The 72,089-nt window shown below is 41.2% G+C and overlaps 1 protein-coding gene across 2 annotated transcripts; it reads right to left on the bottom strand.

Annotated features, from left to right (window-relative positions):
- Positions 1-34,670: 34,670 nt before the first annotated feature.
- USP12 (ubiquitin specific peptidase 12) lies at positions 34,671-67,135 on the bottom strand. Of its 2 annotated transcripts, none has more exons than XM_083855817.1 (9): positions 67,028-67,135; positions 56,099-56,179; positions 50,413-50,626; positions 47,222-47,448; positions 42,327-42,403; positions 42,053-42,136; positions 39,771-39,968; positions 37,968-38,046; positions 34,671-37,445 (listed from the first exon to the last, which is right to left on the bottom strand). In XM_083855817.1, exons 1-9 carry the CDS (start codon positions 67,073-67,075, stop codon positions 37,344-37,346), a joined length of 1,110 nt encoding a protein of 369 aa, XP_083711943.1. In that variant the 5' UTR covers positions 67,076-67,135; the 3' UTR covers positions 34,671-37,343. The 2 variants fall into 2 exon arrangements, with proteins under 2 accessions (XP_083711943.1, XP_083711944.1); XM_083855818.1 differs by having other exon boundaries at positions 34,671-37,167.
- Between the last annotated feature and the right edge of the window lie 4,954 nt (positions 67,136-72,089).

The following is a 72,089-nucleotide window of genomic DNA, read 5'->3' as shown; positions in this document are numbered from 1 at the left end:
GGCTGGAGCAGGGCCAGCTGGCTCCTGGCAATCCAAACAGCGGCCAAGGCTGCTCTGCCTGCAATAAACCCCTTCCGGGCTGAAAAACAGGGCAGAGATCTCAGGGAGTACAGCCCTGCTCCCATAATGATTAACAGTGTGGTGGCAAAAGTCCCCTGTGTGTGTGTGCAGGCACACATGCGCCTATGGCAGTGGGAAAGTTTATCTGTCCTAAGCCCAGAAAACCCTTTGCAGGGGCAAAGCCTCTCTCTCCTGGTGGGTTGTTCACTCAATCTTTTCTATAGCCCAATACTCCTGATTGTCCCTGCACCGGCAGAGAATTCCCTGCTGCAGCATTTTAAACCAAGAGCAGAAATAATAACAAGGGACGAGTTAAGTCTTCCTGTACCCCCCTCTAATAAACAAATAGGGAAGACCATATTCCAGTCTGTGATTCATGGGCATACATCTGAAAATGGAGACAAATGTAGTTTTCTTTCAGACCCCCTGAGAGAAAAATCTGAAAAAACTGACCTGAAGAGACAGAATATAATCATGAGTGTTTTGTTCTGTGCCAGCGAATGTCCTTCAACTCAGCAGTGCTGTAAAATTGCTACTTTCCAAAGCAAATAACTTTGAAATTATCTGTGTATCCTGTGCAAATGTTCCCCTTCTTAATATCTACTTGTTATTTTTTAGAATCATAGATTGTAGGATTTTTTCCCATATTTTACAAAGTACCTCACTATAAATTTTTGAAAAAAAAAAAAAAAAAAAAAAAAAGGCACCAAGTTGATTATGTAAGCAGGTTACTCTCAGTGTATAATCTCGTGTGTGTCTGCATGTATTTATACACTCATGTAATGGAGCTATAATGGTATGTAAAAATGTTCTACTGGTAGATGGACAACTGCTTTTACAAAGAGTACCACTGATCATACTTTGGTTGAGGGGACCAAGAGGACCCAGCAGGGACAATGCTGTTATTCATGATGAGCTCTCTTCTGAAACTTGTTGCAGTGGAGATTTTCCAAGCATGGTGATAACAGGCAGTATGCAAGTTGCAGCAGACACCTGCTGCCAGCCTAAGGCACCTGAAGCAGCCAGCAACAGGGCAGCAAGCCCTGCCCAGGGACAGGGAGAATGCCAGATCAGGTCCTTTGTAATCAAGGGCCGTTTCCTTCCTTTGTCAGCATCTTGACAGGCAATCTGATTTTAACATGAGTTTCCTCTATCCCAAGCCAGTGTCAATAGAAAAGCAAATGGATCAAATCTGAATGGAGACCACAAAACTCATGGGTAATAGCAGATAACACTCCTTGACCTTCCCACTCATAAAGTTGCATTACTTCCTCCTCCACAATGAAGATTATTTTTTATGTAGTATTTACATTAGTTTATATGGCTACATCCTCAAAACCTTTATTCAGCTATGTAAGGTTCTACCAGAGGCCAGGTGTGGATTTGCAAAGGCAGTGGGAGTTGTAGCCTCCACTTAACACAGTCAGCTCTGGTCTGTGCTCTTGCTCATGAGCTCAGGAGAGAGACTGGAAGGCTGCAAGGAAAAGAAATGCTCAGTCCTTAGACAACGATTGTTGACTTAGGTGAATTCAGCTCTGGGAAAGACCACTTCATTTAGATTAAGCACCTGAGTGGGGGGAGCAGAAAAGCAGCTGAACCCAGTTTCAGCGTCAGAATATTTTATGCACATTGTAAAAGTCTTCTTTTGTATGCATATGTGAAAGAGGAAGACCAGAGCTGAAGGGGCAATCACTGGAATTGCATTCCAGCAATTCCAGGTGCTTACATCAGCTGATGGAAAAACAATGCTTCTGAAAACAAGGGCTGATGTTGCTGTTACACTGGAGGGAAAAACGTGCTCTCCAAATGAATTTCCTTTTATTCTGTGCTCATCTGTTTCAGGACTATCAGGAAAATTCTTTATTCTGGAGAAATAAATCGAACACTGTAAAAGTTTTCCCTTTTAAATAACCATTCTACTAGAGACCTGATTTTTTTTTAAAACTCTGTTGACTGGTTTATCTCTGAAGAGATAAATAGTTTAATTTGCTTTATGATGTTCTTAGATTAATTAGCTAGTGTTTACATGGCTCACTAAAATATGTAGAGCTCTATAAATGTTCACACCCTTCAAATAAAAATGGCTCTGGGATCTTCCTGAAAGCCAGGTTTTAAACCTGGCAGTATCTGATGCAATGAGTAACAGCCTGTTTCTTCCTTCCACAGCACTGCTTGTGTTTTCCTTTGCTGCCTGTATTTCACATTTTCCAGCCTCTTCTTAGCAACACATTTTCAAGGCAACAATGCCTACAGTTTTGTTACTAAGCCTCAATATTCATCACACAGAACACAACAACACAGTTTTGGGTTTAGCTGATCTCAGTGTCATGGTGAAGGAAGCAGCCAGAGGGAATATGAAGGGAGTGAGGCTGGGGCCCAAGAACCGGAAACCATGTCCCTGGCCTGTGTGATGTCCCAGCCTTCTATAATGGTGACCTTTTCCTCTGCCTTCCTTGAAGTCAGTCCACTGGGGCTCTGGGGAAGCGTTTGCTCTGTGAGATGAGGATCCATGTCTGAACCAGGGGTCCTGGGGCTCCTCCTGCAAATGCATGAAGAGCAGCAGTCTCACCTGCAGTACAGCTGGCTTCTGCTTACAGCAGACGTCTGCCACAGGTCAGAAAAGTCACTCCTATGATGCCAGAAGACTTTTATTTTTTATGCATTTTTCACATATTTGTAGCTCTGTAGACTATTGTATAGTTATATACTTTCTTAAGCTAACTCCAGTATTTTGTTAGTCAAACACATTCCTGGAGTCCTATTCTAATCTTGCTTCTTTAGTGAACCAAGGCCATATCACTTTCCCATGTATTTAGACATAAACAGTGTGGGGCTGGAAGCAAGGTGGGAGGCTATAGCAAGGGGCCAAACCACAAGAGGAATTACTTCATGAACTGTACTTCTAACTGGAGATTCTTGTCAATTATGATGATTTGCTAAACTTATAAAAGTGCCAAAGCCCTATATCATGGGGGTATTCTGCCATAAATGCACCTGAAGGACCTTCAATAAACAATAACTGCTCTTCATCATTTTAATCTTGTTTGGCTTGTGATTTTAGGGCTGAAAAGGCATCACCTGAAGAATGCTCTTTCTTAAAATACTCAGGTGACCTAGACCTGTATTTTGCGTTCTTCTCCTTTCTTATGTAGACTGGCTACCTGCACAGTAGGCAATACAAACCTCTCCTGGTAAGATGGAGATGTGGATTGAAATGTGTTGAGGCAAGGACTGGACTAATTTCTCCATCCTCAAGGTGTGTGCTAGCCACAGAGCTGGGCAGGAAAACTCAGGGAAAGTCAGAGGAAGTGGCTCTGAGGGATTTGTCTGTAGTTCATTAATTCTGGTGTCACCAGCAGATGGGGTCTGCAAAGCCAGAGCAGCAGATGAGCAGCAGATGTCACCTCTAGCTCTAGGAGGGAAAAAAGGGGCAATGATTTGTGTCAATTTTTATAGCTATATGTTTCAGTGATAGATATTAAAGAAGAAGGTCACTGTTCTAAGGACTGTGCTAAGAATCTAGGAGGACCTGATGTTAGGATCCAGGCTGCCACATTATAAGAACAGTGACACCAGACCCCACATAGCTGGAGACTTTCCATGTATAATCCAGACCCTCTGTGCATTTAAGACAAACACTTAATAGTTGCATTGTCCTGTATGTGCCAGCACAGACTGGATTTCAATGCACATAACTGGATACTGCAGAGTGGCTTAGCTCTTTTTACTCAAGCTTTGTCCATTGCTTGGTTCAAGGGAGACCCAGAAATATGGTTTGTTACTCTAAGGATATGTCCAACCCTTCCAACATTTCAGACCTCTCCCTCCAGGGATTCATCAGGCATTGTCCTGGGTTCAGTACAGAGAATTTTGCATTTGTTATCAGCTATTTGAGAATGATCTGTTCCTGTAGGTGTGAGAATTTGCTCAGTCTCTAGTGCTGCAGATTTTCCACCTTCCACACCCTGGTCCCCACTGTGTCTGTTTGCTCTGAATCCACCTCAGTGGGACACATACACCTCCAAAATTTCCCTTGAGCTTAATGATTGGCACATGTTGGCCCTGCTTAGCATTTAGACAGTGCTATTGACAGGTGACAAGGCACATTACTTTATGGCTGGAAAGATATGGAAAAAGCTGACAAAGGTGAACAAAGGTACAGAAAGACTCCTGTGTGTGGAAAAAAAACAGATAGAGAGAAGTCTTTAGCCCCCCCAAAAGACAGGAAGTTATTCTGGCAGGTTATAAATTACAAACAACAGGAAGAAGGTGAAGGAAACACCCATCAGCCTTTTCTAACATGGGAGGGACTCACACAAAACCAGCTGCAATTTCAAGAAAAACAAAATGAGATTTATTTTTATACAGTGCAGAATTTATGGAGTTGCACAGTATTTCGATCTCTGATATTCCTTGTGAGAGGACTTCATGGATGTAAGGTAAATGTGCATGGGTTCACATATGTTTTGGACATCCTCAAGGAGGTGAAATCCACTGAGGTGTCTTAGGTCCCTAAGTCATAGATCACTGTGCAATAGAACAGATATTTTGGAAATTTCTCTATATACTTTCTTGGTGCTTCTATTCTCCTTTGAACCACTTCTGTTGGGTTTCTCCACTGGAGATGAGCATCAACACAACTTCAACAAGACTAAACAGCCTCCTTCTCTCTTCAGCCATCTGCTGGGGACAGAGTACTGGGCTGGCTTGTCATGGCTGCTCCTGTGACCTCACCATCACCCTTGTGCCATCCTGGTTTAGTGAGCAGCAGTGCTATTCCAAATACTTTGAGAACTGCTCAAGAGCTGGATCTGGTAACTCCTATTGTACTCCTGCTGCTGGATTTACACAGCTAATTGCAAATAATCACACAGTTGAACAGGGGACTGAGATGCACTCTTGGAGCTGCTCTGCTGCCAAGGGTCTGGCAGTGCTCCTTGAACTCAGGGATGCTGAGGATTAGGAGAAGGAATGCAACCCCATCAACCTGCCCTTCTGCTTCCTCACCTCAGGAAAACAAAGGGTGAATTTCTGACTGTGCCATTTCACCTTTGCCACTCCATCACCTGTTTTTCTCTTTCCTTCTTTCCCATTTTCCCTGAAAGTGAACAAAATGCCAGCAACACTTTAGTATTTTACCCTTGCAGCAACCGCTGAGAACAAAACTCCGAATCATTAAAGCCACTCAAGCCTGGCCCCTGGTCCTGGCTCCACTGTTTAATACAAGTGATCAGATGTAATAATTGCCCAAGCAACACCAGCACAGCTCTCAGAGCAGCTGCACAGCAAACTATGACAAACCAGTAAAACAAAAGCAAGAATGGATGCTCCTGCTAAAAATGGGGCTTGTGACAGCAGCTGCAGCTCAGCAGGGACCATGGAGGCTGACTACACCACCGAGACCTGTGCAGGAGGATGGGAGACATAAGAAGGAGGTGATACCTGCTGTGTGCTGGGTGACCAAGAAGGATGAGGCCAGAGCAGAAATTGCCATGGTAATGCAGTTTAGGGGGGCCCTGGCTGCAGTTGTTCTCCCAACATGACAAAGTGCCTCAGCATGAATGCTGAATGCTTTGACTGGGCCGTGGTGGGCACAGACACACTGAGCTGGACAGGGACCAGACCTTCTATTTGAAGGGGCACAAGAGGCCTTCAGTGGTGGTACAGGGGACAGCCTGGCCTGTAAAAATAGTTCTCATTCATTCACTTGGGCATCGTATCTCAGGAGCAGCAAGACATGGCTGTGGAGCTGGGTTTGCTCCCTTAGGATTTGCAATTCCTATTGTTTGCAATGCTGACCACTCAGCAGCACACATGCCCTGTCCAGCAGAGCCATCAGCAGCATTGCTTTGCTACAGGGTGACACTGCTTTCTGTTCCTCTGGACCAGTGTGCTGCTTTTCACCCTGACCAAGCTGGGGTTAACCAGCAAAGGAGGCAAAGTGGTTGTGAGACAGATATGGAGCTGCTTCCAGAGCTGTGCTCAGCCCTGTGCTCCCACAGACCTGCCTTGTGACTGACTCCAGCATCAATGGCAATAAGCCTGGCTCCAGTTCTGCTTTTGTCTGGAGGGTTCATAAGAACTCTCACTTGTGTGGGTTCCTCAGTGTCTGACAAGCCACGAGCTCAGCTACAGCTGTTTGCTCAGAAGAGTTGCTGAAAAGGGTCCTTGTCTCTGTCTGGCCATATCCACTTTCATGACATTTATACTGACACAGTTTTCTTTGGAAGCTCTGTCCCACTGCCAGGTCAGACTGAACTCAGCCAACATTTTATACTCAATATGGAGGGGACATTGCCAGCTCAACCTCTCTGTGTGCTCAAACCAAAGAAGGAAATAAGTAGTTACCAACAACTGACTTCCCATCTTGGAGGGCATGTGAAGAAAAGCCCAATATGAGTCTGCTCCAATTAGATATCAGTCTGTGAGGTTATTTATAAGAAAAGGGGTAACAATTTTAAACTAAAAGAGGGAGATTCAGGCCAGACACAAGGAAGAAGTTGTTAAATGTGAGGGTGGTGAGGCACCGGAACAAGTGACAGGGATGGAGATGTCACAAACTCCAGTGGCTCCTGTGCAGAGGGCCCTGGCCTCACTGCTCACACCCAGCCTGGTGCACAGTGAGGCTTTGCTGCAGAGCAATTTGCTTTTGAAAATAAGACACTTTTCTCCAGCATAGTGATGACTCTAGGGAAATTGTAGAATCCATATGTATGTCAATTGCAGGCCCTTGAAACACAGGTGAGACAAAGTTCTGTCAGAAGGCAGACAAGCCATTCTATCCAAGCAGACAGATTACACTAATTAATGTACTTCAGCCTATTATTCTTGATCTCTGATTCATAAAAAGCAAAAATCTCCACACTTTTTTTTTTCTTCCAATAAAGGGACATAAAAATATCCGACCCCACCTCTCTCTACTTGACTTCAACTTCAGGAAATCACGATCATGCTGAGAACTTCTCTATTAATTCTACCAGTTCTTGAAAACCAAATACCCTGAGGCCTTAAAAATGGCATCATCAGGCAGGCTAAATAGGTAAACATGCACTCATGAACCAGAGAGCTGGCAGGATGCATTGGGTAGAAAAGTCTTTAAGAGAGATTCTCCTTAATAAAAGACAATTATAACATTATGTGACCATAGCAACAGGAAAGCTGCATGCAGAATGGAAGAGCAAATATTCCCTTTAGCAGATGGATGTCTCTCCTGCCTCCCATTGAAATTATGTGCTGAAATGCTAACATCAAAGATTTGTTCAGAAAATTGTTATCTCCAAATGCTCTGTGCATACACCACTCCCCTGAGCCTTGGGAAAGCCTGTTTCTTTTTTCATTTTACAATGCAAATGCTGTTTCATGGGATGGATTTGGATTAGTTTTTAGAGAGCAAGTCTGGGAAATCTACAGAAGAGCAACGTTCTCTCCTGCTGGATCTCCTTTGGCAGTAATGTTGGATGTCCCCACCATCCCTGAGCTGATCCCTGCATTTCACTCCTTCAAAAAGTTTGGCACCTCTGAACTGATATAAAAAGAGGAAGGCTATGAAAATAAGGAAAGAGAATTCTTTGAGAAATAAGTAAACAGCTGCCTGTTTTCCTCCATGCTGCATTTGTTCTTCTTGGAGTGACAGAGGGCACAGGAGTTTCCCTTCCCTCTAAGAAGCAGAGTCTGTGTCCACCATGGCCGCACAAGCAGAGAAAAAACATCCCACTGGCAAAAGGAGGTCCTGACAGCCTTTGATTTTAGTATTTACTCTTCCCTTTCGATTCCCTGCATGAAGTATTTCCAGGTGACCCTGTGTGAGTCAATAAATAATATATCATCCCCAGGTGAAAAAAAAACCTGGCTACGTCAAAGGCGCCTCTCAGTCTGAGGCTGGCTGTAGTTTATCTCTTACCTTCAACTGGCAGTTTAGAAACATTACGACAATCAGATAACCAGAAATGAATAAGCACTTCGATGGTTCAATATCTCACTCCACAAGTGACAATAAAAAGCTCGTAACTTTTCCAGTGGCACATTTGTGTGTGCAGCAGGCAGGGGAGGCAGAATGGCAGGGGCTGCTGACGCCAGAGGTGTGGCACACACTGCCCACCCCTGGGCCACACATCTCCTGCTTAAAGAAGAGCCCACAAGCACAGGTCTCCCCTGTAGCGCTGCAGACCATGCCTCTACGTAGCCTAAAGTTGTTTTTCCTGGGAGCTCATTAGACAGGTGTGGCAGGACAAGGTTAGAATCCACAATTTGTGAGCCCTTCCCCATGTCCTGAACCTGTCTCTCCATTTGAACGGCCTGACTTCCAATGGGATGTACAGCAGAAGTTTTATAAAACCTCAAGGAAAATGCATGTCTGTTTCTAATAGAAATGGGAGGTGGTGAGGTGCAATAGGCTGTGTCCCGGATATAAATGATGGAGCAGATCTGCAACAGCTCTGCCATTGTCACTTTAATTTGCTTCTGAGTGCAAATGTGCTGCATGCAGACAGCAAGATGGGAAGCGGAGGGGATGGAAATCTTACTACTCTCCAAGAAGTTGTCTCCAGGATTGTGCAGGGTGTGACTTCAAGCAATTTTTCCCTGGTGGGAACTTCGTTAACACCTTTTGGGTGCATTATTGCACCGAAGGAATCATTGTGCATGTTCTGCAAACACAGACATTGCTTTCCAAGACATTTCAATATTCCTAACCCTTCTCAGGCTTGAGGGAGTAGGGGAGGTTAATAACTGCTTGGGCGGCAATGGGGACCAGATTTTGCACATGCAGGGAGGATTGAGAGAGCAGCTATGCAGGGTTTGGTTGTCCTCCCGGGGTTAAACCACAGCACCCGCAGAGCATGTTCCCCTGGCTGGGAGGTGCCATGGGGACCAGGAGGTGACCCCAGGCGACAGTAGTGGCCGTTCTGCCCCACCAGGTGGCGCTGCGACACCGAGAGAGCGCTTCCCTACCAAGGTGCGGCACTCCTGCATCACCTCCATCCATGGATAATGCCAAGCCCCAGCTGCTACAGGGGGCCTACAGGACTTCTTAGGGAGCCCCAGTTGTGGTGTGGTGTTTTTTTTTTGTTTTGTTTTGTTTTGTTTTGTTTTTTTGTTTTTTTTTTCTTTTTTTCCCAGCTGGGTGGTGGGGATGGGAGTTGACTCTGGCCATGGCCTGCTGGAAGGATGCCCAGACCAGCCAAGGGGCAGTGGAAGGGCCGGGATGTCCAAGACATGATGGTTACTGTTTGCTGAAAGGGAGAAGAGTGAGGAAGACAAAGAGAAAAAAGGATTTAGGAAAATATGACCATAAGGGGAGGGCAGAAAAAGGTTTCCTAAAATCATGGGCTGGGGCCGAGGTTAAGTGGGCATGGGAAAAATGCAGGAGGGGCAAGAGCTGGAATTGTTGAAGGGGGCTTTCCTAAGGCATGGGGGCAAAGCAAAGGGCTGTTGTTGGTAGTTTATCCCTCCTCTTCCACTCAAAAACTTTATGTGATAAAGCTCTGTGATACCTCTTAGGCAAAACAAAGTGCCAGGGCATTGGTTTAGTCTGTAAGAGTTGAGATACTCTGCTCCTCCCTAGGACACAAGCCCCCATACACCCATCCAGGCTGCACCAGCACAAAACCAGACCAACACAACTGCAAGTGGGAGTGGTTGAGAGCACCTGTTTTTCATTCTCAGGGACAGTGAATCTTCTCCTTTAAAACTGTAAAACCTTGTTGAAGAGAAGGCACATGGATGTTATAATCATTCTGCCAGTGCTGAATTATTCTTAGTGAACATTCTTATAGCTTTATTTAGTTACATTTTATATGACAGATAAATTCACTGTCTAATCCATCTTCCACAAAGCTCTGTGGATATACAGCATTTCAAAAGCATTTCTTGTCTTCTTTGAGATGATTTGGGCTAAAGTTTAAATAAAACAAGAACAAAAAATAGTAAGCTCATAAGTCCCAGTCAGTGTGAACTTTCAATATTGGCAATAGACTGCTGCTGTTTAAGTTCAGTCTGGTACAATAACTCTAGCTGACATACAGCAATATCTCTAAAAACATTCAGTGTTACAAATACAGCCAATAGGAGAATGAGCAATCAAAGAAATCAATCCTACTCTGACTGTCAAGTTGGTACTTCTTTGGGGACTTGCCTATTAGCATAGAGATTGCCCTTTCTGTAGTGCATAATGTACTTTGAAAACTTTGAAAAAGTGGACTTGAAATTGATACCATGAGGAATCAGAATTTGAAGAGTGACGTGAGAAGTGAGAGTCTAGGACAGAGCCTTCCTGGAGAAGCAGACCCAAGCTGATGACTTGAATGACTTACAGGAAGGATAAGGAACTTGGCAGCTGCAGCAGGAGGGGATGTGCTGTAGGGCTCTGCTCCTGGAGCCACTCAGATTTGCCAATTAAAACGTGGAAGAATGAAACTCAAAGGAAGAATGAAAGAAGAAATGAGGAATGGAGAGGAGATTGCATGTGTGGTGGCATTTCCCAGGTGCTATCAGTGTTCTCAGCAATGTCTGCTTTGTCCTAGCAGAGGTCTTGTAGCACAACGGTGTGTACAGCCCACTTCTTCCTCTTTCCCTTCCTTCCCTTTCCAGAACACGTATGAGCAGTAATTCCTCTCTGCTGAAGCCCAGGAGACTCACACAAGCTTTCTTTGGGCATGTACAGCTGACTGCAAGGACCTGTGGCCAACAAGCTGCTGCAAGTCCCACAGGGACACCCATGTGCCAATGTCTGTGTGTCCTGGCTGCTGACCCCACACCATCTTCACTGCCTGGTGGCAGAGATGTTGCTGGTTGCATGGGAATGTGGAGAGCTGCCAGTGCTGGGTCCTGTTCCAGGTTTCAAGAAAGGAGTGTGCTGTGCTGGTTACAGGCTGTTCTTCCTCTGCTTATCCCCTCGGAGGTGGTGTGACCCCTTCTGCCCCTGCTGTCTCCAGCCTGTCTGTCTCCTCAGGCCCTGCTCCTCCTCCCCCCATACCTTTTATCCTTGAATGAACTTATTTCTGTTTGGCATTTGAACAAACATACTTCCTTTCCCTCCTTGCTTCTCTGTGCCAGTGGGAGAAGTATCAAAAGCAGAGGGCTGAGAGGCTTTCTGGCCTCTTGTCCGTGGCACCCAGGAGCTGAAATAAACTATTGCTGAGAAAGTCCTGCTCTGATGTTGCCCTGTGAAGGAAGACATGGGTCACTGTCACCCAGTAGATGGCCAGTGTGGAGGGCAGGCAGTGCACAGGGCACAGCAGGCCCAGTGTTGGTGTACAGCATGCACAGAGAAGCTGCATCTGGAGGAGTCTCTGGGGAACACATGAGATCTGAGAAAGCAGAGGCGTATACATTTCAAAAGCATTAATGTCATGTGGTGGTGTTTTGAGACCAGAACCTCTACTGTTATGTCCTGCAATGTATAAAATACTGATCTGCAAAACATTTCCACCTAATTTAGTTCTCAGAAACAGCAAACGCCACAATCTTGTTATTAACAAGGAGCTCAAGGCAGGCTACCCACATGGCAACACTCCATTCAAATGGTGCCCACTTGGCAAAATTGTGAAGCCACCAAAATCACAGGGATGGCATAAATGAAAGTCTAAGATACAGGTGGCACCACATGGAGCGTATTTTGAAGTGGTAGCTACAAGTCAGCTAGATGAGCTAGTGCCATCACGTTCACTTTCCTTGATATCCACTAGCTACAGATCAGTAACAGCAATTATTTAAATAAAAAACCCCCTAACAATTAAATGATGTTTTATTAAGTCATCAGAAAAACACATTTTCACAAGCTGAGTCACCCCAGCATGACTCTCCCTGTGACTAACAAGGTTCTCAGGCCACGGTCCCTGCCACAGCATCCCTGCTCCACTGATCTTTCTGTTGCCTTGTTCATCACTGCTTTATGCTCTGCCGGCTTTCATGTGCAGTGACGACTGAAGCAAGGCCGAGGGAGTGATGTGCCTGCATTTAACACCAAACATGGTGTGCTTTGTGGAGGCTCTTATCTCTGCGTGTGACTGAGAAAGAAACAATAGGAAGAAAATAAACCTAGGGCAAGCCTATGTCTGGATACTCCTGCAAATGCAGCACAGCCGGTGACTTCACCAAGGAGACAGGGCAGAGCGGCATTACTCCATCTGCATCAGTGCAGTTTACTTATTATTTACTCCCTCCTCCTGTTCACTTACAGAGACATGCTCCCCAGCTCAGGATAGTCCATTTAGGCAAGGCTTAGGGACTTTCCCCACTGTGTAGACATTTGTTGCAACTGAGGAGGCTCTTTTTTGTCTAAATTTATCAGCTTTAACTCTGTGCTGACTTTTCCAGGGTAGGTATGAGATCCAGGTGGACTTGGAACACTGATCCAAAATCACTCTGCTCCACTTGTAAGCATGAAATAATGGGGACTACAACAGTTTTGAGCATTAGTGGCTTCAGAGGCCCTGCCTCTGGAGGAATGTTTGCATTCCCCAAGGCTGCTGGCTGATGTTTGGAGTTCTCATGATGCTTTTGAATCCCATGCAGCTTTGGCCAGCTTCTGGGCCTCAGTTTGCTCTTGCCCCCATCTTCTTTTCTGAGCCAGCTATGTTCAGTCATTTCCTGAAGCATAGCATCCCCCCACATCCATTCACAGCCCGAGGCTCCATCCCACAGGGCTGGGCTTGCTCTCTGAGCCAGCAGCTTCTCCCCAGCCATCCATGACTCTCTCAGATGCTGCTGCTGCAGGAGTGAACTGTCCCAGCACTCAGAAGGGCTGCAGGCAGTGATTAGAGGACAGCCCTGGGAACTGGGCAGGATGGGATGTGAATTGGCTGAATTTAGAGGCAGGAAATGCTGGAGAGCTTGGGAAAACTGTGCTGGTGGGGTGAAATAGAATCACAGAATCATTTAGGTTGGGAAAGACCTCTAAGATCAATGAGTCCAACCAATAATCCAGCACTGCCAAATCCACCAATAAACCACGCCCCTGAGTGCCACCTCTAAATGCCTTTTAAATACTTCCAGGGATGGTGGCTCAACCATTTCTCTGGGCAGCCTGTTCCAATGCTTGACAACCTTTTCAGGGAAGAAATTTTTCCTAATGTCCAATCTAAACCTGCCCTGGTGCAACTTGAGTCCATTTCCTCTTGTCCTGTCGCTTGTTACCTGGTAGAAGAGGCTGATCCCCACCTGGCTACACTCTCCTTTCAGGCAGTTGTAGAGTGATGAGGTGCCCCCTGAGCCTCCTTTTCTCCAGGCTAAACACCCCTCAGCTGCTCTTCTTAAGAACTAGTGCTCCAGACACACTTATGCTGTGGGAAATGGTGTCAAAGGCTTTACTACAGTCCAGACAGACAACATCCATAACCTTTCCCTCATCCACCGAGCTTGTCTTCTTGTCACAGAAGGAGATCAGGTTGGAAGAGCTGGACCTGCCTTTCACAACCCCCTGCTGGCTGGCCCTGATCCCTTGGTTGTCCTGCACACTGACTCATGATAGCCTTCAAAATGATCTGCTCCAAGACCTTCCCCAGCACTGAGGTCAGGCTGACAGGCCTGTGGTTCCCTGTATCCTCCTTCTAGGTCTTCTTGTAAATGGATGCCACATTTGCTGACCTCCAGTGCTCTGGGACCTCCCCAGTTAGCCAGGACTCTGACAAATGATGTCCCATCACTGGAAATATTCCAGACTAGGTTGGGTGGGCTTTTAAGCCTTCTGATTAGTGACCGATGTCCTGCTCATGTCAGGGGGCGTGGAACTAAATGTTCCTTAAAGATCCCTTCTTACCCAAACCATTCTGTGCCTTTGTGATTCTATGAAAGTGGCTCAGTGAGCACTTTCCCAGCTTCCTCAATATCCGAGATGGGCAGTGAGTATGGCAGTGCATGGTGGCTGTGGAATACTGAGAAGGATTGAGAGGCACAGGAGGAACAGGAGCTGCAAAAAGCTGTTGGTGTAGACAGCCCTCAGGATGATGGCTGCTGACTTAGTCAGGAATCTGAATGTCCTTTACCTTGAGTGGATTTGGTACATGTTGTTTTTGCACAACAGTTTTTCCCAAATGACCTCTCAGGGTGTTTTCTTTCAGGCCTGAGTGTGATGGGCTGAGTGCTCTTTAAGAGGAGCAGCTTTTTAAGGGACAAGATGTACTTTCAACTAATTGCCTCTGTGCTCAGGTTCTCTCTTCATTCCCCAACTCCCTGAGCAGTGCCCTTATCAGGAGGGCAGAGGTACTTGTGAGAGCTTTCAAGGAAATGATACAGAGAATAGACTGACAGTTACCATCCACAGAGAACAATCTGTTTAAAATAACATCACTAAAGGCCCAGATCACTAATTACACTTTATTAGTTGCTTGATATGAGTTTTCTGAAGCAGCTTATGTAAAGCCACTGTTAGTACTGAAACCACAGCATGAAGCATTGCTACTGATAGAGTGTTATCAAATTAAATGTAAAGGTTGTCAGTGGCTACTGAAAATGTGACCTTTTCTGAAGACAGATAAACCTTCTTATTATTTTTCACCATCTTTTTCCCCACGCAGTGGGAACATCAGTAGCAGTTAAAGATACAGGCACTGGGGCCTGCCTGAACTGGTGGAAAACCTTTACTGGTGAAAAGGAGATGGCTGGTTACTGAGTGTGCTAAATAAGCCCAGAATCTCATAAACAAGTCTCTGTCCTTGTATGAATTAGTAGTATTAGTAGCAGTATTTTCCATATGAACGAGAAGTGTACATCTTCCAACAGCCTGTCATGCAATCCCAGGGACTCCTCTTTGTCTGCCTGATGTCTGGGAGTTATAGAAAGTCTGCATCTCTTCTCAGGTCTGTTTACCTGTGGGAATGTTTTTTATCTGTTTACCTGTTTACCTGTGGGGGCTGCATTCCCTGACTCGTTGTGCTTCCCTTATCTTCTCTAGTGGGGCCATGGGAGGCAGCAGCATGGCCATAAGGGTGGCTCTTGCTCCCAGGACCTGGGAGAGCCTAATGAGAGGTGTTCCTTTCCCAGGGAGATGAGGTAGAAGGTGATGTGGGATGGAGAGCCATACCAACAGCCCTGAAAAGCCCAGCCCTTGCCCCCTGAAGGCTATTCTCCATCCTTGACCCCCTCAAATATGTGCCCCAGCATGTCCCCCACACTGCCCCCTCCCTGCTGCCTGCAACAGAAATGGATTTGCCTGCACTGCTTTGGGCCAGATCTTGGATTTCTAGAGCTACTGAGAAACCATTTCTTACTGAATAGAATGCTTATGAACATAAAACCATTACCTGAATCCCCAAGAGCTGAGAGACATGTGCACAGTTTGAAGTCCACTGGCTTGTGTGTGATGTGCTTTGCACCTCCACAGAATGTGACTCTGAGCTTATTTCTGAACCCAGGAAGCTCAAGGGAGTGTTTTCTATGGCATCATATTCTTGCAAGAGCTACATGCACGCCCATCCTGGTCTTAGCTAATTCTCTGTTGTTCTGCTGGTGAAAATCATTACTTAAAACACAGTTTAAAAAAATCCTCTAAACAGATGAACGGAGGAAAAAACTGCCCATTACATCAGCAAAACAGATACTAATAGACAGATATCAAAGGGATACTGCCTTCAGCTATACACTTGAAATACTCCTGACGTCAGTCTGGGGCACATTTTAGCCTCCTATGCTTTGCATTTAGGAAGCTGAAGTACATTATATATAATTGGTTCCACCTACATAGAATTTGTTGAGAATAAAAGCAACAAGATTGCAGGTTCTCACCACGTCTGTAGGCACAAGACATATTCCTGACACTCCAGCAGCCATCCTGTGCTCACGGGGGAGTACAGGCAGGAGCTGCCACAACTCCCAGCCACCACCTCCTGGTCCTTCCCCTCCTGAACTGCAGACAGGGACAGATTTTGGTGTGTGCACAAGAGGGACCACAGCCCCATACCCACATACCACGTACAGCAGATGGCAAGGGGGATATAATGTGCTAAAACAGCCTGTTGTAGCACAACAGGACAAGGGGTAATTGGTTTTAAACTGAAAGAGGAGAGGTTTAGATTAGAAATTAGGAAGACATTCTGTACTGTGAGGATGGTGAAGCACTAGTTCAGGTTGCCCAGAGAAGTTGTGGATGCCCCACTCCTGGAAGTTCATATCCAGGCTGGATATGTCTCTGATCCACGTGGCCTAGTGGGAGGTGTATCTTGTCTGTAGCCTGTCATGGACTAAGTGAGCTTTCAACCAACCCACTCAATGATCTTACGTACTTTCACTCACATTTTCATCCCAGGAGCTGAGTGGGTGCTATCCTGAACACTATAGATTGCAAAAGCAGATAGTGATACTACTGCAAAGGGTTGTTTTTTTTTTTTTTTTGTAGCTGTCCCAGTGCTGATGGCATGGGACATGCTGACTCAGCTGGGTGGCAGAAAGCATCTGCAGTGGACACAGGACCAGGAAAGGTGCAAGCCCAGGCACCTGAGCACTTGGATCCCAGTTTCCAGTGGGATCTCAGCTGGCAGAATTAGCCACTGAAAAAATATGTTGAAGTCACTTTCTATGTGTGACTGCTGGCTGGATTGCTCTAATAAGAAAACAGATTAATTGAAATAAATAACAGTGCTATTGTATTTTCAGCTGAACTAATGCAATCCCAACAGGCAGGTCAGGACCCCACACAAGTTGGGGGGAGGAAAGACCCTGAGATAAGCTCAGTTGTTTGGAGCATGGTGCTAATAATGCCAAGGTTGCAAGTTTGATCTCTTCATGGGCCATTCACCTTACATTTGGACTTGATGATCCTCGTGGGTGCCTTCCAACTCAGAATATTCTGTGAGTCTGTGAAAGGGAGGCAGACAGGAGCATGTTTCTGGTGAGGTGTACAGGAGTAGCTACAGCTGCTTGCCAAGAGTCTTGCAGCAAAAGGCTTCACCCTCTCCACGAGCTGTGTCTGACTTGCCAGAGCCACCCCTCTCCTAGATCAGGGCATGGATGTTTTTGCACCCCTCTGGCACCCTGTAAAATCTCCCACCCTGATCCAGCAGCAAATTTGTGTAGCAAGAATTATTGTCCCATTCTTGCTGGGCTGTCTGTACCCTCTTTATGGGCAACATCAGCGGGTTCCACAAAACCCTTTGTGTTTATCTCTTGACCTTAAAACAAACAGTCGGTTCTGAGTCACTCCCACTGAAGTCATTCCCCTAGAGAGGCAGGGGGTGCTGAAGGGCTCTGTAGAGAGGCATCATAAAGGCCTCCCATCTTCCCACTGCTCTGCTGCTCCTCTGGAGGTAGAAGGACATTCCACCTATGTGATCTCATTTTAATGCACCTCTTCTCTCTTTCCTCGTGCCAGTTGCAGTTTTTTCCCAAGAAGAAGGCCTCTCAAGGCCCCCTGCAGCCTGCCTTGGAGAAGACATAAGCGAGGTGATTAAGGAAACCCACCTGAGCAGACACGCCCTAGTGCTCGCATGCTGTTTCTCCAAGTTATTCTGCAGCCCCCACCAGAAATCACCCCAAAGGGCCATGACTGCCTCTCACAGTACCTGCACCAGCAGAGCCAGCTGCTCCTTCCCGTCCCAGTGTCCTTCCAAGCAGCTGCACATGGATGAGCACTCCTACACCCTTTATACTCTTTAGTGTGGCACAGCAAGAAGAGGAGGAGAATGAAGGACAGCCCTGAACCAGGCACTGAACTGGATGAACCTTTGCTCTGTAGGGATTTCATATCACAACTGACTCCGGGCTCTTGCAGACTTGCAGGGAAAAGCCTGGGTGTGTGATGTGCTGGCACTCTGGTTCTTCACACACCCCAGGAGCTCCTGAACTTTGCTGGAGGCAGCAGGTGGCACAGCTAGGCTGGCCTTTGGAAAGCACTTCTTTTACCATTAGACCGTATCTAAAAGGAAGTTGGCCTATATCTGAGGACAGCAGGCAGAGGAGGGACAGACAAAATTACATTTGTGCTCAACCTGACCTACTAAATCAAAAGAAATTACATTTGTGCTCAACTTGACCTACTAAATCAAACAGCCCAGTGTGAGTGTTGCAGTGTAACATCTTTGCTTCCTACAGACTTGGATTTCCAAAAAAAAGAGCATTTTGGAAACCTTCCTGTAGGTCTTACTGAATCTTTTACTTGTCTGTGCCTGAAAATAAATGTGCTGTTTTAGGACCCGGGCTGGGTCTGGCTGTGTCTTTGGGAAAATTCTGGTTGACCCTCCAGAAGGGCATGTTAGCACTGCCCTGTCTGCTGGGGACATGAACATTCTTGTCCAGATGACAACTTGGCTACTAAATCCTGGGCAGCTGGGGCTCTGCAGGGCCACAGGGGAGATGCCAAACAGATCCACCCATGGCTGTGCCCAGCTGCCCAGCATTGATCTCCTCAGGGCTTCTGTGGCTGCAGGCAGAACCTCCTGCTCTCCTGCAGGGGCTCATTGCTGCACCACCAGGTCTCTCATTCTTTAATTACATCTCCTACATTATATACCTGAAATCAGAATGTTTCATGTGGGTTGAGACTAACTCACTGCTAAGTGACTGAGGCAGTCTTGCAATGCAGACTTCCAGCACCTCTCTATCTCTCATCCCCCACTGGACTAAAATACACTACATGGTAGTAGGGAAACAACACTAAAAACCAGTCTGCCTTGCAGAGAGGAAGCTGCATTGACCAAGTCAGGAGAAAATGCTGCAGAGAGCCAGGGACTTTGAGATGGAGGCCCTTTTCATATCCAAACCCAGGCACTTTTCATCTCATTCCAGATCAAGCATATCTCTGTTCAGGTTTCAGTATCACTGTTAGGACTGCTTGCAAGGAGGTTTTAGCATTTTCAGTGCAACCTGATTCTCAGAGATGCCCTAACCAATGTGGGAAAACATGGCTGGCAGCTGCTGTGCTACCCATACACACACTGCTCCTTGCAGCTACATGTACACCCACTGCTCGTGGCAGCCCAGAGGCCTCTTCCCACTTTCTTTCTAGTATTACTACCTTGAATAATAGAATCATCTCTAGGGTCCACCAATCTGAAAAACATCCATTAATTATCCAGGAGACTGGTTAACCACATGGACCTGAGCCATCAGGATGCCAGGGTACTTTTCTCGTAGGGACACTCTCACCTTGCTGCCAGGAGATTTTCTAGAAGCACTTGCCAGAAGAACAGGTAATAATTTCCAGAGGTAAAGAAGAGGGGGATGGTCTGTTTTGCTAACAGCAACCACCATGCAGTCCTCAGCTGTTTGGGGAGAGGGGAAGAGCCCCAGTCCCCACTCTCTGCCCACTAGGTACTGCTGTCAGTGGGCTGACAGAGCATTTGGCTGTCCCTTACCTTGTCAGACACACTGGAGGGGCTGACACCAGCATTGTCCCCAAAATGGCTGGAGCAGACCCTGCCAGGAGAGATCTTCAGAAATGGAGAGTGAGGATTTGTGACTGAAATTCCAAGACGCTGCCTACTCCAGACAAGCAAACTGTGGCAGAGTGGGTGAATAATTCTTATTAAGGGGAAGGATATTCACAACACAACCACAAAGCCTCTTCCATGGATTTATCATCAGCTCTAAAAATAAGTCCCTGCCTACTCAAGTTCTTTCTTGCCTTTGATGACAGCTGAAATACTTGCAGGACTTCAATACCTGTGTCTAGCCTCAAAGCAGCAAGGGCTATTTAAGGGCTTAGACGAGCACCTACAGAAATGCTGGATTTGGCTGAGCCAGCTCTGGCTTGGTGCAGAGTTGGAGCAGGGCAGCACAGCCTTAGGGCTGCCCCGGGGCAGGTGGGTTGCTTGCAGCCCAGGGACCTTATTTTTAAATTTCAAGGACATTGTCCACAGCAGAGGACACCAAGCCAGTGGCAAACTCCTGAGTATTTGCTTATACCAAGTACATGCTCTAGTTTAGGATGTTTCTTACAGCAGGTAACACTGCAAGGCAGATTAACCAGAACTAAGGCCCTAGAGCTGATACTGGGGTTAATGCTTTCTTATCATTCATGGAATTAAAATATCCTGCCATCACTTAACCCTGCCCCATGTCTGGGCAGCCTCCTTGAGCTGAGCTTTGAGGGCCCCTAAAGGAAACTTCAGATGTGGTGAAGAACTATAAATAGTTAGGAAGAAAGACCCCTGATGTCTGTTTTGATAGAGATATTGGAAGAAGAATAATTTTTTTTTTTAATAGAAAATACAAACTAAGCCAGGAAGAAAAAAAAAAAAAAAAGAGATTCAGTCTAGAAAAATACATAGTCCCCTTGGTATGGGAGCAGTGATGTTATAAAAACCTGAACTCTCTGAGAAGCTTGAGAGGGTAGTGGTGTGAAGGAGATGTCCCTGGGATTTGGTCAAAGTCACTCACACCTGGCAGGGATCTCTTCACCTCTCAGAGATGGTTTTCACTCCTCAAGAGTGAAAAGAAAACCTGTTATGAAAAGTTTTACAGAGACAACTAGTTAATAGTTATTTGTGTCTTCTCCTTTACCCGTCCAACACTACACTTGAAGCTTGGAGAAACTTGATGACCTTCGAGACTCCTGAGTCTGGCATGGGTTTGGTTCAGAAGAAAAGGAGGAAGGCCTTGGGTAAGGCACAAAACAGGGGAAAGCTTTCCCACAGGATGGTCTTTCAGATGAGGAAAACTGCCTTGTAGGGAGGAGGAGTCACCAGGTGAGGAGAGGATCCTGCGGAGCCCACTGGGACAGCAGCTGGAAACCCAGCACATCTCTGGGGGCTGAGAGCACAAACCCACTCCTCCCTGAAGCTAAAGTAACCCATCTGCTTGTCTCATCACACTCCCAAGTTCAGCACCTCCTGCCAGCTCTATGTTACTGTTGGATTTTATTATTATTTCTATGGTAAATGTCAGGTGAAGAAGTAACTTCACCTCTAGTTTCCCAGCCTTCAAAGCTCTAGGAAATGTCCTTCTGCCCCAGGGCATTGCTGGCAGCAGAAGAGACAAGGGGAGAGGGTCCTGACCCCCTGGCAGTGCACAAGGGACCCACAGGCAAGGATGATGAACAGCCACCCTCCCTTGGAAGTCCCAGCTAATCCAACCTTTTAGTAGGAACAGGAATGTCAACTGTCATGGTTTTCATCCTAAATTCTGTTGAGGGATTTTTGAAAGACAAGAGTGTGATCTAGAAAAGCAGTCACTTTCTCTTCCTCCAAGATTTCAGCAATAAATGCAGCCTTTGTAACATGGCCTGCCAAAAGGAGTTTACAGGGCTCCCCCTTGAGCCAGAAGGCAGGGATGAGGAGCAGAATGGAGCCCCTGGATTCCAAAGAAAAATGTTTAGTTATCCTGACCTGCTACACCATTTAGACACAAGTCTTTGGAGCTGGACAGGATTCATCCAAGGGTGCTGAGTGACCTGGCTCAAGTGTTCATCAAGCCACTTCCCATCAGAGCATAGGTTTAAATTAAATATTAGGAAGAAATTCTTTCCTGTGAGAGTGGTGAGGCACTGGAACAGGTTGCCCCAGAGAAGCTGTGGATGCTCTGTCCCCAGAAGTGTCCAAGACCAGGCTGGATGAAGCTTGGAGGAGGAATCTGGTGTAGTGGAAATTGTTTCTACCCATGGCAGGGAGGTTAAAAACTAGATGATGTTTATGGTGCCTTCCATGCCAATCCATTCTACAGTTCTATGATTTACCAGCACTCCTGGCTCCTGGGGATGTTCCAGTTGACTGGAGGTCAGCAAATGTGATGCCCATCTATAAGAAGGGCTGGAAGAAGCATTGAGGGAGCTACAGGCCTGTCAGCCTGCCCTTGGTGCCAGAAAAGGTCATGGAGCAGGTCATGTTCAGTGACACCATGCAGCACATGCAGGACAAGGAGGGGACCATGCCCAGCCAGCATGGGTGTGTAAAAAAGGCAGGTTGTGCTCAATCAACCTGATCTTCTTCTGTGACAAGGTGACAGCTTAGAAGATTAGAGAGAGGCTGTGGATGTTGTCTGCCTGGACTTTAGTAAGGCATTTGATGCTGTTTCCCACGGCATTCTCCTGGAGAAACTGGAATGATTGTGGCTTGGATGTGTGCACAAAAGGCTGTTAAAGATAGGATCAATGTCCAACAACTTCAACCCACCTACAAGTTAGAAAGTGCAATTTGCTTGTCTCTGCTTGAATTAATACAAGGCAATTGGCACATCCCTTCAGTAACACTGCACAGGCACCAGCTGGAGGGATAAATTACAGCTTGGGAGCTGATTTTCCAAACAAGCCGTGGCAGGCACAGGGCTCAGGCTGAGGCTGGACTCCAGCCAAGTGAGGAAGTGGCACCACTGCCATGGCTGTGGGGAAATAACAAGTGCAACTTTCTGTAACTGTTTATAAAAAAAGATAGCAATATATTTTTTTTTGTTTCAATAATTGGAATGAGCCCTCTTGACTATGCCAGAGACTCTTGGATGTGTAACAGCTTAAAGCTGTTACATAAGGTTTTGACATAACTTTTTGTGATTGTAAGTGAATGTCACTTTATTTATTCATCGGGGGGAATTGGAAGGGGAGGAATACTACAGTTTGAATTATCACTGGAGACAGAGGTGCTGACAACAGTGCTCAGGTTTTTAGTGCCTAATTAGCAGCACCTCCTCTTATTACTCCTGATTACAGCCTCACTACATTTTGTAAAAAAACAGGGCCATGTTTTTAAAACACTTCCCCCAGAGTTTGTGTCTGAGGGTTTTTGTGCTGCTGCCAAGCTGTTCACCTCCCCTTGGGGCACAAGAGCTCAACATTTCCTTTTACATTGACAAGGGAAAGGGAAGGGGGTGCTGGGGAGCCGTACCCCCACAAGGGGTTGGTGTAGCTGTGCTGGGGGAGCCAGCTGCCCCCAGAGGCAGGAGCAGCAGCATCCTCTGCTCAGCAAGTGGCTGGGAAAATTCCATTTCTCTCCATCGAAAACCAGTGTGTCAAACCAGCCTGTGGTTTGGATGCATGGTTAGCAACTTACTCCCCGTCAGAAGCACAAAAGAACTTCTCAGGGGTCCATCCTGCAGCCACTCATTACTTGTGGACAGAAAACCAGAAATTCTCAGGGCTACCTCGTGTTCTTGGCTAGGCAGAAAGCAGCCCTGCAGGCTTGGGGAATTGCAGAACTGAGGAGTTCTGGACTTGCTGTTAAACCCAGGAGCAGAAAGACATCTGAGAGCAGGGAAGCTGTTGTAACTCTGTTTTATCTCAGCATTTCTTTCTTGCCTCACCTGGCAGCTGCTGGGTTTCAAGGCAAAGCAGTTTGGGCAAGCTGCCCTGTCCTGAGGCTGGGGGTCACAGCAGGGCAGCTGGAGCCCTGCACCCCATTGCTACCTCCCTAGGACCCCACTCATGCCCCCAGCTCCACTGCCATGGTTTAACCACAGCATCAGGAAAGCCCAATGTGTCTGCTGTGCAGGACAGGAAATTAAATTGCAATGCATTACATGCAGCCGAGAATGAGGAGTCCTATGGCAAACAGTGATTAATGCCTCCCACCACAGATAATTATTGCTGTGGTTCACCTCCAGCATATAGGGACCCAGCCCCACTGGACTTAGGTTGTATCGACTGGTGGAAATAGCCTGACCCTCCCCCCCCCCCCCCCTACAATTTCAGGAAAACACAGTAACTCACTGAGAGATATAAATGGATGTGAGCAGTGCAAATTTAAAAATAGAAAATGAGAAAAAAATAGGATATTATTAGCAGCAGACAGAGTACCTCAGATAATTTACAGGTGTTCCAAGGATAATTTTTCTAAGAAGATCATGAAGTGAAGTCATCTTTCCAATGCTTTTAGTTTACAAATTGCTAAACCTTAAGCAGAGTCCTCAGTTTAGTCATAAATGGAGATGAAGAAAAAGGTATTGTGACTTTGCTAGGAAAATGAAGCTGACATGGCTGCCTAAGCCAAAGTGCAGATAGAGATGAGGGGCAGACCTCTGACAGGTAGGAGATCTAAGTGTGTAGCTTTGTATAGTACAACAAAAGCTCTGCACAGGAGTTTCCAGGCTCGAAACAGAGTAAGCGGTAGTCCCCTCTGGGAAGCAGCTTTGCCCAGTGTCCTGGGTTGTAGTGTAGGAGGTACACAAAGTATTTATTCTATCACCATCTTCATGAACTGTTAAACCAAGTGGGGCAGTGTCTTCCCAGGCCCCCTGCCTTTGGGGTGTCTTCTGCTAATGGCCCACCAATGCCTTGCCCATGACTCACAGGTAACTCCCTCCAGGAGCTCTCTCTGTTCAATGGGCCATCAAGAACCCACTGCACAACTCCTCATCCCATTGTGAGATGCTCCACCCAGGGGGAGGAGCCAAGCATTCTCACCTGGATAGAATCTGGGATTTGGGACAGTACAAGCAGCCCTTACCCACTGGATTCCCAGAGGAGCAGAGCTACCAGGCCTTTCTACAGGATCACTGTTTCAGGAAGAGCACCTCATCTGGACTGCTTCCACCATCCTGCTCAGGTTGTATTCTGACTCTGTCAGTGGTCCTTTGTGTTATTGCATTTATTTTATTTTATTTTTACCTTTTTACTTTTCTTCTTATTAAATTGTATCTCTGACTTGGAGCCTCTCACTCATTTTGCTTTCAAACCATGACACCCAGTCTCTGGTGAAGGTTACCCCCATGCTACATGGACTGGAGCCTGTCAATCTGCAGCTCCCAAAAGCTAGAATTCATGAGACTACAAATTAAATTCTGGGCTTGGGGGTTAGGTTTGAATCTGTAGCAGAAACATCCTGCTGCTGAGCCCAGGCAGGGAGAGACCAAGAACTTCCAGTCTAAATGCAGAGGAGACAAGTCTCAGATCTACCCCAGAGGAGTGAGGAGAGAATAAGAGGAGAACAGGACTGGAGCTAGTGGGATGGGTTAGGAGTTGAGGCTGAGGAGGACAGAGGAACACAAAGCAGAATCATGTGGGTACAGACATTTGTCCTGAGAGGTAGAGTTCAGAGGTGGGGAGCAGGTTATATGGAAAATGAGACTTAAACACAAACAAAGAAATTTGGAGAGTCAGGGAGAGTGAGGTGAGGGCAAACATAGGGAAGATTAGTCATATCAGGGGGGAGAAAATGGCTGGTTCAAACTGACCATGTACAAGGTCACATGGAAATTCCAAAGGCAGATGGACAGAAGGGGACTGAGCTGCAATAAGTAGCCTCATAAGAAAGCCAGCAAGAGGCACCTTAAATGAGGAGACATTTACCACTCAGAGGTGTCCCCCAGGAGTAGTAGGATGAAATTTATAGCTCTGATACACAAAGGGTCACATAAAATAATAATAGGTCTTTGATTTTAAAACACAGAAGATGAAAGCCAGGTTATTCTTTGTGGTACACAGTGGGAGGATGATTGATCATTGTCATAAATTGAAGAGGGAGAAGTTCAGACTTGCAAGGAGAAACTTTCACAGCAAGCACAGTCAAGCAGTGACACAGGATGCCCAGAGAGGCTGTACCATCTTTGCCTTGGGCATTTATTTTTGAGACCAAAATGGACAAAGGCTGAGCAACCTGGCATGACCAGAGACACTGTTTGAACACAGATTTGGGGAGGGAATAGCTCCTGCTTTTTCACTAACCAATTTTAACTCATCACAGTGAAAAGCAAACAAGAGGATGGCATTGAAAGATAACTCCACAAACTTGCCATGAGAAAACATGAAAAGAGAGGGTTAAGCAGGAAACAATCTCCTCCAGCCTGGGGAGTCAGAAGATTACTCCAGGGTCACCTATTTTCTTCAAAAGTCTTTGTGAAACTCCCTTGCTATCTCACATGATTCTTTTTATACCAAAATCTTCAGAAGCTAACCATCCTATTTCTCACTCTATTAGCTCAAATGAGAGTTTTCTGTACATATCCAAAGTTCTTCTACATACTGATAAATTATCAGCACAATAAACCACCTCTGCTTCTCCCTGTTCTCCCTGTTGTCTTTCAGTGAAATCCAGAAAGCTACAAAGTCAAGCATGCAAAGGTAGCAAAGGGAGGAAGGCAGTCTCAGTGTGTGCATGTTATCAGGCTTATCAAATGTTTTGGCTAAAGTTGTATCTTGTGGGGTACTTAAGCACAGAAAACTCAAGATATTTATGTTGTCTGAAACCCTCATGACTACCCTGAAATCTCCATAATTTCATAATTATGAAATTAATAAACCCATCCGATGAGTTGGCAGGCAAGCGAATGGATCGCTGTCTTCACTCTGCACCTGTTTCACCAAAAACTGGTGAATTACGTTCCCACAAAACATTCCAGTTTTCACAAATCCATTTCTAACAAAATTTTCTTTGCTGGAAAATTCCTATCTGTTTATAGCTCTGAAGACACAGGTGCACAAACACAACAGGAGCAGACCCTTTTCAGAAAAGACCATACCCCTTTAGCAGATTTTACCCTGGCCCCTGGTGGTTTGGTGATCTCTAATCCATCAAGACTCAGGGAGAGATGGAGGGGCTTTGAGGAAGCTGAGACGCATTCTGTTGGTGCTCTGAAGACCAGGAATAGCACAGTGGATCTGAGCCAGTGTCCTATTGGAAGCTAACTAGCACAGGGCTCAGCGTGCTGGGGTGTTGTTATGTTTGTTGTGACTAGTGCTGCTTGGTAGGTGGCCCACTGTATGCTCAACAAGCTGGAACTCCTTCTATGCTCCCTTCTGCTGTCCCATTGTTTGCCCAAGCAAATTGCTGGATTTTATTTTGATGTGGAAAGAGAAACATGTTTCAACAGAACCAGATTCCCTTTTCTCAGAAAGCTACTCTCACAGTCCTGCTTTTAAAAGCATGTATTACTGACATGAATGCAAATGCTTTTCCTCACAACAGCACTCTAAAGCAAAAAAATCCCTAACTTATCATTAGTCATGGGCAAAATTCCTGATGACATTGAGTATTTACTACATACACATGGCACTGCCTTGGCAGAACTGGTTTAATGTGCATGATTTCCAAGTGCAATGTTCTACAACCATAATGTTTCAGTCTGCCTTGCTCTTCAGCAATATGGGGCAACACTAAGGCTGCCTCTATTATCCACAGTGGCCACTATTCCTCGTGGTTTACCAGTCCTATAATCCAGCAACAGGAATATCAGAGTTAGGTTTTGATCTCAGGGCACAGCAGAGGCATAAGGATAGGCATATGTATACATCCAGCAGCCAAAGAATGACTTACAAAACAAAAAGTCCAAACTCTCCAGTCAGTTGGCCATTCTGTAGCTAGGAATTGCACTTTATTAGGCAACAATCATCATCGTCATCATCAATGTTTATTCCAGAATTTAATGAAAGATATACAGTTTCACAGAATGGCATGTATATATTACATAACTTTGTCATTTAGTTTATAACATATTCTAGGAGGGGCTATTCTTCTCAAATAGCTGTATGATCAACACAAAAAACTTCAGGCCAACACTAGAAGAAAACTTAGATGAAGCACAATTTCCCAAGGCTTATTCATTCAGTATTAAAATTTTAAAATTCTATATGGGATAAGTCAGCTATTGCTGATATGTGAATGAAACAATTATAACTATGTTTGGTTGCGTACTTCACTCAGTTTTGGGCTGAAACTTATTCACTTGATTTTAAAAGCATTCAAATCTACTGCAAATGTCTTCTCCAAGCCCCAAATGGTATCAGAATGAGACTAAAGTTCTGGAGAAAGAATAGTTCAATTAACTGAACACAGTAAAGTTATGAGCAAAGACTGCTTTCAAAAGCCTCTTTAAAACTGAACTGCTTTTTCACACGTAGCACGTGAAAGCATCACTGTTGATGTCAGTCTTTTTGTATTAATAGTATTAATCATCCATAAACACAAGCCTTTGCTCACACAGGTTTAGATGTGCCACAATTAGGACACCCCTAACGCTTTGACCATTGCTATTACTAGCTCCAGTGATTTTAAGGAAACAAGGATTTTATAATGCAAATTTTTTTTCATCACCAGGCACAAAATGGATTCTTTGCCTTATGTAAAACTACTGAAAATTTCTAATAATAAGTCAGGCCAAAATTGCCAACTCTGTATAAAAAGTTAAGCTTCCAACTCTGTATCAGGCATCCACGTTGTAATGACCTTTCCAAAGACACTGAGATTATGTAGCTACTTTTCATTTCAGGGGACTTTTACTGTTGACACTGAAAAAATATTCAGAAGACAAGCAAGATTTTAAATCATATTGGAATTATTAGCTTCAGGCACTTACATTTCAGCAGTTTTTGTTTTAAATATGTAGCCTGATTTCCCATATAAAAGTAGCAGTTTGAAAACATCCACATTTAGACACCACACTTTAAGCACTTGCACGTCTACACTCAGCTTACGTTTGCATGAATATGTCAAAACGTTTTTTTTAATTCCTCCTCACACTTTAGGAGAAACATTCAAGAACTGACAGATTTGTGGAAAAAAACCCTCAAGTTGGCCATTAGCAAGAAGTCAGTGATTTACATATAATTATCTAGACATCCACAACAGAGCCATCAGCCAAATAAATGGAACGTTAATGTGACAGCTGAATTCTAATCTCCACATCTTCCTTAAAATAATTTAAAAAATAACAGCAACAATAGGAAACCAGTCTTGATATGAGGAGACTTAGAACTTTATTTCACCAAATTTAATCATCTGAAAGAAGGATTCCAGTAAATCATTAATCACAAAACATTAAAATAATTTGCAGTAAAAAACACCTCAACCCTCCAAAATTACTGTAGACCTTGCCTGCAGAATAGGAAAAATACTTAATTGCTTTTCATTTCACCAGAAAAGGTAAGTCATCTGCACTGAATCAGCTTATCAGATAATGCTCAGAGAGAAATGTTGCTTTTTGAGGGTCCATATGCTTTTAGGGAGCACTCGAAAAGTTTGTTCTCTCAAGACCACGAACTTTCATTACTCCTTGCTTCAACGTGAATTATGCCTTTATTTTTTTACATGATCTGTTGTACTCATCAACAAAAATATTTAAAATACTTAACTCTTATTAAATGTAATGATTAACTGGATTTTTGTAACGTTCCTGCATGTTGACCCTACAATCTTACCCAAAACCTTGAGAGAACTAAACAAAACCCCACAGTTCTGCTCTCAGTACTTAGGTAAACAGCCACAAAACATCAGGAAATGTTTTTCTATGCATGCCCAGCCAGGAATGGAAATTGGAGTCAGATCATAGTTTAATGAGATAATCGCCACGAGCAGATGCTAAAATGCCCCTCAGTTAAAAACCACCAAACTGAGCAAGTTAGAACAAGATGTCTTGACTATGAAAACCTCTGAGCATATGCTAAAATGCCCTTGAAGCTGCTATGCCTGTTGCACACAAGAGGAAGAGCAGGCAACCAGCTTAGGCAGCTTTCTATCCAGGCTTACCACTGATTTTGCAAGGAGCATTTTATAAGATGGAATTTTTGTCTCACTTCATGTAGGTGGCTGCAAACACCAGAATACAGCAGGACAAGTGCCAGGCAGGCCAGATCTCCTGAGATTTGTGGCAGCTGTTTTGAAGCACATTTTCTTGATGAAAAACATTGAAGTGGGACTGGATTACCCAGGACTCAGCATCCCCATATAAACCCGCAATTTATCTTTTTGTGAGGGGGACACTTGGCAGCTGCATTCTCACCTTCTTCCTCCTCAGTTTCCAAAATGGAAATTGGCATTTGTGCACTTAAGAGACAAATACTGCTGTGCTGCCACTGTTATCTCAGGTATGTTCCTTATGGAAGTTTCCAGCTGAACACACAGCTGTGTCTTCTGATATGTGTGGATGTATCTGATGTACAGCAAAAGAACCAGGAGATGCTGGTTTTTGGACATGCCGACACACAGTGCAGGCTGATAACTGTGTAATACAGACTGCCTCAGCACTGCTTTTAGAGATTTCAAGGCTCTGGGTTATTTTTTTTCATCTCACTATAATCCTTATTAACAAGCTTTTGGTATGCTATAATTTTTTAAATTTACCAAATTTGTCCAAAAGCAGCATTTCACTGCTTCATATTCTTCAAAAATTTTCTTTACTCACTGAAACACAAAGTTATCATGCGTTCTACTTTTTTAAAATGGCCAAGTTATTTTTCAATTTTTTTTTTTACCCTCTCAAATATACATTACCTTTAACACAATCCAATAATTAATAACACCAGAAGACAACTTAGGAACTATAGCATTTTTTGTCTCTTTTCTCCTTTGGTGAATGATGAATGCATGATACATGTAAAATATGGGGAAAAAAGTTGGTGTTGTGATCTCAACTTCTTGATCTCAACCTGTAGTACTTCCCTTTGATGCTCTCCAATTCAGGGAGAGTTACTGGAATTAAAAACAAACAAACAAACAACACCTCCCCCCACCCCCCAAATCAACCCCAAGAGTGAACACATAGCCTACATGTATTGAAATTGTACATTTAAAATGGTTTGTCTCTTTTTTATGAAGAAAAAAGGAAGGAAGAAGAGCAGTGGCAAGTCTCAGAGTCTTGCATATGCAGCAAGTACAGCCCTGATGAATGCAGTTTTTCTCACAATATTCACTGAGGGTTCTTGGTGGCTTTTCTGCAAAATTTGGCTCCTGTTAGACTGGGATTAGCAATTACAATGACACATCTTTGGCATTTAACTCCTAATGGGTCTTCTCATAACCTGCTTCTGACAGACCCCTGTATGACATTGTCATGCCATGCAACCCTAAATAAACTCAAAAATAATCTGAAAGGCATCTTCTGTAAAATAAAGATTTCATTTTTCTAGTATGTTTCTGATGATGTAGCCATCTTGGGGAGAAACACTGTATGCCTTTCACAGCCTCCTTAAAAAGAGGAAGAAAAGGGTACACCAAGGTTGCCTTTGTTCAATCCCATCACTCCAATTTTCCTTTTCATATTGAAGAGCACTTTCACCGCAGAGTCATGACAATTTAGAAAACAGAAAGCATCAGATATTTTCAATGCAAATACCTTCTATCTCATCTCTGACATACAACCTAGTGATTTACCAAACATTGTCTGAGGCTGTGTATCAGCAATCTTTCTTGACATGGAAGATGCAGAGAAGATGGATGTGACATAACATCGGGATAATGAGCCTCCAGAAAGCCAAATCAATGTGCAAGCATGGAAATAGGCAACTTGAGCTGAATGTTGGTAGCACATCAAGTAAGAGCTGATCAGGGCAGCCACTGCAATGAAGCAACACTCAGGGAAAAAGTTGAAACAACTTAACAATCACACTTCAAAGCAGCTGATGTACATCAAACTGTGTTATGATGTGATGAGACTCAAATTCAGCTGATGAACTTGAGAGCAAAGGCATCCCTAGATATTGAACCACTTAATCATACAACATGCTAATAAAATATTTTCAGATCTTCACTATTTTCCCCCTAAAATCAGTTACAGAAAATACACAAATGGGTCCTAGTGAAGAGTCAGAAAATCTTTGTAGTTCAGACCACTAAAATATTAAACTTTATATATGCATAAATTGCTTCTGGAGGAGCACTCATTAATACAATCATATCAACCTTAAAAATCTGTGTACAGACAGACATTTCAAATAGACTGAAAGAGCAAATTAAACACACACACAAAGGCATGAAAAACCCTAGAACAGCAGGATGTTTTGATCACCCTCTAAATTCTCCAAGTACCAGAAATCTGCACTAAATACATTATTTTGTCTTTTGGGAGAATGCCACTTTCACATCTCTTGTGTCAGTAAATAATTGTAAAGCTACTCCTCTCTACTTCCAGATATATTCCTGCTGTGCATTCTCTCTCCTGGATTATATAACCTGCAGAATGCAGATCAAGGACACAACTGATGATCCTTCTGTAATTAAAATTCCCTAATGATGCCAACATGGGTTCCATAACAAAGACCTGGATACAAAGTACCTTGCTCTCTTCTGTGCCCTTACAATCTCTTATGCAGGCAGCAATCACAAGCCACTGGAGAAAAAGAAAGAACATAATTTATTTGTATTTTTATTCAGAAACTCAGATATTACTCAGTTAATTTCAAAACTGGTGATATCTACAATCTTCCTTATACATCCAATACATTCTTATAGAAGTTCCCCATAGAATATATTTTAAAAAAGACCAAAGAAAGTTCATTACTGCCTCACCACACTCTATCATTAAAACTGGAAAAAATGGCTTTCAGGGATCTCTATTTAAGAGATGAAGCTTGTGTTTGTTTGCATGGTAGTTGACTTGCACAGTTCATTTACAGCAATCAATCAGTGGCAAAGCTGCTGCAAAGTGCACCACCCTTGAATACAGATTATGTAGAATATTAATTCAGTAATAATTGGGTACTTGGAAGCTCATAGGTAAAGAGACTAATGTATTATACATCTCACATTATGCTGTAAGAGGTTAGAGGACTCTGAAGCCTTACAATATTGCATCGTCAAGAGGGGAAAAAAACTCTTAACTCCTAGGACACACAAACTTAAGATCAACTTGGACAAATGTGGGGGAAAAGTGGAAACTTTACACAGTAAAGCCACTCTCTGGAGGCAAACAATCAATACCTGCACTGTTTAAACTTCTAGAAAGTCACAAAAGTATCATCAGTGTAATACTGCAGCCCACAGATAATTAACATGGACTGAAACATTTTCTTCTTTTGGAGATAAAGGCAACCAAAAAGGTGGTTTCATCTATGAATACAATTGCAAGAAACTGTTCTCAGACAACTTAGAAAACCCAAAACCAACAACAAAATGAAAACAAAAAACCCAACCCACAAATGCAAACCAAGAAACCACCACCCTGTTCCACAGGGAACAAGCCAGGATGTCCTACCCAGCTTCAGGCTGCTGCTCCAGAAGGAAACAGAGGATCCTACCTTAATCTGCTGATTTATTAAAAAACTATGGATATTGATCTAATACCAATATCCAACTCTGACAGACAAAGACTCTCTAACAGTTTAAAGTTAGAAAGTGTATGTTTATTACGACGCTGGGCAGCGTGCGGAATCACTCCCAAATACACACGACAATTTACAGATGATCACAGGGTCTTTTATATACAGGAGTATTGAATACACAAACTATAAATGCATATTCATAACTCTGGTACATCCCATTCCCCGCTTCGTATGGTAATTAGCCCAAAAAGCCATTAGGCATGGGGAGATTGTTCTTTAAAATGGGTCAGTGGTCTTTTTTATAGGGTGGGGTCCCAAAATGATGATGTAAGATGGGTCTTCCTCCCTTTGACTTTTTAACCTTTAGTGTTAGTGACAGCTGAATCCTGTTTTTTCCAGGACTGTTTGATTTATGATTGTATTGTATTCATGGGGTCTATTGATCATTCAGGATGCAAAAGCCTAGTTTGACAGCTTCCCTGATTTATCAGTTCCTTCAGTCTGGCTTCTGTTAACAAAAAGGGAAGTCCTAGCTACATTATCTCAGCACTATCTATTTTGACTAAAGTCTTTAATTTTTCTAAATCAATGCTTCACTGCCAGCCCTATGCAGATGTCACAGACTGTGGAGGGGGATCTGAAGGGGCCCCCAAATCTCTGTGTGCTACCAGCACCTGAGTGCCACCAAAGGAGGTGCAATCTGATCTATGACTAAATTCTGAAAAGACAACTTGATTTAACCATTCATTACAGGTCACCATTTCTAGGCAATGAAAGGCCACGGATACAGTCATCACAACTACAAACATGGCAGGGTCTGAACTGTTTGTGAAACCCCAGGTTTATTTACTTGCATTACAAAAGAAGAGTGGACTCCAAGTGAAGAATGATCCCAGATCCTCCATGGATACTGTAACCAACTACAGCTTGTATTTCTGATGCTGGACTCTGCTCCTTTGTCAGCCCCTCTCACATGTTAATGCTGTAAATACTCCCATTCCTCTTTCCTTCTGTTTTCCGTCCCATAAAGTGGTGATCCAAGAAATCCCTTGGGTGACTTGGATACATTTTTTGTGGCAAAGTACAAATTTGTTTTTAAGGGAGGAGAAGTCCAGGAAGAACAGTATTTAAAACTCCCTTTTCTTCTACCTCAGAGACCACGGACTTAACAAAAACTACTCCTGGATAAGCACACCACCCAAAACACGGCTGCCACCCTATGATTTCTCTAACAACACATCGAGTGAGAGACTGAATGCATTATTTAAATGTGTATTGAAACACACTTCTCTGCCCAGGCCTCAGGGCAGCTGTCTTAATACAGCAAGTTCCACATCCTTTTTTTTGTTTGAAAACGTGTCCTGGGTTGCAGTGTAGGATGTACACAAAGTATTTATTCTATTACCATCTTCATGAACTGTTAAACCAGGTGGGGCAGTGTCTTCCCAGGCCCCCTTCCTTTGGGCTCTTCTGCTAATGGCCCACCAATGCCTTGCCCATGACTCACAGGTATCTCCCTCCAGGAGTTATCTCTGTTTAATGGGCCATCAAGGACCCACTTCACACTCATCATCCCATTGTGAGATGCTCCGCCCAGGAGGAGGAGCCAAGCATTCTCACCTGGATATAATCTGGGATTTGGGACAGGACAAGCAGCCCTTACCTACTGGATTCCCAGAGGACCAGAGCTACCAGACCTTTCTACAGGATCACTGCTTCAGGAAGAGCACCTCACCTGGACTGCTTCCACCATCCTGCTCAGGTTGTATTCTGACTCTGTCAGTGGTCCTTTGTGTTATTGCATTTATTTTATTTTATTTTATTTTATTTTTACCTTTTTACCTTTCTTCTTATTAAATTGTATTTCTGACTTGGAGCCTCTCACTCATTTTGCTTTCAAACCACAACAAAACGTTATAAAGTACAAAAGGCAGGACTGACCATCTGGGCTCCACAAAGGATACAGGATGTATCTTTAGAGAATGTAACTTTATTTAATAGAAGTTTTTTGCTCCAATATACAAAATAAGGGACTGCAATCCCAATTAACATTTACATAGTTACACAGCAAATAAATTCCACCATTTACAATGACTGACAACTTTCCCACACTCCTCACTGTATTACAGTCAAGAAAAATCCTACAATGTTTTACATACCAATCAGTTATATTTCATATTTGTCTCTTTTAATTCCGTTTTAAGTTGTAGTTTCTGACATCAGTTTAATTAAGAACTTACAATTATTCCAGCTGCGCTAAAAGAAGAATGAAATATATAATTTGGAGTACTTTCTCAAAACCCCTATACAAAATAAAAGTCAGTATCTTATAAAAATACATAGCAGGAGTAAAACCAGTGAAACAACAAAAATGTTTTGACTTTTGCTAAGGTATAAAACATTTATCAACTAGCCTCAGCTTTTAACTACGTTAAAACAAAAGAAAAAAAAAGAAAAAAAAAAAGAAAAAAAAAGACCAAACAAATTAGCAAAAGGTAACATGACAGTTCTTTTGCAATACTGTACCTTTAGTATGCACAGGACTTCATCCTTCTAACATGCACCATTATCCAACTGATTTACCCCTTTAACCCTTTTTCTAAATAGATGTTAATTAACATTACTCTAATCCTTTCAGAAAAATTCAATCATATTTTTCTGCACCTCCCACAATATTTAGGCTTTACTTTACAATGCTGGTAGTTTAATAATGATACATAATCTTCTATAAAAGAATTCTAGCCAAACCAAGGCGTTAGAAACTCTGCATCTTACAAAAGCGATTTGTTATAGTATGACAGTTGCTAAATAGCCCAATTTATTTAGTGACCCTGTTAAAGATTTGTTCAACTGAGTGAATAGGTGAAGTCATTTCCTGAGCTAAAAGATACAGGTAAGTAAATAGTCAGTTATAGCAGCAGACAGGAGACATTCTTTTTAAAAGTTGTAACAGTATCAATAAAATAACCTTAGAAAATTACAGTAATGTAAAAATCACTAGCTGACAAGGGAGTGACAAGGACATCCAAGACCTGATTGCCATAATCTGGAATGCACATCCAATGACTTTCCAGAAATTACATTCAGCTACTGTCAGACAATGTACTCCTAAGTGAAGAATGTCAAATAGTTCACATTTCTTACAGATCAGGTGTTTTGTCAAGATTTAATTCTTAATGCTGTTTCATAAACCTAAAGCAAGGTAAACTGCTTAGTTTCAAAAAATTCCACTATACAAGACTTAAATATTATTACTTTTACAGGAATGTGGTATCTTCGGTCTCATGAAATTCCAAACCTATTTCTTCTTATTACTCAGACTTAATGTTTAACAGAAGTTGATCTGCTTTTAGGAGAAGACATAATATTCTTAAAATAGTTTACTTTGGTCCAAATCATTCTAATTTGCCTAAAGTATGAACCATTAAGAAATCATCAAAGAACTACACAGACCAGTAAACCACCACTGCACCATTTTCTTATGATTTAAGTCTTTTACATAAGTTTGATCACTTTTTTTCACCCATTAATGGGAAGAGTCTGTTCTGATTTAATTAAATAAAGTACCTGAGTTAGATACCAGTTCCTCCAGAAGGAAATCTCTCTTCTGTGTTATCAATTTTTTTCAGATATTGTAGGTGTTATTTTTGTACTTTTTATTTTCTCTCCTTTAATATTTGAACATAATTAGCTTAAATTCAAATGAATATATAAAATTTCCAATACTTGTTAGAATAAAGGACAATACACAAAATCCTAAGTTACAATAATTTATAAATAAAAATAAACTATTACAAACCAAGTCTTTCCCCATAGGGAGATTAAAAGCCATAATCTTGACTGATTGTTCCCGATCACACATTATAAATAATGAAAGCTTCTCCAGAGAAGCAAAGCATCCTTGCCTCCCTGACACCACTTTACACCTTCAGTTAAACCACTTCCATCAAGAAGGCAATTTGAGTTGGGCCCAGACATAACCTCTTGTTCACATGTTAATCCTCCAAACCTCATTCCTTCAAACTTAAGCACAGAAAACTAACTTCAGAGGGAATCCTTTACCTTTTATACACCAAGTCTGTATAAAATACAGATTTCTAATGCTCCTAACTGCACCAATCCGGCGGCACAGCGAGAACCTGGTTCAAAGGCCACTGGAAGGCTTCAATGGGCTTTGAACTAGGACCACAGGGATGGTATTCCCCAAAGGAAAGCTCCTGCAAGAGTGGCTGGTATCTCTCTTTTTGCTTATGGGATGCAGTGGAGATGTGCAGTCAGCATGATACCTGAGCAAATAAAATGAAAATGATACAAAAGTTTTAAGAACCCCAAACTCTTTACTTAGTTGTGTGCAAACTGTGCTATTGCCCCTAGAGCTCCCTGCTTTCCTTCTCTTCAGTGCTTGCTCCATTCCGGGATAGAGATGTGAGACACAAAAATCTCTCCTTGCTACAGCTCCCTCTCAGTCCCGAGACTGATAGAAGAGGATGTAACCAGACTCAGAGTTCTTCGAGATGTCTGATGTCAAACCATAGAATTCTTCAATAGCTTGTGCATCAATTTTCTGGATGTAAAAACAGAAAAAATTGAAGTAAGAATGTCTTGCATAATATACACATAAAATTAGGTTCTGCTCTAAAAGTTATTGTCAAACCGAATTAACTTCCCCATAATTACATAAAATAATAAAATCCAAATAATTCTTAAACTTGTTGTGTTTCAACTTCCCCTCAGCCATCAACTGCACATACATAATTTTTTAAGTGTTGTTGTAAGTATTGCATTAAGTTCCTATGTATTGTAAGCTAAAACTCAATTTATCTGTATCGTTATTTGTCTTCTTGCCACAGAATAGCTTATTAAACAATGGTGAAAGACAGTGGTCATAAACAAAAGAAGATCTTTTAAGTATAAAAGCCTAAATGCAATTCAAAGTGTTGTACAGTCAAATTGTAAGGCACAGCTCTGCACACACAATTATTGCTCACTTAGACTGGTGTTGAAGCTTCTTTTCATCAGCACACAGCCATTCTACTTTAAATAATCATATCCACAAGGGGGGTGCATGTGCTCTGGTTGGGCTTACCTCAACAATATCATCATCAAAAAGCAACCAAAAATCATGACTCTTCACTATTGCAATATAATGTCCTCTGTTAGGGCCACTGTAAAATAAAATTAGGAAAGAACATAAACCATAACACACATATATGCGGAGATGCATTCCCTTTAATTGTTCTTCTCATAGAAAAGCAATACTTAACAGTAATTAAAATAGCTACTGCTACAATTTCTGTTTGGATGTGTCTTGTCTTTTTTTTTTTTTTTTTTTACTCTCTACTTACATCATCCTCATAATATAGTCTTACATATTATGCTAAATAAAGGATTATAATTTCAAATAAGGAATGAGTAGCACAGGCACTGAAAATATAAATGAAATCTTAAACACAGACACAGTAGTGAAATCAAGAAAGCATTCTGATATTTCATAAAGACAGAATAGATCCCAAACTATTTCTGATCTTCAGAAAGAAAAAAGCCTGTAGAGCTGCTGCTCATCCACAGTCTCTATCTGGTTCACTGTTAAAAGAAACTGATTTAAACTGGCAGTTTAGGAGTCTCCAGAAGCCCAGCAATGAGAAGGGCTCCCAATTAAAACTGTTACAATGCCCAGCCTCTTCAGGTATGGCAGACAAGAAATTTCTCCATGACTATGCCAGAAAAAACAACCCACCAAAACTTTGGGAGTGTCTTACATCTCATCAGGTTTCAAGTACGGAAATAGTACAATTTCTGAAACAGCTGAACCTTACAACTGAAAGTGTACAATCAAGTTCAAGCAGTTCTGGAACTGCCTGAACAGGCTAGCAGCACTCCCATGGCTTTTGTGCCCAGATCAGGGAGGGAAGGTTGGCATCCCTGGGGGAGATGATTGTGTACCAGATCACACAATGAAAGCAGGGGCCATCTCCTGCCCATGGCTGCAGCTTCAATGAAGGAATGGTCAGAATGGCCAGAAAGAATTCCCCTTATAATAAAGACCAAAAGTGTCCTAGAAAACCATGGCACAAAGGCTTATTTTCCAAAATTGTCCAATTTGAGATCTATTTATCTCTTTAGTCACTGTGAGAACAGTGAATAACTGGAGCAAACTGCCCAAAGAGAAAGGGAAATTTCAGAAATTCCTTGTTCTGAAACTGGGACCAGTGCAACCTAATCTAATGTCAAAGTTACCCTGCTTCGAGTTTTAGTATTTGACCTCACAACATAAATTACTCTGTGATACTAGATGTCAAACTGTAATTTTCAACTTTGGGGGTTTTATGTACTCAATAAGCAGTTTGTAGAACAATCTAGTTTTAAGCCTTGAAGCCACAACAACATCTGCTGAACATAGCAAAATCAAATACAAACCTAACAGTCCTATTTTGAAAGCAATGAAACAAAGTAATCAACAAAACACACAATATATGGATATATTTCAGAAAATGTTGCTCAAGCCTTAAGGAAAAAACACACCCTAAAGGAAATGCTTTATAAATTAATCTTTCTATAAAGCTTTCCTTCCTAAGAAAGCTTTCTTCCTTAGAAACTGTTGTTAAATATTATGATATGATGTTGTACATTTTGTGTTGGGTTTTGTTTAAACATAGTTAAGTTCACATAAAGATCTGTAATGTGAAATATAGTTACCACTTTTCACAATGATCTGTCAAAGCAACAGGGCGATAATGGCAGTTTCTCCCCACAACACTTTTTTTTCCAAAAAAGTTTTCTTTTTAAGGTCTTTAAATGCTATTGATTTCTATGATACTGGCTTTGTGTTATTCTTTTAAGCACAGTTATGCTTATAGAAAAATCTCTTGCTTAAAACAAGAGGTATTACCTTCCACAATGAACTACCACAGCAACAAGGTCATACATTCTGTCAGGATTGGTGGCATCTCCTGAGGTGTTAAATAAACGAAGCTCTAAAGGAAAAACTACTCTATAAGAGAGTTTTGTGTATCGATGCAGCTGATCCATGTACTTAAATCTCTTCAAATGGAGAGCCAGAATCATAGGCAGCTTTTTTACTTTCATCCTGAAAAAAAGAACAACCCCAAAAAAACAGCAGTATTTCCAATACTCATGCAAAACATTCAGTCAGTATCAACAAACAAGAAACTTGTTTTACTGAAGTCTAAAATCTTGGTAAGCATTAAAAGAAACCAAAATAATCAGCTGTTTAAAAGTATATTGTGTTGCTAAACTAAAGGGAGATTTTTAACTGAAAGAGAGAGAACTGAAAATGTATTTTAAACAGTAAGATATAAAAACAGCTGTGATGAACTCGCATAATAATTTACATAGCACAGAATTACATAGCACAGAATTCAATTTTTAAATATATCAACCCATACCTTTCCAGAGTTCCCAAAAACAACACTGAGATACAGTGTGGGTATTGCAACAGAGCTATTTCAGAGGTCCTGCTGCAACTGAATTTCCCAGTAAACCAGCCAAGTCAAACAAGCTCTTTAAAACAAGCTTTGTTACATCATTTTGTCACCTAAGTATTACTCCAAGTTTTCCTAGCCATTCATTTAAAACTTCCAAGGGACACAAACAACCCACTGTTATCCACCTGCTATCCAAACAAGATAAGGCTGTTCTGTGGCACAGTAATTTTGTACAAATGTTGTAGCAATGTTTTAGGGCACTCAAAGCCAGAAAGTGACCAGCACAGTCCTGATGTTTCAAACTCTCAGCCCCAAAAGGCAACTCAAAAGTCTCTGCAATACAGCCCAGGTTTCACACGTCTATTAAGATCATACCTTCAGAATGTTTGGAAATCTGTAAAAGACAACCCTTTTTCAAAAGATAGGAGACTGTGGACAAATTCCTTGACAACTCACCTGCCCACAAAAGAACTAGGAAATTAAAACAGCTAGAAAAAGGCAGAAAGATGGCAGAAGTAACTATTTTTTAGGGAGAGTTACATTTTTATTATATTATGGCTATAATTTCTGCTCTCTTGTCAAAACTAAGTCCTCTCCTTATAATGTAAGCAAGTTTGGTAGTAGGAGCTCTTTCAATGGTGAAGAAATTTGGTACACCATCTTTGCCAGCTGAGTAGCCCCCATCACAGATAAACTGTTTTATAGAGATGGAAGAAAAATACGACTGTAGTGAAACTGAACTTATGCCCCACGTGAAACTCAAAATACAAACAATCAAAGCTGTGTTTTGCCAATATGGAAGTGCCTACGGGACAGGTTTATGTCAACCCTCTTTGTATTGGTCAGGGATCACACAGAAAAATAGCTCAGGCAACAGAAAACAGGCCAGGCCTGGATTCACCACCTCTACCAGACACCAATTAGTAAGCTTAGGCAACATGGGAAGGCAGACTTAGCAGGTGAGATATGCAAAAGCTGTGTATGCAGTCTAAGGTAAACCAAATAACCAGCAGCAGTGGTATAACCAGTAAAGCATGTCAGAGTTCCCACTCCTTCAGCCAAATACTTCCTCAGATAATAAACAACCACACAGTACACAAATTGACAGGGTTTTCAAAGGTGTAAACAAGACTAGAACTATTAGGCAGGCAAGAATTGTTTTTAAACAAACATAATGATTTTCAGGCTTCCATAGAGCTTCTGATGATTTTCAGAAGCACTGTCAAGCAGTTTAGCACAACTAATTGAACACATTTAAGAAATCAGAAACTCAGTTAACAGCAATAGTTACAAAAAAATCTATCATACTGATTCTTTCAGCAACTAGAAACATTATTTTATTCTCAAAACAAAACTAAGTTTAAAAAGTCAAATACAAACAATGACTTTTCATCATTGCCAATTATCTTTGATTAGTCACCGACAGCTTAACTTGAGTTTTTAACTTACTTTTGGTTTTAAGACTATTCATTTTCTCATTTATAAAATAAACATTGATCAAAGGAGTTTCAAAATGCTTTACACAGATTCTCACAACTCATGGAAAGAGACACATTGAATTCTAGCAAGAGGAATGAAGGCAAGTTACTTTTAAGTGGAAGAAGAGTAGAAAAATTAAGGGGGAAAGGGTGCTCTCTCCTTGACACACACACACACACAAAAGAAATTCCAGAGTCTGTTCATTAAATGCACGGGTTATTTTTCTCCTTCCCTAAGTGTGATGTACCTTTTATGTGCTTCTTGCTTACTGCGACATTCTTCACAGTAATACTTGTATTCACTGCACAGAGTTTCTGTGTTGCTGAAACCCCTGAGTAAAAAAAGAAAGCTGTAAATACTGAGGTTTTTTTCCTATGAAGTATCCATATAAATGTACAATAGCAACATAACTTTATACAAGTGAATCTACGTAAGATAGAACTGTCAGCTCTGAGTTTTATTTCCTGCTCTCTGGGTAACAGGGAAAGACAAATCACAAAAATTCAGATTTTCCTGCCTACCTTAAACAGTGAGTGATTGAAGTATTCTGCTCCACATCAACTGAAAGGTCTAGGAAGTCTTCATCCTTGCTGCTTACCTGCATGAAAAGAAGACCCAACAGAACATAGTTAAAACAATTAACACTAATTTACTTGTTTCTCAGTACCACTTTCTACTGACAGAATGTATCTTTTACTCTATAACACTCTTAAAAATTTTTGCAAGTAGCCTTTCTATTTCAGGGATTTGCTGTATTTTCTGATTTTTTTCAGGAAGGGTGAAGTGTGTATGAGTCTCTGGATGTATATAATGCCAGTTGCCATTATGCTGTGATTTCAGATCAATGACATTAATCCCAAGTTTCTTCTACACCTCAGATTTTTCAAAAGAACAGAATCACTGTGATTATTCTGCTTAGTGCTCTCACCTCTGTTCTTCTCTGATTCCCTTGAACAGAAAGTTACGTATTCGCACATCATAGTGTACCTAATAAACAGCATGAATGTTTTGAAGCCTTTTCCTGGCTAGACTCATACTCTTAAATGAACAGCAGATAGTAAATTTGGTAAATGAGAGCTTGGGGCTTGGTTTGATAGAGGCAGAATAGTAGCCAATGCTCATAAAAATGTAAGAGTAACAAGAAAGTAAACCAGAACATGCTAGAAGGAGAAAATAAATTCCACCACAAATCCTGACAAATGATGAAAAAATTCACAGCTGCCCTGAAAACCAAGTATGTTACTGAAGTTTTAAAAATCAGTAATGTGCAACCTTAACTTCTGCCTGCTAGTGTGTCCTCTCTGTATCTAAAGATACTCAGTAAATGCTTTTAGAAAAAATACCTGGCTGCAGTTTCTTGACTGAGCGCAGGAAAAGTGAAATTACTACAGAGAAATAATGTAAGTTGATCTTTTAAACATATGAGATTTCGTTCCCTTTTCAACTAAAAATTAAAAAAAAAAAAAAAGAAAAAGAAGTGGAGAGTTGTTCTCTGATAATCAAGAGATGAGAAACACACAGCTCCTAAGGGCAGTGTACATGGAGAAAAAAAGAAAAAAGCAGATGGTCAAGACAACTGTTTTTGAGAATTAATACCACAGGGCAAATCCAAACATTCATGAAATTAAGTTGAAAGCCTCTGTTAATACCTGTGAGAGGACTGGGCTCCCACTGTTATGTTCCTAGTCTTTCCAAGAGTTAAGCATGCATGTCAAAAAATGCCACTATGTCACTACACATCATTTCTACTGCAATATTCAGATGCTCAAGTATAATGTTTATACTTTTAGAGAGATCATAGAACATATGTGGAAAGCTTGCAAAATGTTTAGAGTGGGAAAAAAAGCCACCTGTATCTTCAGGGGTGCTGCTCACCTCCTGCATTCAGGGATGTATTATGATTTAGTTGTGTGGACAATTCTTCAAAATATCCCCTGGCAAATCCCTCTTGGAATTATCAGACCTGCATTTATAACACTAAGAACTCCAGTGGAAATCATTGTAACTGGGGATTGAATGGCTCAGGAGGAAAAAAAAAAAATCAGTTCTAGAAAATACTCTGCTGCTGCAGTCTTCAGCTAGGACAGCTGGAATTAGGGAGTTATGGGATCAGTGTTATTCAGACATGCAATTACATAATTCTTCCTCTTTTGGTTTAATCAAAGAAAATTACGTGAAACAATACAGATTTCCCAGGCAGCTTTATCTCACACAGAAGCTGTGAGGGCACAGAGGATATGGAGAGGAGGGAAGGGATGTGTTCTACTTGGTAGAAAAAAGATTGGCACTGAAAACAGAAGTTTGCAAAAGGACAATTTCCATTCTCTGGGATAATATGGCCTTAAAACACCTTACTCATGTTAGCCAGCTCACTGTGCACTTAGGATCACGAGGAACCATTAAAGGCTTTATTGCAAGAATAGCCAAGTGGATTTTTTTTCCATTTATGCTGGTAATTTATAAATTGCTGTCCTTAATTTTTAAGATTCTTTGGGCCTTAGTGTTTGAACAGATTTTTCTAACATAAACTCATACTGTTTTAATGAAAAAAAAAATTAAAAGCCACTCTGGAGTCTTACAAGCCCCCCCTTCTGTAAAGGTTCTGTTTCAAATAAACATCACTAAGCTTCTTAGACTACTATCAGCAATGCTATACACTTCAATCATATCTAGAATTAAAAAAAAGATGGGCATGATGAAAAAACTTATCACTTGAACCCTGATGTGTTCAAAAAGCTGTCTGAGTGCTCCTAACAGGAACATCTGAGTAGTAGTGAGGAATTTAGATGTTTCAGTGTTCTGGCTGAAGAGGATGGTGTGCTGTACTCACAGCAAGGACATAATCTGCACCCACACAGCTCAGCTGTACTCTGATAACAAAAGCTGCACAGAACACAAAGCTCAGAAGGCTGACACTCACAGAATCCATTATTTCTTACTGCTGGGAATTTCACTGGCAATGTGAATCTGCTCACTGGCAAAAGAGCTCTTGCAGCTATAGACAGCCATGTGTGCTAAAACAGAAAGTAGTTTTAAAAGAAGGTGAAACAAAGTGTGTTATTTATCTTGGTTAAAAAAAAGAGAGAAATTAAAATCGAGCACAGCTAAAGGACTCATACAAGAGAGAACACTTGGATTTTCCTTATTGCGTTCTCTCAATCCAAAGCAGAATTGAGCCAAAGAATTTTATGCCTTGTAGAGTCATTTGAACCCACAAGCAAGATGGGTTCACCTGAAGGCTGATATGGTGGATTTGACAATTTCCTATATTTTTTGTAGAAGTACTGGCCACATTTAGCTGTTTGAAATTTAATCTTAATGAAGCCAATTACAATACTTTCTGGTTTACTGTTATTCTCCCTTAAATTATGAGAAAAATCTGTAAAACCAATTAACTTCTAGATAATTTCTATAAATTAGCCATAAAATTTATATTCACTTCATCATTCTGCCTCTGTCAAAGAAGAGTGAAAGCATTATAGAGAAATCATGTTAAAAACATGTAAAGAGACCTTACAATCCTTTTGTAACATATTCATTTAATGAAGTGGCTTGATTCACAACACAAATCTTTGTTAAAGAATCATATCTATATTCCTTATACTCCACTGTCCATACTTAAACTGAGGATATATCTTTAGCAAGTTCAATTTTTATCTTTAAGATGGGCTAATGAAACAGTGCATCTGGAAGGATGCTCTTTTCCACAACCATGACAACTAAAATTAGAATTAAATTTTGCTCATTCTAGGAACATTGAGGAGGTTTGTCCAATTAGAAGATAATGACTGTCACTTCGAGCAAAGATGCATGTTATACTTTATATTTAAATATGCAATAAATTCCCAATTTAAATCAAAAATATACTAGGGCTATTGTCTTTTTATTGTCATTAAGAAGCAGTAATTCATCCAGTATTGCTTGTAATCTTGTACATGAGCTATTTCCAAGTACTCCTAACATTTTAACTTGTATTTCTAAACACAGAAAGAATTTAAATGACAACAGCTTCTAATAAACATCAAAACAATCATATATGCTCAGTATTTTTGAAAATAAGACACTATTCACAGTAATATTACCCATTTAATGTGTCCAAATGTGTTTCTAAGGGCTCATTTTCAGGTCACTGTGTTTTAGACACAAGCTGATATACTAAAAAGACAGAACCTGATAAAATAGTTTCCAGATTACTTTGATTATTCTCTTGTTCAGCAATAGCTGAATATTTCTATTACCTATAGCTAATAGAAGAAAAAAAAAGCCCCAAGCAGTGTTAGTAGAATTCTCAAAATTATGATAGGCCTGATAACTAATAAAATATGCTGGCAAAGAGCATATCAGTGTTTTAAAATTGCATTAAAGACAGTACCTAGATCAAAATCCTGACAGCAGTAATTCATAATGCCACAGTGGGGAAAGGTAATGATGCCAGTTGTGTCAAAAGACTTGAGCTGAACTCATGTTTCAAGGAAAAAAAAAAAAAGCTCAAGAACTAGAAGAGAAACAATTGACAGTTGCCAAGAAATACTTATTAGGGAAGGGAAATCTGCCAGAAAAGATGTATGGTAGCGTGGAATCAGCACCTAAATTACTCATAGTCTGCAGTTACATTATACATGACATTATGAAGCTCTTTTCTTTGAAATAAAGGAGGTGGGTATTTTGAGAAGACTGAGAAAATTACATGAGAAATATACAGAGTTGATTAATTCTCCCTTCCCAACGTCATGCTGACATATCTGCATTACCCAATTGAGTTAAAGAAAATTGGTATAAAGAGTTATACAAAAACCACAGTCATTTAGCTTCTTTACAATCTCTAAGGAATAGATCATGACAGGATTACTGCAATTTTCAAATTATGCTGCTTTTACTCTTTCTCAAGCTGGTAAAATCCAATTTTAAGTTTTTATGAAATACATTCTTTCTCTTATTATAGAACTTCTCAAAAAATATTTTATTATAGCATACTCAGAGAAAGAGTTTATTTCTCAGGGTGTAACATTAGAAAAATTCCTGTGGACAGACATTTAGGAAAGGATTACTTTTCATGAATGTGAAGGTATGTTTTTTGCGAATCCCAGCCTGCTATCAAAGTGCCAAAAGCCAACCATCAGCATTTTGATTTCAATGACTTTAAATTTAAAAATTAAGAATCCATGGAAACTGATTCATAATACTGACTTATGAGGTGTATCACTAAGCATGACATTAATTACTAAGACATTAAATTTGAGAAGAACCTCATACCCTCAATTCACAGACTTTGCTTCAGAATACACCATTTTAGAATTTTCCCATCTAAATTTTGAAGGCGATTATGACCACACTGACAAAAAAAATCTTGGTCTGCTGGGATAAAGAAATCGTGAAGCACACAGTTCTGAAACAGAGAATTCAGATGAAAACTCACAGTTTCACAGGTAAGACATCTGGTTTCATTAGTCAATGTTCCCTGAAAGATTTCGTGCACCCAGGTGGGGTCTGGAGGGCTGCTGCTCTCGCTGTCCACGTTGCCATTCGGCAGGCGCCCGTTCTGCTTCTCCTGCTTCCTCTCCTCCTGCAGGATGTCCGCGATTGTATTTAAAAGGTAGTTTAGGAACTCGTGTGCATCCTGCTGCATGTAGTTATCAAAAAGTTCTGCCAGATAAAACAGAAGGTTTACTCGTGGATCAGTTAAGTGCTATACCACAGAAAGGTTTTTAAGAGAGTTGGATTTCAAAACCAGTCCTTTATTTCAAATCTCGAATCGTTCATGGCAATGCAACACCAACCCAAAATGCCTTCTTGATAAACTAAGCCAAAAAACAGGTGGTGGAAAGAGGGGCCAGCAAGTCAGCTTGCACTGACAGAAATCACTCAGCTGATCGGAATTACTAGAAAACTGAACCATATTGCAAGAAAATCAGGGCACAGTTCAATGACCTAAATACAGTATATGTGGAGTGCCACCTGAACTGGTATAGGTCATCCTGCCCTATAGCCTCCAGATGCCACTGGATCTCCTACAGGGGCTGTGCTATCTCTGCCAAGCTTAGGTCAATGTCTTGGATAACAAAGATTTATCCTTTTCTCTCTGACCAGGAATCACTAAGAGGAAATTTCCCTGCCTATTTAGAAAGCATTCTGTATCTCCAGCTCATATCATACAAGTCTTTCACTGTGCAATTAATCACTTTGCTGGCAGTCCAAGAATGTTCTAAGAGACAGGTCTTCAGTGTACAGGAGTGGACAGATGAATGAAAAAGATACTCAGTGAAGCTCATGTTTTGAAATGCATACAGGAACTCCAGGGAAGCTTTACAGTCTTTCACCTGACGGCATCCAGGAATAAACTTCAAGTAGGAATAAAGGTCCAGGGTTATTAGCTAAGCAGGGAAACCCTGATGCTAATCTAGGTCATTTGGAGAGGTTAAGTAGTGCTATAGGTCAGGCAAGAGTATGAACTATGTAGTTTATTTAATGAACTACTACACTATTTTTGAGACAAGTGAGATCAATCTAGCCAATTGCAAAGTCTTTATTTAATCAAGTAAATCAAGGCAGAACAAGACTACAAGTCTCTTGAGGTAAAAGACTTCAGATGTTCTTCACAGTGCAGTACCACAGGCCAGTCAGGGCTATATGCCCAGTCAGTAATAAGCATTAACTACAGCAAAGTGAAAGTTACAGATTGTTAATTTCACAATTAGAAGAACTTTATGCAAATGTAACAGTATACCTCCAGCTGACTTCAAACCAACAGCTGCTTCCCAGGCAATTAAACTTTAAGGTCATTAATACAGAAACATAGAATTGCTTGGGTTAGAAGAATCATAAAGACCTTTGAGTTCCAACTCCCCTGATCTGGACAAGGACACCTTCCAACAAGACCAAATTGCTCAAATCCCCATCAACCCTGGCTTTGGACACTTCCAGGGATGGGGCATTCACAGCTTCTCTGAGCAACCTGTGGCAGTACCATCACAGTTGAGATTTTTTTTCCTAACATCCAATCTAAACCTGCTCTCTGTCAGTGTAAAGCCATTCTCCCTTGTCCTGTCACTACATGCCCTTGTGAAAAGCTCCTCTCCAGTTCAGAGATGTATAATATATGCATGTTGTATTCAGATATTGCAAATAAAGATGGAGCAGCAGCTTTATATACATTAAGAATGTGTCCTCAGTTATCACTCTGGTATATCTGACTGAACAGACTCTAGATTGGTGTTGCACACCTACCTGGTTCTTAAACTAACTCTTCTTTAAGGCTCAGAATTGTTTACCTTTACAATAAGCACTTAATACCATATACGACACGCACATAATTGCAGCCTGAATGTAACTATTTATTTGCACAAAAGGTGAGAGTATCATCATTAAAAGAGACCCCAGAAGACAAGGGCTGAACTTCCACATCTGACTTCTCTACTGAAGGCTTTCCAGTTGCCTTGCTCTGCGTAGAATTTTAGTGGCATGACATAATTACACATTACAAAGAACACTTTCTATAATGAACTTAATGGCTCCTGTGGTTTGCTTTCTGCTTTCCATCTGAATGATTCTCTGCATTTGTTATAACAAACTGTTTCTGTAAATGTGTCAAACACAAGCACACTTACTTGAGTGTACGTGCCAAAGAAGGGAATGAGTTTTCTACTCTGCACAGGCAAGTGATTGTACAGCACCCAAGAGCTTTTTTTTTAAACAATATCATTACAGCTCATGGAGTGCATTTGCTGGAAGAGCCATGTCAAACTAGGAATGTCAACACAATGTTTTATTTCTTGTTTTTACTACAGATAGTCATCATACCATTTAAACATTTTTCTCAGTCTGCATTCATAGTCTTGGAAAGACTGCAACAGTATGAACATTTCTATTGCAGCAGTGTTAAATATGGAACCTCATACAGTTTATTTAAATATAGTAATTAACTTCCTAAGGAAAAAAAGTTGTATTTTTATAAAAATGCATCCAAATTGAGTAGCAGATTACAAGGCTTCATTTATATTTTAACATCCAATAATTTCTAAAACAGTCTGACCAATTAGCCCTGCAGATAAGAAACAAGAAATGTGAAAAATCCCTAGAAATCTCTTGAAATTTAGGATACTGATGACACTTAAAAAACAATTTGCCAAAACTACTTAGTGGTTTTAAAAGTAGGTCAAGTTACATATTGCATAAATTCTAAATCAATTTTAAAAGGTGGAGGGTTTTAATCTAGATTCTTAAGAGCAAGTCTTTCCACAGACTCAGTTTGGGAGACTGATTTCTCCATTCAAAAAATATTTTTTTAAAACAAAGAACAAAGGTTTTACAGTGAATTTTGATTACAAATATTAAACTCCCAGAGAAGCAAAACGAGCAAGCAATTTCATAAGCAATATGACAATACACTTTAGCTCTATATGAAGAGAGAGAGACAAGGATTCTCTCTCAAAACTGTTCCAGGGTTACACCTTTATCCTGGGGCCACCTCTTGTCTATACTACAGCACCAAGAGCACTTTCTATATAGGAACTCTACAGAGCACAAATATATAGGTATTCCACTATGTCAGCTTCAGAATTAAATCACAATTGCTATAATTATTGCACAAGAAAAAGAAAAAAAGGTTACCATTTTCTTTCCGCAATCTTGTTATAAATTTCTTAGGAGGTATCACTCCAACTTTTTTCTTCTGGGTGGCTATACTGTGGAAGAGATCAGCTAAGCATGTAAGGAGATTCTCTTTTTTCCTTGGCTGACTCTTGTATGCTAAGACTTTGTCTCGAAATGGTCGACAAAAATAAAGTGCCTGGAGAACTGAATTGCAGTAGCACGTATTCCCAAACTACAAAATAAGAGAGAGATCTGTGAGTTTGCATTGTATTAGTGTAGAGAGGTAAAATTAATTCCAAGGTGTAAGAGAGTGCGTAATCAGGGGCCAACTTTCCACAAGTCATTTCTTCCTGACTTTAAGGTAGAAAAATGTATTGATGTTGCACAAAGGATTATCAAGTACACTGTATGTAAATGCATTAAAAACCTAGGTTGATTTGAATAATACTATTTAGCTTTATCTCACTTAAAAATTAACTTATTGGTAATATTTTACATCTATTTGGGTCAAAATGTTCAAAAAATACCCCTGATGTCACAACTCCCAAAATATGCTCAGGTAAAAATATCTGTCTACCACACATCAGTCAGCAACAGCAATGAACATATACAGCATGACCTTGTACTGTGAAGAAATTCAGCTGAAAATGGAGAGTGTCTCACACACTTCAGGAATTAGATTCTCCAAATCTTAATAGCTGTCATCGAAGTCCAAAATAACTACTTTAACCTGCTCCTGCATTTTCAGTTCTCATTCCAGGGTGACAAGATTTGTTCAAGGAAACTCCTGAATGCCAATGTAACATGGCCTGTTTAGGATTCACAGATATGGCAGTTGGTAGCTTGAAATCAAGATTGCAAGGAAGAGAACACAACTGGGATGTGCACACTTTGAAGCAGACAAGCCACTGGACTGAAAGAGGAGAGAAGAAACAGCAAGAAAAGCGTCCATAACCCACTTTGTACCAGGACACCCCAGGTGGGACACTCCAGATGTCCTCCTTCCTCAGACTCCTTTAGGCACCTGAGGTCACTGACTCTGTCTCCAGCTCACTCCAGCACTGCAAACATCCCCACCACACCTGTGAAGGTGTTGTGAACCATCAGTGCATAAAGCCATTCTGATTTTACACTGCCATTCTAATTCTATGCTGCCATCCTCGAGTGACACCTATTAGCCAACACTGGAAGTGTGGGAAGAAGTTTTATGAGGCTCTCAGCAAGTAATCCAACCTTTCAGCTGCAGTAATGCAACCTGCAAATTCAAGCATGTACCTACTACACACATTCTGCAAAACGTGGAAATAACATTCAGATTTATGTTACAGAGTTGCAGCACATATAGACAGCAAACTCCAAGACTTTATCATTGTGATGGGGAGACTTATACAGCAAAGACTGCCTTTAGAGGTATTTTAAGAGCAGGTTCCTACAATAGAGAAAAAGAACTAAAAGCTTCCACATCTTAGGAATAACAGAGAAGTAACTACTTTTTGCTCTCTCTCAATTAAGACAAACAAGAGCACCACACAATTTAATTACAAAACTTAAAAATTACTTTCCTCTATTTAAACTAATGAAATACGAAAAACTGCTTTCTAAATAACCAAGACACACTCAAAGAACAAGTAAGAAGCATATTTTAAAAAATATTAAGATGTCATTAAGGTATCCATATTAAAAAGTGATGAATTTAACATCCATTATTTTTCTTTATTTAAGCTAGGAAAATGCTTATATGAGCTTCTTTGTGGTCCAAATCTGCAAATAAGTCAATGAACTTAAGAGGAAAACTGGGGCTTTTTACCTTAAAGGAAGCTGATGAAATCACACAGTAGCTTCTGTCAAAACATTTAATATTGTAAGCTAACTATTTATGACTTTATAATTAGAAACAGCCATAAAAAGAGAAGTACATTAAAGCGGTAAGAAAGTTCTTAAAATTTAATCAAATTGGAAAACTGCTAAAATTTCTATAGCAAGTGTCAAAAGATGAAAAGCAAGCAAATTAGAATTTTCATAAGATTCTAATTTTTAAAAGGAGCAGTCTGATGATAAATTAATTAGAATGGCAACCATGCAGTGAGAGACGACCAAAATATGAAGACCTTGGAATGCTGAACAAAATTCAGATTAATTCAACAGGAATGTATGTTAACCTACATGGCTCTGAGTATGAAATAAAAACAACCAGATTAAGTTCATAAAAGGCTTTCTCCAACCAGATTCAGAAACACAGCAGGCAACAGAAGAATGCTCGAAAGCAAACTCCTGAAGAAAATTTAATTAGTTCATATTTGTTTTATCTCTAAAATCTTCATCACTTCAAAACTCAAAATATTTTTAAAATAAATACTTCCAATCATTAAAAAATTTAAAATGGTACCTATACTAAACAACAAGCGGGGAATGGTTGGGAGGTTTCTAGACTATGCAAATACTCAATTTGATAAATGAACAAATGCTTGTCTTGCCACCATTATTACTTCCCATCCATTACATTATTAGTTCCCATCTTTGGAGAAACACCCAACACTCTGCTCCAGTCTCCCCATGCTCCCACCACCCATTCAACACCTATACTCTGCTTTCTCATCCTGGCTCCTCAGCCCTGGGATGTGCTGACATGAGACACCTTTTCCTCCTCCCCAGCCCAGAGAGCATTGCCTCAGAGCCACAACAGCGGGGAGGGAGTGCCAGCTCTGCACTGTGGAACTTCATGCTTGCCCAGCCTGCCTCAGAACTGCAGCAGAAAGTACAAGAAAAGGCCTCTTTGGGACCATCTTATGCTGTGCATGACTAAGAGATGTAAAAAAAAAAAAAATCTACATTTTTTTCTTTTTATCGGATCATACTGTACTTCTGCTCTAAATTCTGAGACATCAGATTGTTTCCTTTCACAAAAATACTGCATTTGCTGCTATACACACACACCCCTTTTCTTTTTTCCTTTTCAATTCTGAAAGCAAAGTTGCAACACCCAAACCCTATGTGGAAAAATGAAGTAGTAGGCAAAACAGTAGTAGGCAAACTGTGCAACAAAAACACTGCACACCCATAAACATTTATAGTCTTAGAGCTTACTCTTCTGATGCACATACAACTGGGAAGAAATGTAGTTGTTGAAGCCCATTCAACAAAGAGATTTACAAGAACTTGGATCTGTTTGGAACACTGTCTTTCAGCAGCTCTAGGGCTCCTCCCAGCTCTGATGCACTGGCAGCTCCAACAACTTTTCATTATTGCAATGGGCCACTCCAGTGAATAGGATTTCTTCAAAACACACAGACCCACTGCAAGAGACTAAATAACCAAACCACCTTCTGCTCTAGAAATCTGGTAAACTGCTGAAGAGTTTCCAGAGCAGCTCTCTGAGATTAAAAAATCTTACTTTATCCTCACTAGATAAAATGACTGATTTAATTTGTGAAGCACATAGATTTGAATAGTTTGCATTACTGCACTGAAGAGTGAAAGAAGAGTGACAAGCAGACTTGATGTTCATGGTTTTCCATATGCATGGGACATCACACTCCTAATGCTTTCATCTTACCACATACCTTACATATCTCCTGCTGATTCAGTGAATGATACTGTCCCTTCAAGTCTAAGCTGAATTTTCCATTCTCATCAACCATCTGGTTTTCCCTATGTTCCCCATAATTGCCCTTTCTTAGGTCTTCTTTTACTTCTCAAATTGCTCTTTCAGCACGTCCTCTGAACAATCCCTACCACAAAGCTGGAAAAGAGGTAAGCCAGTGCTTTTGCCTCCTTTTATGCTACCTCTGGATAAACTGACAGATCTCTATTTCAGGATTGTCATCTTTATCTAAAATGCTTTTCTGTATTCCAGACACCTCAAATGGCCATCTATCACACAGTTGAAAGAAAGCTACTGATTTCCACATTTTTTTTCTCTTTTTCTCATTACTCTGGAGAAAGTAAGGGCGAACAAAATCAATAAACAAATTAGAAAAACTTAGCAGTAAATGTTAATGAACCTCAAGGAGATTCACTTCTTGTAATTGCTACAAATTAGAGAAATCAGTGAAGGCAAAAATTGTGATTTCTACTGCTTCTCAATCTAATAGTACTAATTTATTATCTAGTAAATCTAGTATTTCTTTTCATTATCATTATCTCTGTCATTCTTTCTAGTCATTTGCCCTAGTTTATTACTTTCACTTTTCCTGGCAGATTTACATGCTGCAAGTCTATTACACATTTATGATGTATACGTGCTGTGTTAGCATAACCTGCAGAACAGATCTGAAAACCATTCAGGCATCAATGTCACTGGATTTCCTTAACCAACCACTGCACCTGAAAACCAGCACCAGTGTGCCATAAAGGTAATGAGATACCATTTCATTATTTGTTACAATTCAAAGAATTTTAGTCCATAAATTTTTATTGTTTGAAGCTAAAATAAGCAAAATTCCTGTAGTAGACAGAAAATTAAAAGCTATATATTATAGCTGCCTGTCTCTTATGTGTATGGTTGAGGGCAATGACAGACATCCCCTCAAATTTCTACTCTCTCTTGAGTGCAAAAAGCCAGAATTTGCTGATCTTCATGACATATTAGGAAGATTACCCTTCTCTTAAGGGTACAAACTATGTAAAACTTCAAGATTAGGTGCAGAATACAATTTCACTGTTAAGCGTTAAATCCTCTCTGGACTTGGACAAGAAATTAGGAAAACAGTTTATCTGTCAACAGAGTAACAAATTTACAAAAAGCTGTAATTGGAAAAATGGAAAGCCTAAGCTCAGCTGCAGAACTGACAGGTATTAACAGTGAAACTGCTGTATTCCCTCTTCCAAGAGAAATTTGGAGGGTGGGGCATTCAGAGGGTATTTCAGCTTTCATGAGAAAGGAAAAAAAAAACCACTTGAATTTAAGTGGTTGTGTTTTGAGACACATGGAAGTCAGGTTATCAGTGTTTACTGACTCTACAGTGCATGTTCAGATTGCAGACTCTTGAACCAGGTCAGTGCTAAGCCCATGGAGGTAGAGACACGTTCTAGTACCACATCTAGACAACATCTAAATAATCAGTTTCATTAAGAAAAGCAAGACAATGCTCTTGTTAAATCAACCTGCTTTAACCGTGTAGTTTCTGAAGCCCAGTAAAGAGAAAAAAATAATATTTCACGTCAGTATAATGCAATTTCTAACAAGACGTACTTTTCATCAGTAATATCAGAAATTAAAGTCTAAATCATTCCTCAAAACTAATTATTGATTCAAACAATTCAATATATTTTTTCCTGCTTTGGGCTGTATTTTTTTTTAATGTTAATATAAATAGCAGATACAAATACTACATAGCATCACAGTCTTTCACAAGACTTTTTTTTTCTTTTAATGTATTTATTTTACTTTATGAACATATTATGAACAACAAGCTACATATTTTAAATAGAGTTCTTTACGACTTACACATTTTAATAACATGAAAATGACGTAAAAATCACCCTACAACTAATAAAATGAGATAAAAGTATTCAATAGAGAGGCCATTTCAACAATTCAGTAGCATATTTCAACAAATACACTAAATACTGAAACACATTTCAATAGTATGAATATTCAGTGATTATATCTTTCAGAATTTTAAGCATTCACTCATCCCAGTCTTGTAGTTTAACCAACCCATTCCTGTCCTTTCAAAGCAGTAAGTTACAGTCTGAAACTCACATTAACCAAACCAAAATAGTGTTCATTGACTGGAAATTGTTCCGGACCAATCTCTTTCTCCAAAGCTGAGGCATTGGCGCCCTAGAAAAAAATCAAAAGCAGCAAAATATTAGTGTGGCAACAGTGAAAGTAGCTGAGGAAAAAAAAAAAAAAAGCTTTTCAGCAAGGATAAACAATCAAAACAAATTAACCATCCACAAAAGCCCTGCAAAACACCTGATTACAACTAAAAATTACCTTAGAGATGTTTCCAAAAATGTGCTGTTCAAAAGCATCTCAGAGTTATATCATTTTCATGTATTTTCATGCAATTACACTGTTTTGATGTTCTGTACTCATTATTTCCAGAGTCGAATTACTTTAGTAACACTTATACTAATACAGGATGTAAAGCAGGTCATACAAGGCCAACTGGAAAGCTCCTTCTAACAAGTGTAATTTTCATCTGCAAAGCACATTCCAGAAGTTAAGAAATGCAGATTGTTCATAGGAAGTAAAGAGACCAGTCTGTTTCACTTACACTGAAAATGTAAATTGTTCAAAGTGCTTTGCTAAATACCTTGAAGTTTGTAAAACTAAAAGAAAATGCAGTACAGCCAATGATGGATGGTGTGCGTTACAAATGCTGCAGACTTTGCCCAAAAAAATCTATTGGGTCTGATCCTCAAAAAGAAGTCAGAAAATGTTACTTTGGTTACTCTGTGGCTGTTGACTGAACTGGTGCAGTAAACACTGGGTTTCAAAGAAAAGTGTGGATTTCTTTTTTATTTAGAGACAGAAAAAATTGTATAAAGGAAAATTCAGAGAACAAAAACCCCTAGCTTTGGATGAGCTCTAACAGCGACTGCTTTTAGAGTAATGGAACTGTATACAACTTTTTGCACTCAACAAAACTGATATCTATCCATCTATCTATCTATCTATCTTTTCAATAAGACTAATACATGAGCATGAATATTCTAGCAGGTCTAAGTGCAGCTAAAATAGAGCATAATATACAGGAAAGAACCTTAAAACCAGGTGCAACTCCATCATCCACCACCAAGTTTATTCTTTACACTAAAGCTACAGCAAATTACGTAGGATATTACAACAGTTAAATCAAAATAACCAACTGCAGTAAAAATTGCACACAGGATTGCATGGATTAATTACAGACAGGGAGCAGTGGAGCAGAGTGAATATTAGAACTGTATCAAAATGTATACAATTAAAATGAAATGATGATGTGGCATCTGCCATGGTATGACCATGGTACTGCAGAACTTTACACAAACTACCTTAGCAGTTCTGAAACTGGAAGCACGTGCTCAAAGGCCCATTAGGAGGTAGCAAAATAACCAAAATAGGGCAAAAGACAGGAAAACTCCACACTTGACACACCACAGCTCTGCTCCATTCACAGCACAGCCCCAGCTGCTTTCATCAGCCACATCCCCTCCAATTACCCAGTTTGCTAAGCCTCTCTGTTACTGGGGATTTAGCTGCAGGGCTTATTACTTTAGAAGGTGTTCTCAAATGGAGATTATAGTGGTGAGGAAAGGGGGGGGGTATATACCCTTATTTAAGATTAAAGTAGTCTGTGACTTTGAAATTTAGTTTTGCAGCATTATTTAAATGCACCCACAAGCTCTGTCAAGGTGAGTATTACAAATAAACTAGAAAAAAGAAGGAACTGTAGGAGCCTTTTATGCTATTGTTAAAATCTCTACTTCTTTAAAAATAAATTCAAGAGCAGGTTTAAGGAAATTTCTTCTCTTTTCAAAGCTAGGGTGGAGTAGCTGCTTTATCCCATCTTTGAAAGGAAAATATTATGACATAAATATTGATGTTTCTGTTTGTATAGATTATATTTAGTTTTCTAGCACAATAAAGATCCGGCTTGGCAATAGAAAGAGATGCTGAGATACTACAAGATCGTCACAGTTTTCAGATTATTGAAAGATGCTTCATTCAAGGCTCAGACTTTCACATGACTTCAAACCATGGCATCATCTATGTCTAAATGGAGTTCTTTATGAATGTTATTACAAACCAGCATGGATGTTTCACACCAATATAAAACCCCTCGAGCCACTCAACTTCCCTTTACAGCTCTCTTTTTGTCTGCCATAAAGGATGCTATCTCTGCTAATCATTTATACTGTGCACAGTGTATTGGTTGCAAAGAGCAGAAACACAGGAGCAGTGCACTAAAATGTGTGCTCACAACTGACCCATAAAAGCTATTTTAAAACCTAAGTATCCCTTGCTTCAAAGTGTTTCCCAGCCATGATTACAGTCCACATGGTCAGTCCCAGCTGACTCTTCCATTATGCAAATACAGATGCAGGGGGGGGAGCACTGCAGCACCACCAACTATTACAGTATACTGTATCATCTCTTGGACATGAGGACAGAAGAGGTTTCAGGCAGAGATGGGAGTGCCTCTCTTTCCAACAGCCAAGCTGGAGTTACTGGACTTGGGAACTAGACTTGGGAAATTTCAGGCTCTGCTGTATGCTGTGGAGTAGAGAATTTATTCCTCTGCCACTTAACTGGGATCCCCAGGAAAAACCCCCAAATAAAACTCTCTTTTTTTGAGGGGGCTCACTTAATAACATACACAACAGGTGTTCAGTCTCCACACTACAACCTGGCTTTGATATTTCACAGGGGGCAAAAAAGAACATCATTAAGTTTGGTCAGCATATCCACCTCCAATTTCCCTTGTCCTTCTGAGAGGAAGTACACAGGGCTATTATCCAGAAATGAGGAGCAACAGAGGCACAGCAGAAGTCCAAGAAGATGATAATATTGCAACAGTACTTTTTGCATCATATCAGCATAAAAGCTACACAGCTACACAACCAAGCACTGCCTTACATTAACCCCCTTCCAGCACAGAGATAACAGGCACAGAGAACACTCATTTATCATAGCTGATGAAATATGACTTTACAAAGTGGAAATTTCAGCAACTAAGGTGTGTTTAGGAGAACACCATATGAGAACATGATTTGCTTTTTATTTGTTACTGAAAATTATCTTGGAAAAACATTAAACTATCAATGATTACACAAAAATCTTCACAAAACTAATGAAAGTTAGGTGTAAAACTGAACTACTGCAGATTTCATCCTTCAAAATGATAAGTCATATAACCTTTATTTAATCATGCTCAAATCAATCTAACATTAACTGCTTTATCTCCTCCATCAAGTTAAAGAAAAAAGCTATACTATTGGATTTATAAATTTTGCCTTAAATGCTAATTTCTTAATGAAGGGATAAGAATCTGTGTTTGCCACGGAAGTCCCTTAATTAAGTTTCCCAGCTTTTATTTTTAAAAGATCTTGAGTTTTGAACAGATCAATACATTTAACACTAAATAAATGAGGGTTTTATTTGTTTAGTGGAATCAAAGCTCAGGAAATACAGTGGAATAGGAACGTGCATTATCTCTGAAATGTGTACAGTTGTATTTTCCTGACTTTCATGTTTTACAAATATACACTGTCCCAAATTTCTAAAATAAACTAAAAAGCCCACAGATGCCGTGCTTCATTGAAAAAGGGTGGAAAAAAACAAGGCACAGACAGATGCAGATGTGTTTGTTTGTTTAGTTTTTTACTTGCTGAAACAATATCACTAAATGCTATTTCTTCTGGCCTTTTCCTACAGCCTCAGAGGCCACACTGTTGTGGTGTTACATGTTGAACTAGTCCTGAGACACACCATCAGCTGACACAGGGATAAGATAACCGGAGCCAATCTGTAAAACAAATCAGTTGGTGCTTAGCATCCCACATACACAACTTAGGTTTCAGAGCATTCTTGCCAGATTAGTTACAGGCTGGTTTTGTGACCGAACACCACCTGCAGCTGAGCTACGTTGTCTGATGTAGTTTCCTCCAAAAGTCATCTAATTTGTGCGCTCTAAAAGCAATCCCAAACTGCAAACAAAAGCATGGGAAATTGGGATGCCACCCTACATTAAAAATACTGTCTAAAAATATGTCAGCGAGCAGGCAAACAATTGCAGTTTTAAAGTGTCCTACCTTGTCATTAGCATCCAACCTAGCAGGCAGAATTTCCCTTACAAAGGCTTGGTTCATAACCAGCCTAACGTGCTTGGAAGCTTATACATCTTACTGGCCTGGGAGAGGGGGTTTGATCCATCCCTTTTTAGAATAAGGATCAGTTAATAGCTTGGTGGGTCATCTTTTCAGTTGTGTAGCAGCTTTACCCCCTAGTTTGATTAAGCTGTAAATCATGTGAGTAAAATCAGAACTTCACCTTTTAAACGAATTTCTTGTCTGAAAACTTGTATTTGTCACCAGCACCCTGCAGATCCACTTCTCCCTTCACACATGCCCTGTGTGAGATTGTTCTCTACAGTGCTCTCCACGTTATTCAAGAAGCAAGGAACAACACTGATTAAAGGTGACTCAAATAACTAAACCATGTTGCACAAGTACATGTGAGCCAGATTTTTTAAACATCACCTTAGCTATAGGTAAATGAACCATACTGCCATACAACACATAACTATTACTCTTTCTAGTGCCAAAAGGGCATTACAAGTAAAAGGGAAACTCAGTAATCAGGAGTAACAATGTTCCTGAACAAGTGTAAAATTAATGGAATTATTTATCATTTGCAAAAACAAATCTCAGTACAGAAGTACTCACTAGTGCTTTCACTTCCTTTTTTTTTTTTTTAATCTATTAAGAAGATTCTTCCTTTTCTGTAACACTAGTGAAGATATACAGAATTTCACAGCCCAGTGTATTAATTAATGCATTGTGACTGAAGGAATTCTCTGTTAAAGAAGAAATGCAGAATTCTACTCTTCCAGTTACATTTTATCAGAATATGTAAATTCGTACATTTCTGTGTATTCAGATGAATCAGCATTAAGAGCACAGAGAACAGCTATCTTAAATTAACTTATATTTGTTGCTTCAATTGCAACTAAAACTGAAACATGATTCTTTTGATACTGTTTCTAGCCAGGAAGTAGCAGTGAAATATGAGTGGGATTCAATAATCCTTGTTGTTCACTTCTTTAGAAAAGAACATGCATTATTAATACATGAAATATTTGGATAGTTTCAGTTAATGATTTTTAAATATCTCCAAATAGTGTTATTTTATTAACCAGTCTAAGACATAGTCCTGCATACTCTTACCATGTACAGCTAAGATGAAAGATTTTTTTGAGTATGAAGTAAAAACACCTCTGGCTGGGTAAGAAAAATTAGACCAAAGCACAAAATTAATTTCACATTTGGTATGTCTACCAAACCCATCTTTTCGAGCCCCACTGAACATTCACAATGTATTTTCCTTCACAGCAACTAAATATAGTCACACTTCCTTGTATGACGGTGTATCCTTTTGAATACTGAGGTCAAAGACAAGTTAATACTTCAGAAAAATTACTCACCTAACTAACCAAAATGCAGAGTGAGTGGGGAAAACACATTTGCTCTATCGTTGTCCTTGATAAACTGCATCCTGTGGTGTGTTTCAGATGCTTTCATTACTTACATAATTCCAGTTTCAGAAAACAAATATATTGCTCTTATAACTTCCAATTTTCATGGAATCATAAAAAGAATCTGAATTTATAAAAGATGGTAAAAACGTTTATTCTGGTCTACTTAAGTTAATACAACCTTCTGGTTTTACACTGCAAAAAAGATCTAGATTCTTTTTTTCCTCAACTGAAAGATCAGATAGATCTTACTGAAATAAACCATTTGTTAAAAGCATTTTACCTTGGCAAGCTTCCTAATCTATGAGAACAAAAGTTATGCCTTACACGGGGCTTTTATACACCTCTTGCCCTCAAGAAATTTGAAGAGAAAAGCCCCTTTTGCCACATTTTTACAGAATCATTCCTAAAAGTTTAATTGCCTCGAGAATGTAAAAAGTAAACACAAAGACTACATAACTGACCGGATCTAAATATTCAAACGTTGTCTAGTAACGGGTTTAGTTGTTCCCACTGACACAGCTAAAAATTCTGCTGCCAAGACCAGAGTCCAAATTCGTATTTCATTGTTTTTCTGTGCTTAGAAAGTGCAAGATGAATATACACGTGTGTGGGGAAAAAGAAAATGGAACACTTACATAAATAAAATCATCCAAATTAGTAATATGTAACTAAGTAACTCCTTGTGCTGTTATAAATACTGCTTTACAACTACGTAACTTTGAGAATTTTTTCTTTGTGTTTCACATTTGACAATTGTTTTATGTTGAGTCAAATTCCTTATTTGATGAAAATTGAAAACAAATTTGTCTGACTTAGTATACTAAACAGTGCCACAAACTCAGTATTCTAAAGACCAAACAGAAATATTCATCTTTTATTAGCACATTGTAGTATATTAAAGCAAGAAAAATGATGATGCCAAATGCATGAATCTAGTGTCATGTTTATCATTGCAGTGTCTCCTGATAAGAACTCCAACAGAAGAGTGAACCTCTCCATTGTGGTGTGAGCTCCTATTCCAAATGCCTAACAAATTCTTCTCCAAAACCTCCTGAGCTTGCAACAGAGCCACCACAAAAGAACATGAGCCTGAACACTCCAGTCCATGGCAGATCCAGGTCATGGTGTCAGAGTGAAATGAAATGCAGTGGCTGAGACAGAGCACATGTTCCTTCTTGCCAACTGTGCCACAGGAGCAAGTCGGACAGCTGGATAAAGTAACACCACAACACTGCTGTTTCCTCTGGGTTACTTTAGTCCTTTCCTTCTCTGCCTTTTTTTTTTTTTTTTTTTTTTTTTTTTTTGTCTCTGTAACCCCTCATTTTGAAGCTGTTTTCCCATAACTTTTCTTTCCTCGCTGTAATTCAATTCTCGCTTCTTCCACCATGGGTCCTCTGTATACTTTCCTGTGGAATCTGTTAATCTGATCATCAATTAATGTTTAAGCATTGTAATTCAGAGGAGATAGTGCAATTAGAAGGAACAGGATTGAGTACATCATAGCCATTGCTGGTTGGCCGCAGACTGGCAAACATCAACTTACATTAAGTGCAGATTTCACAATCAGGTTTGAAACTCTACTGTAAACTAACAATTCCTGAAGCAGTAAGAAAACCCATAAATGCACATCTGTCTCACAGTTAGCTAGAAATGTTTTCCTGCAATCGGGAGTTTTTATAAAGCCTCTTGGCTATGACACTCAAAGTAGGTGCACTTCAACCTTCCCTGAGCTGGATATTTTCAGGGTCTGTTTCCTCTAAGATCCCTTTTCCCACACATACTTCTTTGAACTCTAGTACCTCTGAAACATCTTCACCCTTGTGAAATGGGCCTGAAAGGGCAAAAGGGTGCTCCTGACATTGCCCCTGGAGAGGAGGCAGGCAGGAGGAAAAGGCCAATAGCTAGCCATTCAGCATGACTCCACATGTCTTAATCCACTCAAAAACAGAACAAAAGTTCGGATTGTAAGATAAGCAGTAGTTCTCATGCAGAACACACTGTTACAGCACGGAATCAACATCTAACCACAGACTATGTGTTTGATGTGAGTGCTGGGGGGCTGAAACAATCGCTGAAGATATTCAGTGACAGACCCTGTACGCAAGATGCTGAGCTGGCAGACAGAGAAGTGAATGCATAGACAAACACCCAAAACACGAAGATTTTGATGTCTAATGCTACAGCTTCTAGATTAGCATAGTTTTAAAATATCATCACACTTTTTCAGATTGCACCAACATCATCAACCACTTTCCAGAAGAAACACTGAAAACAAGTACTACTACCATTACAACTTCCTTGTCTATGTCTGAGACTGACATCTGGAGGCTTTTCATAGCTTTTAAGCTACAAATGTACTGTCTATCTTCTCTTTGCTTCAGCTACTCAAAGACTTGATGCCTTTTAACTGTTGGCAAATGTTTCTTGGATTCTAGACAACAAAAGCAGAAGTACCAGATGCAATCTGTGAGTATAGCACAGGGCACATCTTCATTGCAGTTAGCCTAGGTTACTTTATCCCTCCTCAGCCAGGCATAAAAATCCCATATAGCTCAGTCAAGTAAGACTTTGAACGCAGTTTTATTCATGAATGAGGGTAAAGACCAAGCTCTACTTTTACTGCAAAGAATTTAAAAAATAATTTTAAAAAGGAGACCACACAATTTTAACCTCATCCATTTTGCAACAAGAGCAGTGGCTAAACCACTCAAGGGCAAAGGCATTTTCAGTGCTTTTCTACAATCTCCAGCCTTACAATTAAGACTTACTACAGCACAAGGAAGCATGTGAATAGTGATATAGAGTAAAGAATTTGAAGGAAGGTGAAAGGCAATATAACACTAGGACACATTACTGCAGAAAGAACTCTGTTAACATTGGTAGGAACACTGGGATATAGATCAATGAACTAATACAGCTTATACAAAGGTACCAACCAACACAGACAGGACGTGCTCTTGGGATATCATCCCCAAAAGGTACCACAGACAAACTAAACATACTGGTTATCACTCTTCACTGTACCCACACAACCTGCCCATACTGTAAAGCATAATATACTGCTTTATAGTATTTGAGGCTTGAAAAACAAGGGTAAGACACATAAAATATAAATGGGTTAGCAGGATCAAAACTTGAATTCAGTTTAAAAAAAAAGAAGTCATGAAACACAGAACTACAATGGAAGAGTTTCCTCAATATAGTTCCAGACTGCTCTGTCACACATAATAAGTGTACATGCATGCTAGGTTTGTGTAGGCACAAATTGTCTCCTGACAAAAATTGCCTGTTACTGGTTTTGTACTAAGTAATCACAACAAGACACAGAACTGAGAGTTCTTGTAAGAGCCATGGGAAAAGGCAAGAAAAACTTGAAAGGATTCTTAGGTAGTTGTCTGGCACCTTATCCAAGTGTGTTGGCATGAAGAAGCATTGCCAGAAAAAAATAGTATTACTAAGCAATTATAATCCTCTTCAATTTTATACAACATATGCTTAAATATAAGTATTTGACTCTTGTTAGAATTAAAAAGATCTGCCTCACCTCAACTACACGGTTCTGAACAACACCACAGTAAATACCAAGTGCTCCTTCACACCATCTTTACAGATATACTTTTAAACACCACCTTACATTAACTGCTGAAAAGCTTTTAGAGCTGGCATCCTATGCTAGGTGTCCCATATCACAGTACTATTAAAGCTCATGGATCAGAAAGCGCCAGGAAAAATCTTATGCCTGGAGTTTCTCCACCTCAGTGCACACATGACAGTGACTGGACAGATAATATCTAATTGCCATCAGAATTTCAGCTTTATGGATACAGACACTTTAGTTAAGATCTTTAGTTGAAAATTTTGTTTTGGGATTGACCTAAATCTCAGTGACATAACATCATTTCTAATAAACATACACAGAGAATAATCTGAAACTATCTGCTTGTCCAGTCCAGACCCATGGTTTGTGTGCAGTCCAGAAGCAGAGCACTGAGGTCTCACACTTGACCCAAATCAAGAGGCCAGCACTGAATTTATGCTGACACAAAGGCCAGCAGCCAACTCTGGGTGAAAAGATGTCAGCTAGAACTGAAATAAAAGATGGCCTTGGCTCAGGGAACAATCACACTGATTCCTCAACAACCTAAAACCTGCCTGCAGAGAATGGAAACTCCTGAAGCACAAGGTACATGTCGTACAAATCTGGCCACATAAAGATGTCACTCTGACACCTGATAAATATACAGCTGATAAATTCAAGAAACCAGACTCTTCCAATTCCAAACTAAAAGATGTCATCTCCCGTGTCAAAAAAACCCATTATTCCAGTGACTAAACACCACCTGATCAATCCCATCCTATGGGCTTGCAGATATTCACTCAAAATTCTCACAGGCCACATCTGAAATATCTGTTTGAGACATTAAAGCCTCTTTGCAGCAAGATTTATGAAAACCATAAATCAGTTTCCAATAATATGAAACGTAAGCATTTCCCACTGTTTGATGTCATGAGACATTATAACGGCAATTCAGCAAATTAACAGAGTAGATGACAGAGCGTGTTGTTCCCCTTATGCATCTCTCCCCTTCCCCTGTGGAAACACATTTAGCAACAAGAACTTCCACACGGCCGTGAAATAGGTAGAAGAGAGCACAAATGCAAGAACTTCTGCTATGAGCCATCAGCACATCTCTTCCATGACAAACAGTAACTTCTACTGACTAAGGGGTATTTCCTTCCTTTAATTCATCACTCCTCCATCAACGAATCCACAGAGCTCCTCACCCGCCTTTAAAACAACCCAAGAGAGCCTTATCACATCTGTGCTTCTGCTTACGGCTCTAATTCATCACCAGATAGAGTAATGACAAAGTGACCCCGGGGAGAAGAAGGGATGGGGTGGGATGGGGTGGGATTGGGGGGGGTGGGATGGGATGGGGTGGGATGGGATGGGGATGGGATGAGGTGGGATGGGGATAGGATGGGGTGGGGTGGGATGGGATGGGATAGGGTGGGGTGGGGTGGGATGGGATGAGGTGGGATGGGGATAGGATGGAGATGGGGTGGGATAGGGTGGGGTGGGATGCCCGCACGTGTCCGGGCAGCCCGTGCGGGCGATTCCGGCCGCAGCACAGCAGGGCTGCACTGGGAGGGAGAGCAGGGACGCTCGGGAGTGTGTCGGGAGCAGGAGGGCGCTTCCAGAATCCCAACCGCAGCCACCACACGCCTGCGATAGGGGAGGCGATGCCCCGGAGCGGTGCCCCCGCTCTCGGCAAACTCCGGGGAAAGCCGCGCTCGGTCCCCGCGCTCCAGCCCCGTCCGCAGCCCAGCCCCCCGGGCGCCCACAGCCAGGCTGAGCCTCCCAAAGCCGATTAACCCCGCTCCGCCCCCGCCCGGCCTCCCCCGGCCCCGGGGAGCCGGCCCGGCCCCGGCGCCGCGCTCACCATGGTACAGATGGAGGCGATTTTGGAGACCGTCATTAGGATTTCCATCCGCCCAGCGCCATCTTCCGCCCAATCACAGCGCCGAGCCGAGCGGGGCCGGGCCGGGCCGGGCGGGAGGGAGCGGCAGGGGAAGGGAAGGGCAGGAGGGAGGCAGGGAAGGAAGGCAGGCAGGGAATGAAGGCAGGCAGGCGGCGGGGGCAGCCCCCGCGGGGCCCCCGCGGCCCGGCGCGCCGCTCCCTCCGCCGCCGCCGCCGCGCAGCCCCGCTCCGCCCGCCGCCCGCGCCGCCGCCTGACAGAGATCCGCCCCGCCGGCTCCCGGAGATCCGCCCCGCCGGCTCCCGGAGATCCGCCCCGCCCCGCCCGGCACCGGCACCGGCACCGCCTCCTGCCGGGCAGCGCCCGCCCCCAGCCATCCCGCCCCCCGCCCCGCCCCGCCCCGCCGGCCCTGCCGCGGGACGCGCCGCCAACACACGGGACCGCCCGGGGCCCGAGAGCTTCGGCAGTCATCGAATATGGGATGGGGTGGGGTGGGGTGGGGTGGGGTGGGGTGGGATGGCATGGCATGGCATGGCATGGCATGGCATGGCATGGCATGGCATGGCATGGCATGGCGTGGCGTGGGGTGGGATGGGATGGAGTGGGATGGGATGGGATGGGATGGATTGGGATGGGATGGGATGGATTGGGATGGGATGGGATGGCATGGCACGGCACGGCACGGCGTGGCGTGGCGTGGCATGGGCGTGGTGTGGCGTGGGATGGAATGGGATGGGATGGGAGAGATCCCTAAGATCTCCAGCCCAGCCGCCCGCCCAGCACTGTAACCCCCAAAGCGCGTCACCCAACGCCGGATGGAGGCGCCTGTTAAAACACCTCCAGGGACAGCGACTCCACCACCTCCCTGGACAACCTATCCCAACACCACAGAATCACAGGGTGGGTCAGGCGGAACCGAGAACACAGTGTCCCAGCCCCGGACATCTAGGGAAATACAGCTGATTGTAGAGTAGGCATACCGGGTAACCGAGGGACCTACGTGTTGTTTGCCCACAGATTATAAGGAGAAATCTGGATGATGTGTTCAAGATGTTGATACCTGCACAAAGCTAGCCAAGGTATCTGCCACCCCGTCTTTTTTTGTACCTGGGAAAAATCTAGCAGATCAAGATGCATTATTATTAGGAACAATGTCAGTGCACACGAGGTCTTGATCATAAATACATCTATTCACTGTAAAAAACATATTTTAATATCTATAACGTTAAATCATTACAATTTCTACAATCTTCAGAAGTAAATGTTCTTTAGCGACTAAGTTAATGGAATGGTAATTTTTCCTTCAGCTGAAACATAAAGAATGTTACTTTAGAAAATATTATAAATGAACTCTACTGCAACCTGAAATATCCTGAAATATCTCATAAAACCATTTTATATGATACCTGTCATTTGGAATTGTATATTTCAAAAGTGTAGTAGCTGAGAAAATGAACACCTCTTGGATGACTACATTCTGAAACTGTTGCCACAGAAACCATGGGGGAGGACAGCATCAGGGGAATGAGAAAGAATAGAAACAAAAGTAGTGTATTGGCCATTTATGAGCAAAAAAGCAAGAATGGATATTTAGCAGAAGTGTCAAACCTTCAGATATCCAGCAGTTCATCTACTGAAATACATTTGCTGCCAGAAACATCTCCAAAACAATTTCTTACAGTATTAATCAGACCCACCACAACAGATATTCATTCCTCTATCATCCAGAGTAGACCAAATTTCAAAACATGACATGAAAAAATATAAGGCAGTGGGTTGTCTCCCTGAAGCAGAAAAGCACAAAAAGCAATTGCACTTTTGCAGAAGCTGATACCATTATCTGGGAGATAATTCAGTTTGGAACCAATTATGTGGCATCAAGTGGAACCATACAGGCCAAAGAATACCGCTGGAAATTTTGAAAGGCACTCAACTGGAAAGTCAGAGATTGCCTAGAAGTTTCTTCCTGCCCATAAATTAGAGAAAGAAGGTAAAATATACTTGTTGTGAAGTGCTCTTTCTGCCTCTAGTTCCAAGGAAAAAAAATCAGTTATTTCGGAGCTATTTCAGTTATTATTGGATTACATTTCAAGAAGCATGGAGAATGTCTGGCTGTGCTGGCAGGTGTGGGTAATCATGGTTGGAGACTAAGCAGAGAATCCCCTTATAAGTTATTCATCACACATTTTAACCAATTTATAAACAGAGGAGTTGTGGAGTCCTTCAGTCCACTCAATGAAATCCCCAGGGTCTGGCCTTGGCAAGACAGACCCCAGCTGCCCCTCCTACCCGAGGGGACACTTCCCATGTGCTCTGTACACAATGGTTTGGTCAGTTCTGATTTTGTTCAGAGACTGATTTTGTTCTGTGTAAACTGCATTGCTGAGTTATAAGCAAACTGAACTCACACCACATGGAATGAGAGGAAACAAAGAAACACTTTCTATACGATCAACCTTTAAACTAGAGTATAATATAAGGAAATGAGGGATAGGATTGAAAATCATCCCGTAATTTTCATCATCAAGCCCTTTGAGGAAACTGGAAGTATTCAAAAATTAAGTATATTTGGTGAGCTAAGGAAAAATAGGGTGGGTAGACCAGGACTGTGCATGTGTTTGTGTATGCCTGAGGCTACAGAGTTTTGAAAAGAGAATGACTGTAATTCATGTAGATCAGCACAGTAACTGACCTGGCCTGAGAAAAGATATCAGTCATGTCTTGTATCGCTGCCCGACAAAAGGCAACCAGACCATCTTTGCCAACTGGCCAGCCAATCTGCTGAGGAGAACTTTAATAAGAAATAAGGAATTTTCTTGATCATGGGTCTGGGGATTATTTTAGCCTGTCTGATAGCTGCTGCAAGTATAACACATTAGGATGCAAACAATCAATGAGATTTCTGGAAGCCATCAAAGATAACTTCTTAATTGTGGCTGAGCCACCCAGCAGTGTTTTGCAGCTGGATCTGTTCTTCACTGCCAAGAAGGAACTAGGAGATGTAATAATCGATCCCTCAGTTATCAAAGCCTGGGCTGTTGTGACTGAGGAGTGGAGTACATGATCCTGTGCAGGCCAAAGAAGGAGGGGAGGAGATTATCAACCCTGGATTTAGAGGATCAGGCAGGTTTATTCAGGAAACTGGTATAAACAGCAGTACTGAAGGGTAAAGTTACTCAGGAAAGCTGGTGGGAGAGTGCTGGGATCCTAACAGCAGGAAAAACAAATAGTGGTATTAGTATTTTCAGCACTGAAAAAGCAAAATTGATATGCTGTCAAAACAGAAAGAGTAGCTAAATGAGAAATTAAATTCAGTCTGGAGTTACTTTAAGATCTGCATTGTTTGGTAAATTCATCCCATTCAGATACATTCTATTTCAATATATTCAAGTAGGGTTACTTAAAAATACAGTGAGCAGGTCACATCTGCAGAGATGAGGGGCTTTGTTGTGCACAGCAGTGACTGAAAAGAAATTTAGAGTGGCCAGGAGCCAGTCTAATGCTATGATAAAAGCAAATAAGAGAATCCTTGCCTATATAACAAGGGAACCAGGGACGTGGCAACCAGGAAGAGACATTATTTTCCCTTCAGATGTGGTATTGAACAGATTTTTGTGGTAATACTGCTCTAGCCTCTGGTGTCTTTGTTGTCAAAAGAGTGCTGAGAAATCATTTGAGGCAGGAGAAAATTCTTTGTATGGAGAGACTTGAAGAGCACAATCTGCTTGACTTTTAAAAAAGACCGAAAGGTGTCTACAGTGATCTTTAATCTTGCATAGTGAGAGTTATAACACAAAAAAAAACCCCTATAAACTGAAATGAAACAAAATTTAATTATAAATGGAACACATTTTTTAACAATGGCAGACATTAATGGCTGGAATATGCCAAGAGAAATGGCACCTACAGTATCTCCTAAGGGCTCCACTAAAGAATGGATTTTTTTCTTACAGAGGTACATCAGTTGAACAGATATATTTCCCTGTCCTGAAAATCTCTCAGAGCATGAAGCTGTGGTTATTACATAGCATTTGTACTGCCACAACATCTAAGAATACAAGTCAGAGGCCACAGCACTTTGCCTCCTCAGTCAATATGTGAGACACTAAGAGAAACCCCCATTCTATCTTCTGAAGAACTTACATTCCAAATGTACAGAGACACAGAGGAGCAAAGAGAAAATATAACAAAGGTAAACTGCTGCTGCTTAACCTGTGCCTCTCCTTGTTTCATAATCTTGTGATATGGCAAGCACCCAGCTTACTCTAGGATGTGTGGGTAGGCTGGCTTCAGAAACTGAAGAGTAGGCATGGTACAGGTGTGTTTGTGCCTGTATCATCCATCTGTGACTATGGATGGTTTTGTTGAATCTGGGGCAGGTTTTCATTAATGTTGCTTGACACTGAAATTGGTCCCACAAGTCAATTTACCCCTCCGCTAACCTGTCAAACCACCAGCTAGTTGGACTGTTGATGCGTTACCTGCATGCAGACATACCACACCTGTGGTTGGACTAGTGTACAGAGTCACTGAAAGAGCACACTATAACAGGATAATTCAGGTTGGACAATACCTCTGGAAGTCTTCAGTCCAACCTTCTGCTCCTAGCAGAGTCAGATCTGAGGCCAGAGCAGGTTGCTTTTTGTATATGGCAGTTAGGGACACGTGGTAGTGCGGACTTGGCAATGCTGTGTAAACACTTGGATTTGATTAAAAGGGTCTTTTTCCAACCTAATGGTTCTATGAATCTGTATACCTCCACTTGTTCTGGAAACCCTTACATTTGGATCCAGATGTAATAGTGGGGGTGGAGGGAAGGCGGTTTTGTCCTTGCAAGAAAGCCATCTGAATTCACCATCTGTATTTTTATTGACACATATCCCAGTGAAGATCATCCATCATTCTCATGATAACCAGCCTTGCTATGGAAATGCAACTTACTTTGTGGACAATGGGTGTTCCTATTAGGCAGAGTATGAGTAAGACATAAAGGAAATTTTCCCAACTATTATCTCATAATTCCAAG

This window comes from Zosterops lateralis (genome assembly GCF_965231275.1).
Source record: "Zosterops lateralis genome assembly, chromosome: 2".
NCBI lineage: Eukaryota > Metazoa > Chordata > Aves > Passeriformes > Zosteropidae > Zosterops > Zosterops lateralis.
Note: the sequence above shows the minus strand (reverse complement) of the source record. Positions and strands in the feature narration are given on the sequence as shown.

Coding starts and splice junctions, on each gene's coding strand:
- USP12 (XM_083855817.1), bottom strand. CDS start 67,075: ATGGAAATCCTAATGACGGTCTCCAAAATCGCCTCCATCTGTACCATG. Junction 56,180..67,027: donor TCGCCTCCATCTGTACCATG/GTGAGCGCGGCG, acceptor ATTTTTTTCTAG/GGCGCCAATGCCTCAGCTTT. Junction 39,969..42,052: donor AAGCAAGAAGCACATAAAAG/GTACATCACACT, acceptor TCTTTTTTTCAG/GATGAAAGTAAAAAAGCTGC.